This window comes from Dryobates pubescens, chromosome 17, assembly GCF_014839835.1.
Source record: "Dryobates pubescens isolate bDryPub1 chromosome 17, bDryPub1.pri, whole genome shotgun sequence".
In the NCBI taxonomy this organism is placed as follows: domain Eukaryota; kingdom Metazoa; phylum Chordata; class Aves; order Piciformes; family Picidae; genus Dryobates; species Dryobates pubescens.
This window is the reverse complement of record NC_071628.1, coordinates 11,665,768-11,737,856: the sequence shown is the minus strand read 5'-3', so window position 1 is coordinate 11,737,856 and position 72,089 is coordinate 11,665,768. Positions and strand designations below refer to the sequence as shown.

The 72,089-nt window shown below is 42.3% G+C and overlaps 1 protein-coding gene across 1 annotated transcript; it reads right to left on the bottom strand.

The window, feature by feature from the left end:
* Positions 1-12,336: 12,336 nt before the first annotated feature.
* On the bottom strand, positions 12,337-71,190 carry HOMER2 (homer scaffold protein 2). The gene is made up of 9 exons (XM_054169152.1): positions 71,034-71,190; positions 47,352-47,508; positions 29,017-29,148; positions 21,951-22,043; positions 20,358-20,497; positions 18,736-18,892; positions 16,399-16,509; positions 14,113-14,193; positions 12,337-12,696 (listed from the first exon to the last, which is right to left on the bottom strand). Exons 1-9 carry the CDS (start codon positions 71,123-71,125, stop codon positions 12,508-12,510), a joined length of 1,152 nt encoding a protein of 383 aa, XP_054025127.1. The 5' UTR covers positions 71,126-71,190; the 3' UTR covers positions 12,337-12,507.
* Positions 71,191-72,089: the final 899 nt, after the last annotated feature.

Below are 72,089 nucleotides of genomic sequence, written 5' to 3'. Positions count from 1 at the left end.
TAGCAACACCCAGCACTGCCCTTCTAGTAGCCAAAGGGTGAGCAGACTAGGGAAATGCTGGCCAGGCTGCAGCATGGGGGAAGAAACTTGATTTCCTACTGGAAGACTTGGGTTTACTCCCACCTGAAAGTCAGTTAATCACTCTTAGTGTCATAAAGACATTTACAGCTCATTTCAGTCTCAAGGCAATAGCCTAAACATCATCCCATGGGTGTCTTTGCAGAAGCAAAAGGTATTTCTCTGAGATGCAGCAGCAGCCTCTGCCCACCCCTGGTTTCCATCCTCTTCTCAGTGAGAAAGGGTTGATAGGCAGCCAGCTCTGATACCAGCAGTGTGGCATCCATGCATCTCGACACTATGGCAGTGGGCAGTGCAGACACTGGGGGTGGTGAAATGGATCTGTCCCACTCCTGGGGAAATGCTCAAATAACTATTCATCAGCAAGTGAGTCACTGCCCTTCCCACTGTCTCTTCCTGTGAAGCAGAAGTGACAGTGAAGTAGGATCAAGCGCCCACGCTTCCCTGGGCCCCCATGGCAAGCTCTGCTCTGGTTCCTTCTTCCTTTGCTGGCAGGCCTGCTATTTTGGAATACAAATGCTGAAAAGTGTGCATGAGCATCAGGCACACAGTGGTGAAGCAGAAGTGCATCATCTGCCGTGCCCAGAGGAGCACTTTGCACATATAAGAGCTCCAGGAAGCAGCTGCTGCATGAAAAAGGGCTGCAGACTGTGAACCACAGCCTAGGTGTGTGACATGCCTGTTCCCTGGTGAGAGTCAATGCCTCTGCCTGCACATGAGCAGCTGACTGCTCCCCTAAGGGTAGGGTCTCCCCATGCTGTACCCAGTGGCAGAAATGAGATCGTCTCTGTGGGCCAGGCTCCATCTCTGTGGGCCAGGCTCCATCTCTGTGGGATGGCTGCCAGCAACAGCAGCAATATTCCCTCGGGTGATGTGAATGGCAGTCTGTTAGGGCTGCAGTCATCTATGTGTCTGTAATGAGCGTTAAGTAGGCAAGGAGACATGTGGACCAGAGGTGAAGCAGGCATCTAGCAACAAGCAAAGTTTTCTCATGGCACAGGTCTGCTGAGCCTGCCAGACTTCACTGCAGTCACCTGGTATGACCCAAAGGAGGTTTTGAGATGAGGCATGCTGGTACTGCTCCACATTTTGCACAAAATAAGCCAGTCTGCAAGACAAGGGCAACCCAAATCAATTTGCCTCTCAGGCTCTGTTTGCACACTCCCATCAGTGTTAATGGTGGCTTTCAATGTATTTATCGCACACTGAAGCAGAGTTGTACATCAGTGACAGCCTATCCACATCTTTACATTTCTTTTCTGAAGAGGAGCTAGCTCTCATCAGCAATGCTGGTTTATCTAGGAAGTATAAACCCCATCAGATTCATTACAACAACCATAGCTGAAGAAAACTGTCCAGAGTCTGTTCAAAACCCTCTGCAGGTCAGAGGTTTCACTTTCTATTTCCAGTACCCAGTTATGAGATACAAAAGTAGGGCAGCTGAGGCTGTGGATTGCCAAGGGTTGCTGCATCTTCCCTTACAGAGAAGCCAGAATACAGACCCTGGCTGTCTTTCCCCTGGACCAAAGAGGCATACAAAATGTGAAACCCCCAACATTTGTAAGAGTGAGGCTGCAGTGCAAGGCTAACATGCTGTTTTTCTTTCTTGGGTTTTGATTTTCTTTATTCTCAAACAGCATCTGTGTCTCTCTCTCTCATCCCTGTCCTAAAGCCATTCCCTCCCACTAAAATGACTGTGCTGATGACCAGGGAACCTCTGCAGCATCAGGAGAAAGTGAATCACTGCAGTTCCTCAGGTTTCAGAGACAGGGGTTATCTTTATAAATGCCCCCGATGCTGCTATGAGTAAGTGGGATTTGAAAGACACAAATACTTTATTTCTTTTCTGGGTTCTTTACTCTTGAAGGAACTCCAGGTACTCCTTTTGCATCAGGCCAACGAGCAGTTCAAACCTGCAGCCACTGAAAAAATGAAAGTCTGGCTAATGACAGCAACAAAACAAATGACCACAGTCTAAAAGAAAATAGCTTTGAAAACTGATACACTTCAGTGTGACACGACAATGCAAAGTGGCTGCCTGTGCTGGTATTATTTATAATTCCCTGAACGTCTGAATTCCCTCCAGCCGGCACACATTAAGCACAATCCAGGGCATATGCAACAAATCATATTCAATGATGGAAATGTGGGAGAAAAGCAAGAGCTCAATCTCTCTTGATTACAGCAGCCACAGATTTCTTTTTCATAGACTGCCACCACTAATGAATGAAGAGGACATGAAAGGAAAACAAAACTACTCAACTCAACGTGCTTCATGTATCAATAGATGTAGCTGCTCGTAGATTTGACTAATTAAATGCAAACCATTGTGAAGAAATATTGGTCAGGGTATTTTAGCCCTCACTCAAACTGCAGCATCCAGCTGTGTGTGGAAGCACGGCCCCAGAAAGATTCATGGGGTTTAGCTCTGAGATATGGATACAAACCATTGCTGCACACGAACATGGGGACAAGTGTTCATGAAGCAATATATTTTTATGGTGGAGAACAAAACCAAAGCAGGACTGATTCAGTAAAATGTTTCTAAGACCACTGTGGCTGCATGCTTGGGGCCTCAGCCTTAAAACCAAAAGCTGGGCCCCATTTTGGCCCACATCTTTGTGTGTTTTGTTTTCAGCCCAAATAAATGCCCACATTTTTCAGCTAGAGGTCATTTCAGACAGCGCTTCTGAGGAGATCTAACAGCTCTGAAAAGTTACTGAAATATATCTCATTTTAAAGAGAAGTGTTAAGACCCAAAAGAAATTTCATAGCACAGAAACCCATCTTTGAAAAATTTGCAGGCAGAGGTCAGAGTTTAGTATCACTCTGCTGCCATGATCTGTCAAACGCTCCCAGCAATGCATTATTGCAGTAAGAGCAGAGATGTTTGCCTTGCAAAGGTTACCCAAGCTTTTAAAATTCACCAGGTCTCAGATCTTCAGAGCCTGGGGCAGCTAGCTGGCGGCACTGATGTGATGTGTGTTAAATGATGAAATGGAAAGTTGTTGCAGGTTACTGGCATGACCTTTGCAGAGCTGCTTTATGAGTCTTTGGAGGGCCGTTTATAGTGTCACTTGCTGAAATCAAACCTGGCAGTGCACCTGGAAGGGTTTGTTGGGTATTATTTTTGTTCTTTCAAAGGATGGTTGGACTTTGCTCCAGTGGCTGAAACAAAGTGCAGGTCAGTCTGAGTTACATTCATTGCCTGGCCTTACCTTTTCAGCTGCTGCTGTCATATTTCACACCTAGCATACACAATTCAGCTCTCCACAGGAGCAGGTTAGCCCATTATGAATGAGGAACACTCTTGTTGCTGTTCTGCTCTGCTTGGCAATGCTGATTATGTATTTAATGTTGTAAATAATTAAAATTATCTACAAGCTTTTGGATACTTTTTAGGAGATGATGCAAAGAAATAAAAGAAAATGTATGCACATTTCAGTATGTTTAATAAATGCTCAAATCTTCTAGGAAGTGGGGACACAGTGAAAAGCATAATGTATAATTAGCACATCCTTTTTTCTTCCCTTGTTGGTGCAGACATGCCTTTAGATAAAATGTGAGGAACTGTAAAAGCATTTGAAGCACGTGGGACAAAACAATGTTCAATTTTATGCAGGTTTAGCCCTGTCACTAGTTACAGGTGCTACACAGAGAACGAGCCTGTTCCTGCTCAGGGAAGCTCATGCACTATATTGCTTTTGTTCTAGCCTTCCCTGGGGTGCCATGGTGGGTTTTTTCATCCAGAAGGACAAAATTAGAGCCTGGCTTCTGTGCTGTGAAAGGAATACAGGCTAACCCAAAGGACTACATATAGGGGCATTCATCTGCTCAAGTGTCAGCCATGAAACTTAAACTTCATTTCACTTCAGCTCATATTTTCCTCAGACATCCCACAGTGATGCACCACAGCCCAGCATCCCACAGCTTGGTAAAATACTGGTTAATGGGTACAGACCCCCTTGAGGGCACTGCTCAAGCCTCCTGATATGAATCCACTCAAATGTGAAACTTAAGGGATCAGAGAGCCAGCAGCAGATTTCCCTGCTGGCAGCACTACCCATTGCAGCTCTCAGACCAGGTTCTCTGCACCTGCACTACCAGCAGCCTGTGAAGAGCAGTCTCACACACACCCCACTGACTATCTCGGTGCTAAGAATATATCCCGGACTTAATGAGGCCATCAGCTTAGAGTATCAGATGTGCCTGTACTGAACAGGCACCTCCAGATGGACACTGGCATGGGACACCTCCCCAAGCACAGCTGCAGAGGGTTGCTAATGCTGGCAAATGGAAACACATACAGGTACTTCTCTTATACTAAGTTTTATAACTATGGAAATCCAGATAAGTAAATTGCTTTTTTTATTAAGAATTAGAGACGGTTAGTTGTACTGTACTAGAGTACATAGAAGCTGCTTTTATAGCTGCTGGTTATTCAGGGACTGTCAGAAATTGCTGAGCTGCTTGTCAAAGCTATTGATGGCTCCTGGTAGAATGTGTTTCTCGCTCACCTCAAAACTGACTTTTGGAGCCTTTGTAGCCCAGAGTAGCAAACACATGATGAGCCTTGGCCTTTTAACAGTCTTCAAACCCTCTTACTTCCTTTGGAAAAGCCTGGCTTGGTGCAGAGACAGCAAACCCTGGTTCTGTACAATGAACACGACAGTGCTGAGGGCACCACTACATGCTGTCTACAGATGGGCTTCAGAGTTATTACCTACCAGGGATGAGCTGTTGCATTGCTGGACATCAGCAGGGACCTTGGGAAACAGTCTCATCTGAAAGGGCTATTACTAATCACTATATGCTGATGCAGGAGATTATCTGAGAGTTATCTGACTCCTAGGTAGTTCCTCCAGAGAAAATATCAGCTCCAGCTGCCACCAGAGGCTGCTACATCAGCTACAGAAATCACAAGTGGGGTTTTGGTCCTGAGCAGTCCCCAAAGCAGAGATGACAAAAAGCCTTCTCCCAGTGACACACCTTTCTCAGCATGTACTAAGCCCAAAATTTCAAGTTGTTCTTATCAAAGGCCAGCATTACCTTGAATGCAGATTTACAGTCACATGGATGTTAATTTTCCAGAGTCAATGAAAACAGCAAGACGAGAGATTTTACTTAAACTATATATTTTTACATAAAACAACTTTATGTTACAATAAAATCAGATAAAAATCACAAAGTTATATAATAAGTTCATAAAGAAAAAAATCAAGTTTTCCTTTTATATATATATAAAACCCAGCATTTACTGCTACTAGGAGTCTAAAGGTTAACATTGACTGTCTATGGCCAATTGGGGGGGGAAAAAAAAGGGGGGAAAAGGAAAGAAAAAAAAGAAGAGGAAAGTACTTTTTCACAGCAGACAAAATGATGAGGTAAGATGTTTTTACAATGATCCAACTGTAGTAAACACTTCAGTTTTCATTAAACCATATACTAAATATAATAAAACCAAATAAAAATATACATTTAGAGCACTGCAGTGTTTTCCCACAGTTGTATATCAACAAATTGTCAGTCATTCACTAAACTTTACATGAAACAGTAAAAACAGGGTGTATGTTCATCTTCTGTACTAAAATCTCATAATAATCTAAACATTTTGGTATAGCAGACCACACTAAAACACTCTCAGAACTTTCAGCTACAAGGGATATATTCATGTTAGAAACAATGTGCTTTGTTCATCATTCATGATGAGTTTTATAGAATATTATGGTTATGGTCACTATTAGGCAATTAAAACAAAAACATCTAAATGCTGCAAAATACTCTTGTTTGTTGAGCATAGCTCCCTCTTCACATACCCCAGCTGATCAACCTACTGCAAACTTTGAAGCTTAGTTCACAAATCTTACATTATCAGTCATTTTAGCTAATATATGGCTAAAATAATTATTGCTGACCAGTGTTAAAAAAAGACCCAAACCCAACCCAAACAAAAATACAACAGCAGACAGATTTTTCTCCAGTGCCTTTCTTGTATGTACCATTATTGTTAGGTAACTAAATGACCAGAAAGGAAAAAGAAACCTATTTCAAAATGTGCATATAAAATTTTTGGAGGTATAGGCACCTTCATGCGAAGACTGTGTGTTTAGGTCATTTAAAAGGGAAAAAAAAAAAAAGAAGAAGAAAAAGAGAAAGAAGAGCTAAGACAAAACACAGCAGAAATTCAAACAGGTGAGACATCCAACATCCCCCAGGGATGAAGGCAAAGCCCTCCCAGCCAGGACCAGCTCTGCCCACAGCCTGCAGGAGAGCCTTCATTTGGGAAGCACCTTTGTCACATTTATCATTCATCTCTCAATTCTGTATTTCACTTCAGGTACCTTATCATTTACCACAGAGAATGGTATTGAAGACATGCAGGCTTCATGTAACTGTCAAGTTTATATTCTAATAATGAGTCTAAAGCACTGCTGAGCTCCCAGGGGCAGGGGATTCCCCTCATGGCATCCCTGGCCAGGCTATGTCAGCCACCCAGGACTCTCCATCTGGAAGTGTGTCTGGGTTAAATGGTTTGTGGCTACATATTGCTTTGCTTCATGCACAGATGCTTGTTTAACATGACCTGTGGAATAAAAAATTGTCTTGGGGTAGCTCTGTGTCTTACTGCTGCTAAGTAGTGCCCACAAATAGACCCCACCAGCCCAGCCTGGGAGTCCTTGCTGCCTTGCAGCACCCTAAAAGCTGAACTTGCCTTTCTGCAAGGTCTCTGGGACTGCTGTGCCCATGCAGAATGACAATAGTTTTTTCCCTTTTCATGTGAAAGTGTCTGACAATAAACCAGTGCTGTTGCTGCAATGCTCTCATGCTGCTCACCTGAGTGTGTATGGACATTCACCTTCCATCCCACACATTGCCACCTTTGTGATATGATGAAGACTTTTTGATATTTACAGGCTTGACAAGCCCAGAACTGCCAGGACAAAGGCAAGTGAGCTGATGGATCAGTGCAGCCATCCTAGACCTTTGGCACATCCACTGCTTATGGGCAGAGCACATAATTCACCAAAGCTTCTGCTGAAATGATCATCAGAATTAGCTGCTGCTGCAGACTCCCCCTTACATCCCTTTCTTGAGGATTCAGCACCAGTCACCCACTAAGCCGAGCAGGGCTTTTTATCTTTGTTAATCCATAGGCTCAGGAAGACAGCACTGCACTCCTCACAAGCCATTGATGCCCTGAAAGGCTTTGCAGAGACAACTATTCAGAAGAGCCTAATGAGGAGCACAGGCTTGTATTTGAGGAACTCCCACCACTACAAGGCAGTAGAATTTACCGTCAGTCATTTACAAAGCGGTCAAAGCTGGCAAGAAATTAATACAGGAAAAAACGAGCACTTGGGGAAAACAAATTGAACAACACAGGGAAGACTGCAGAAGCCTACGGACAACTTTGCCCTGCTGAGAGGACACATGGGCTCCCCACAGCCAGCGAGCCACTGAGCAAACACAGGATGAGTGCAGGGTGTCTCAAGACCACAAATGGTTTGCTGATGTGAAAGTGATGGCAGTGGCAGGGACAGCAGGAGGAGCAACAGAAACTCTTCCCACTCTATTAAATTCATTAAACAGCTTTAAAAATGCTCATCCCTATATCACACAAAAATAAAACCAGGTATTTGTCTAGAAAAAAAGCACTGTCTAAATAACCTCTGTTTTCTGTACCCAGTGTAAACCCATTGTCTCAAAAGCACATCTTTTGAACACTAGGATACAGCTAGTAAGAGGTGGCACTGAATTTCTTACAGAAAACACAGCTTTCTTCCATCAAGATCACTTAGTAAAGGAGACAATAACTAGATGTAGACAGAACACTGTAACAGACTCATTTTGCTGAAAATGCAATTTTAGGTCAAAAAAACCACTACTTGTGAAGTTGAGTAGAAATCAGCAACGGAAAATACAGCCAAATAGGGGGGGGGGGGAATGCAGAAGATTAACCTATTTTGTGATGTGAAACAACATTCCAGTTTTTAGTTTTGAAACAATTTATTCCAAAGATGAGGCTAAGGTCGTATTCCAGGATGTGAAATAACATATCTAATGGAACACTTCCCTTCTAAAACAATTATCTCCATGTAGTTTTAGGCCACTGAATGTTTTAAGGTTTTGTGCTAATACAAAGTGGACTTGACTATTTCTCTTTTTGGCCACCAAAAAACAACCACCCCCAGCCAACCGTTATTCAGCAGCTCTAACACCATTTCAAAGGAGCATTTCACTGGGAAGCCCAGAAGGCAGGAAGACACATGTTAAGCTAGTGTCACAAGAGGCCAGCACAGATTCTCCTTCTCAGAGCTACCAGCTTGTTGATGCCAGCAGGGCCAGATTGGCAGGATGGGCAGTGTAGTAGGATCCATGGCGGTGTGGCCAGCAGGTATGGGCATGGGAAGTGTCAAGCACAAGACCTTTACTAAAGAAAGACCATGTAACTGAGGTAGGATAGATCCTGCCATCTGCATCCAGGAAGGAAACCCACAATTGCCCAAGGTGAGAATAATCTATAAAGACACATCCACTCAGGTTCAGTGGAAAGGGGGTCATGACCTACTTCATTGCTGATAGCATGGGGAGGTCAGGATTTGTTATTGTAATAAGAAATAAAATCAAGCTCTATGGACCTCTCTTGGACAAGGATGAGCATTTCTTGGCCCTGGCAGTGTTTGGGGCCCTCCCCAAGGCCCACCAGCTGAGCACAGCTGCCAGCTGAGCACAGCTGGGGGTGCAGGTGGAGATGGGCTGAATCCCCAATGCCTACAAAGCAAAGAGCAAATGCACCTGTGGGACAGTGCAGGCATTTGGAAAGGGGAAGGCTGGCCATCCCAGAGCTCCCACCAGGAGGGAGAAGGCATTTTGATGCCAGGATGAGTCCCTGAGGAGCAGCACAGGGCTCACGTTTTGGCATGCAGCTGTTATTGCTGGGCCACCACACAGCATCAAGGAATAAGCTGGTGGTCCCTGCTCAGCAGGTAAAGGGGACTCCAGTTCTGGGGCCAGGATTGGGTCAGGCTGAAGAGGGAAACTGGTGTCCAAACACCACTGAGAGCATGCACCACAGCTTGTGGCTTTTGAAAAGTGGAGTTTGAAGGAGGTTTCTAAGTGATTACACATAGAAGCTCTCAATTTACTGCTGTTGGGAAGGAAAAAGAGAGAGAAAAAATAATTATAGCAAGATCTTGGATGCTTGAAGGATGGCATTTCCCACAGCATATAGCTGTGTACAGGCATGCCTAACAACTCAACATCAGAGCAAGAGCTGATAAGAAAAACATACATTTGAAGGCAAGACTGGAAGAGATAGGGTACAGATTTTGCCAAGGACATCCCCATTGCTCCTCTGATGGGTACAAGGCACCCAGAAATAATTATCTTTGTCAGAGCTACACACTGCTTTAATGCACCAGCATTAAACTCCATCTGTTAAATCAATGCAATCCCATAGAAATATTTTTCTCACAATTTAAGAGTGACTTTATTACATTCCTAAAGAACTGGATCTGAGATAAACCTGACTAAATTGGAAAAAATTATCACCATTAACCTAATAAAGTAATTTGTTCAAAGACTCTTTAGCATCCCTCTACCTTCAAGCATGTTAAAAATCTTCATTTATATTAAAACCAAGAAGGAAGTCCTAACATTGCTCAAAAGAAAAAAGGAAACAGAAGGTGGAGCAGGGTCCTCACAGCAAATAGAATAGAATAGACCAGGTTGGAAGAGACCTTCAAGATCATCGCGTCCAACCTATCAACTAATCCAACCCACCTAATCAACTAAACCAAGCACCAAGCACCCTATCAAGTCTCCTCCTGAACATTTCCAATGATGATGATTCCACCACCTTCCCAGGCAGCCCATTCCAATGGGCAATCACTCTCTCTGTGTAGAACTTTTTCCTAACATCCAGCCTAAACCTCCCCTGGCGCAGCCTGAGACTGTGTCCTCTTGTTCTGGTGCTGGCTGCCTGGGAGAAGAGACCAACATCCACCTGTCTACAACCTCCCTTCAGGTAGTTGTAGACAGCAATAAGGTCACCCCTGAGTCTCCTCTTCTCCAGGCTAAGCAACCCCAGCTCCCTCAGCTTCTCCTCGTAGGACTTGTGTTCCAAACCCCTCACCAACTTCGTTGCCCTTCTCTGGACACATTCCAGCAAGTCAACATCCTTCCTAAACTGAGGGGCCCAGAACTGGACACAGTACTCAAGGTGTGGCCTAACCAGTGCAGCGTACAGTGGGAGAATCACCTCCCTGCTCCTGCTGGCCACAAACAAATGCAACAAACCACTGTGATGAGGAGGACCCTGAATATCTCTCCTGCTGGCTGCTCTCAGTTGTGTTATCCTCTGGTTTGCAGCTGATGCAGAGATCAGCCCCAGTTCGGGAACTCCTGCCCACGGCAGGGAGGTTGGAACTAGATGATCCTTGTGGTCCCTCTTCCAACCCTGACTGATACTATGAACTCTAGAGGAACAACAGAATAAGCTGCCTGTTACATGCTGGTGTCTATCTGACTTGCTGTTGAATAAAAAGACTAAAAATGGAGATTATTTGTGCACAACCACAGGCCGTTTCTGACGTCATTTTCAATTTTGAGAAGCCCGATCTAACCCTGCATTATACAATTGTTGAATCTTCCACGCTGGCAATGTCTAATTTTCACACTCCTACTTGCTATGTACCTGATTTTGATTTTTATTTTTAAATATCAACAGCCTGCAGGATTTTTTTTTTTTTAAGAGATTTAAATGGTTGTAATGGTTATGGAAGGTCTCAGCTTCACATCCGCTGTGTAAAAGGAGTAAAAGCAAAATACAATCCCGATCTGAAAAACAGGCAGTGAAGATAACACCACAGTAACACGTTAAGTGAAAATTCAAGGGACAACTGCAAATAGAACTGGTCTGCAGCATGGAGATTAGATAGCCATGTACAAAAAGCAGTCAATGCATGTTTCATCTACAACCCACAGCTCTTTTAAAGGTCACTCTTATAATTAAGATGTAAACAGACTCCCAAACCAGGTCATGAAGAAAGAAGAGAAAGAAGCTGAAGGTAGTCCTAGGAGCAGGAGTGAAATTTGTGCTGAATGCTCTCTCTCACCCTTCTTCTGCCTGTGATGAAGTGAACTTCCTTCTAGCTGGAACCCAGCATGTGACCTTGCATTTCTCAAAACACATTTAGAGCTGCTGAATAATCAGTTCAAGAACATAACAGCATTTCTGCTTTTTCAGTAGGAGGGTTTTTTTGGACAGTCCTAACTTGATGGCTAATTCCCATCCTACTGTCGGAGATGCATGAGGTGAGAATGAAGAAATCATAGGAAAGGATTTTGATTTCATGGGATCATGACTCTGCCAGTCTCCTGGGGAGGAACTTACTTCTAAGCAACACTTTCAAGTAACCTTTATATTGCTTTTCAGGTCAATGTCTCCTTCAATACTGCAGAAGTTAATTGAGAACGATCAAGTCGCACAGAAGTGCATGTGTCCTGGTCACAAATCAGCAACATACCACCTTTTAAAAGAAGCATCTGGTCCCAAGACTCAGGTGGGTGCTTTTCAGAGGTTCACATAATGATGGAACTATATGGGCTCAAAATTGAAGGCCAAGGAGAGATGATCTTGCTAAGCAAGATCGCCTCTGTTCTCATCTGCTGGGTAAGATGCATGACTTGAAGAGATAAAATTAATTCCTACATTGTTGACTTTGTGCTGTAGAGGTCCAGGCAACAATCTGCAACCTATATTGGAACTTATCTGAAACCCACTCAATTTAAAATTTTTTTTTATTATTATTTTTGTGGTGACCCAGGCCTGATTGACATGGTCCCTAAAGATACCGGCGTCAGTGTGAAGTGATTCACTTGACTGCAGCTCATCACAGGCACATTTTGCAAACTGCAGGAGCTCCAGCTAATCTTCTCTCTGCTCCACCAAGGACTAAAAGTGGTTTACTAGGAGTGCTGGCAGTCTGGACAAGAAAAAGTCTTTATTTTTCTGTTTCTATGGTTGCAACAGCCCTTAAGAGAGATATAAATTTCCCTGCAACAACTAACTGCATATTCATTTTAAGGTAGATCTAGTTCCAGATTCCTGAGACAGAACCCTCTACCTGTTCCCAACCTCACGAAGCCAGAGCAGCAATATATAAAGTTTCTAATCTCAACAGAATTCAGTGAGCAGCACAATTGGTTTGGAAAATAAACAAAGAAAACAAATCCCCCAACCCCTCCACCCCCCAGCAAATTTTCAGCCTCTATGTACAAAAACAATGCAAACAAGTGGAACGTTTTAGTTATATTTTGTAAAATACAGTTGGGATCAACAAAACATCAAACATCCAGACCCTAGATTACAAAAAAACAAAAACAAAACCAAATAATAATAATAAAAAAAAAATAAGCTATTGCCATCTAATTGTCAACCCCAAGTTTAGACAGTCCTTGTCGGAAGTCATGTAATTCATCTATCTTCCCATCTAGTACATCTAAAAAATTCTTTAATTCAGTTTTAAGGTTGGTCTGCCTATGTTTGCTCTCTTCAACTTCTGTCCTTAGCATTATGACTTTCTCTTCGAGGTCTTTGTTCTTTTTCTCTGCAGCCTTAAAGACAAAAGAGACAATAAGATGAATCATAGAGAAGAAGGATGAACAGCGTTTAATAGGGTAAAAGCAACAAATGACAGCTCAGCTGTAAAAGTTTCCTTCCACTTCTGCAAACCGATTAACACAGGCACCTCTGAAAGCAAGTGACGTGTGCTAGTCAGATTAAAAGGAAAGAAAGCCCACACAGGAAAGGACACAGATTAACTGGAAAAGATGCTTTGCATCAGATGTTGTCGTTTTGGTTGATATCTTGAAATTCAGCTGGATTTAACTCACACACTGTGCATATATTTCTGTCATTGCTGCAGTTGCAGAATTAGACACCGTGCCACCGATAACACACAGAATTATCCATGGTGCTTTAAACTTGAAAAACAAGCTTACAAAGTACTGCCTGAGGAGTAATATTGCTTTATTCAGAACTTTTCAATTTATTGGTATTTTTCTTAAAGTTCCACTTTGTGTGAGCACTCAGGCAAGAAACAGAGCAGCCACATAACACTTCCCTTGCTGCAGTTTGTTCCATTACCTTTCCCTCTCATTAGCTCTTCTGCCTACTGCTCTTGATTTCATATGAGTAAGCAGGTGCTTATTCTCACAAGCCACAGATGACAAACTTTACCATGCTGAATCAAACAAAATCCATATTTTAACCATTGTCAGCATCTGCACTCCTCAGCAGCCTTCAAAATCATTTTAGATTGTTTAGATTATCAGAGTGGTGGCTTATTTGATCGATTGGATTTTGTTTCATTGAAGAGACTGCTTATATTTGTTATCCTTTCAGGTGTTAATTTATTGCATTTACACAAGCCCTGACTTTAATGAGCCCAGCTGCTGGCTGGAGCAGGGCTCTCAGAGCCCAGCAAGATCCACTTTGAGGCAGCACCTTCTAGCAGAGGAGCCCCATGTGCAGAGCTGAGCCACAGCGAGCCATGCATTGCTGGAAAGGAATGACACAGTGTGTAAACACATCTTCAGGTGACCTTTTTTCCCCAGGGCTGTGCAGCTGCGCTCATCTGTTTGTTTTCAAAGAGCCCTCCCTGGTGCCACTGCAGCAATTAGCCACAAGTCTTGGAGTGCTGCTCAACACACATGGCTGGAGGCTTCACAAGCCCAGAGCAGCAGAAATATGCAATACAAGACAGTCTGGAACCTGCAGGAGATAGCTGCAACATGATCCCAGGCAAAGCAATTTCTGCAAGCAGCAAGGCAAAGAAATGGAGCTATTAAATTACGCCTGTGCTGAGAAGGGCACGGTGTATTTTGCATGCAATTAGCATTTGTTGATTATACAAACTAGAACTCTTCTGCCTTCAAACACTGAAGTCTGAACAGAGACCACCGTATATTTACAAGGAAGCAAGTAAATACATCAACTGTTTTAAAATCAATTCTACTGCGAAATGGTACCTGTAATTGTTCAGATACAGATTCACATTCTGACATTAGCTGTGGTATAACTTCACCCTGCTTTCGGAGCTCTTCCAGTTCCTTTGAAAACACAAAGCGGGGGAAAAAAATTAAATGAGTGCAAACTTCAATTTAAAACATAATGAAAATTTGAAAGTATTAAATGGCTTTGTATATTTTATTGTATTCTCCAAAATATTTGGATATGAAGTAGTCAAAATAGCATGTCTGCATTCCCAAACACATGCTAATTTTCTACTAGAATACATTTTTTTCACTACATTTTTTGCTTTCTATTTCTAAAGCAGTTTAATCCAATCTCTAGCAAAAGTGTCATTAATTCTATTAAGGAAATATTAACCTGAAACACATACATATGCAACAGACACATTGAATAAGAGAGAAATTCGGGAGAGTTGTAATGCTACAAGCAATTTATAGCAAATTAGACATGACTCTTCAATGATATATGGCAGCACAACAAAATGCCAATTGCATTATGAGCTGCATATATAGAGGCATCATTACAGAGCACAGCTATAATGAGCTCTCCTTCACTGTACACCTCTGGGAACCTCACAGCTCTGAAATTTGTGTTTGATTTTGGCATCACTATCCAAACTGAGAGGACGAGCTGAAAGTTCATGAATAGAGTAACATGACTTGATGGGAATCCACGTCTCTAATGGAAACTGAATCAACTCAAGTACACACACCGACATCACCAATGTAAGCAGTAGAGAAAGACTCAAAGAAAGTCTGCACATTTTGCAGAAGGCTTGTCAGAGCATCTGAAAAGCCCATTTGAAGGTCCAAGGGAAACTCTGTGACTTGAAGAGAGAGCAAGATCCTCCTCCAGAAACTGCCCATGTAGGCAATGGTCTCAAGATTAAGCAGGGGTATATCCTCTCTGAGCTGTACTGAGACAAGACAGCAAAACCAGTTCTGTCTGAAAGGCAGATTTCTTGGCTACCAAAAGATGATTTCTTCCCTAACAGGAGAACGTGCAGCATCATATGAGTGTAACAGAAACCATAAGTCAAGATCTTCCACAGAACCAGACAGTAAAGTTTTCAAGTCCCACCAATTCTCTTGTTCTAAATACATCAATACTCTGCAGTTCCATTCTCACCCAAAGTTCACAGGAATCCAGTGTATCCTGAAGAGGATGCTGCTTACTTCTGAGGTTTGCAAAAGCAGCATTACAACAATAATTACTTTTTTTTTTTAATCTAGAAATTCCAGGACAACTTCAACTACTTTTATTGTTTCCACCCATTTTTTCAGCATTAGTTCACAACAATCATAGAACTGTTTTGGTTAAAAGAGATGTTTAAGATCATCAAGTCCAACCATTAACCCAACACTGCTAGGACACTACTAAACCATGTCCCTAAGCAGCACATCTACATGGCTTTTAAATATCTTCCCGGATGGTGACTCCACCACTTCCCTGGGCAGCCTGTTCCAGGGTTTTACAACACTTTCAGTGAATGAATTTTTCCTAATGTCTAACCTAAAACTCCCCTGGTGCAACTTGAGGCTGTTTCTTTTTGTATTATCATCTGTTACTTGAAAGAACAGACTGGCTGCCATCTCACTACAACCTCCTTTCAGGCAGTTGTAGAGTGTGTTAAAGTCTCCTCTCAGCCTCTTTTTCTATTCTTCCATAAGAAGACAAATCATGCAAGACCACAGATTTTATGTGAGCTGGATGGGAAAACTTAACTAATGGAGAATAACTATATACAGGCAATGTCCCAGATGCTAATATGGGGGAGAGAAAGGGTAACTTGCCCTTTGTTTTGAAATCTCCTGTGAAACAGACTACAGATATCTGTCTACAAATATCTGAAGGATGGCTGTCAGAAGGATGGAGCCAGTCTCTTTTTGGTGTTACCCAGCGACAGGCCAAGGGGCAATGGACATAAACACAGGAAATTCCATTTCAACGTGAGAAAAAACTTCTTTACTGTGAGAGTGGTGGAGCACTGGAACAGGCTCCAACCAGAGAGGTTGTGGAGTCTCCTTCAACAGGGATCTTCAAAACCTGCCCAGATGCATTTCTGTATGACCTGCCCTAAGTGGTCTTGCTTTGGGTAGGGGGGATTGGACTTGATCTCTGGAGGTCCCTTCTAACCCAAACCCACAGCATTCTATGATTCTGTGATTCTACGAACACCCTGACACATTGGGCTGCCAGTCCATAAATCTACACCCTAAGTGAGGACCAGCCAGACCCACTAAAACTCCCAAGTGTGCCATTTCTGTGTTCTGGGCACTTACCAGTTCTTTGTCCTGAAGTTCTGTTTCCAGTTCCTGGAGACGTCTACTCAGTTGCGCATTTCTTTCCTTCTCTTTATCTATTTCATTGCACTGTTCCTCCAGCTCTTCAATCTTTAAGAAATGTCAGACATTAGGTGCAATTTTTCAAATTTCTGAAAATCTGGGGCAGGACACAGCTGCAGTAAATGGGCATTGCTCCAGTGAGTAGAGAACAGGACGGGCAATTTTAATTTCTCATGAATCCCTTTCCTAAATCACAGCACTTGATTCACTGCAACCAAATTATCGCTTCTTTCCTTAAAAAGAGCCAATTTACACATCCACTAGGAAGCCCTGGGACTGTGTTTATTCTCTCTCGCACGGTATCTCATGTAAGCACTCAAGGATGCACAAAACACTGAGCTGATAAATTAAGCGGAGCTGTGGATAAAATCTGTACTTCACTTCTAAGAAGCCAACACAAAACTATAAGGGTTTTCTTCAGGCAGCAAGAAGAAGAAATCTCTCCAGTGTTCTCAGCTTTGCCTCCTCAGGGGCTGCTTATTGTTCTAGTTAGAGTATGAAGGACACAACATCAAAACTTCAGGGGGAGAACCAGTTCAGAGCAACATATGACACTTTGTTCTCTTGCCCAGGGACGGGCTTTGCTTTCTCCATACCTTCTCCTGCCAGCTCTGAATTTAGTTCTCAGGAGATGCACTTCCCACAGGCCAATGGGCCAGCTCATTAAAGTAGATACTTTAATTCTCAACTTCGTGTTGCTCTGGGATTATAACTTCCCTCAGTGGAAGGTAGAGCAGTATGCAAAAAATTCTGACCTAATTAATGAAGGAGAAGGAACTTCCCAGGGCATTGCAGTGGTGCAGCGTGAGCACTGAGCAAGGAACTTATCTGGGTGAAAAGCTCAAAAAACCTCTCTGTAAAGAAAAAGTGCATTATACAGACAGTGTTGCTGCACAGACTGGCTATACACCAGTATGACAACCTTGCAGCAAGGCAGTGTTTTGGTAATTTCATATCCATGCTACGGCTACCGAGGGTGTGGCACGTTCATCAGCTGCTCCTAATGAAAAACAAGTTTTCTATGCAATAATATAGAGGAAAAATGAAAAAAACTATGCTGGAAATTATGGTATTTGCTTATAACCTATTGTTCCAGTGTCTCACTTCTTCCCTAGCCAGAAGAGACTGTATACATGTAACAACCAATCTTATTTTTTTTTAATGTAACATCAGTGAATACAGATCTGGTTTGACCTCTGAATTACCACTGTGAACACCTAAAATACATGTGGCTAGATAGAGAGCATCTGCCTTGGGAAATGCTTGCTCCCTGTGGATCTTCAATTGTTGACAGACAATCCAGGCCACCTTCAATGCTGAAATATTATTTGCAGCCTACTGACACACAAAGAGATACAGAATTCCTTCCTTCTTTGAAAGCAAACATTAACCCCCCCACCCAAAAAAAATCCTCAACAGACTAACGCAATTTAAATGATCTCTATTCCAAACATCTCAGTGATCCACCTAAGTGAGCAGAAAATTGATCCAGCTTTTACAAAGACATTTAAGATGAATACGGTGAAACTGTCCCTGCAAGCAGTGTTCATGGAAACCAAGCTTCCCCCATGCCCGGGTTGCCGTCAGTCCCATGTGGGGCTGTTACAGACAGCACAGTACCACTGCTCAAAACAGAGGCTCTAAAGCTTTTAAATTCTGAATGGTTTTCTGCTGCTCACTCTCATTCTTACCTTACTAGAAAGGTTCTGTCAGTAACGGAGGGGAAAAGGCTTTGGTGATGCCTCTTGGCAGGCTTCTGGGTGAGATGTGTCTGACAGTAGCCCTGGAGAACTTGGCTTGCAGTCTGCAGTGCTGAGGACATAACTCATGTCCTCATTTTCCTGCCTACCATTGGGATTTGTTTCTAATACTGAATGGTTCCCAGCTTGCTTTCCTGCGGGTGACCAGGCCATAACCATGCCTTCTGCTCATTCATCATCTGGCAGCATTTAAATGAGCTTTGAAAGGGATATGCAAGAGAAACCCACTTTTAAAATCTTTCTGTTTTTTGACCCTGGTCAGCAACCCCTGCTGACACCAAACGTCCCAAATCAAGATTCAGGGAGCTTCATCTGATGAGACAGCACCAATCCTCCTGTGGATCCCCAGCTCTTTGAACTTCCCTGCCTGCTGTGTGCAGAGGAAAGCAGCTGCATTTCAAAGACAAAATCTGTCTCCTACAACACACACAAAGACAAAGCAGCAGAAATCCAAGAGAAAGAGCCAAGGCAGGAGCAACTAACTAGAAGTTCTCCTGTGGATATGCTGTGTTACCTTGCTCCTGAGCTGGTCATTTTCATCCTTGCAGGCTGAGAACTGCTTCTTCCAGTGCTCAATGCTGGCAGCAGACTCCTGCAGTGCGGTGGTCAGCCGGGCATTGCTTTCCCGCAGCGTCTGCAGCTCTACCTCCCACTTCTTCACATTGGATGAACTGAGGAAAAATAGATGCATTAGGGACCTTCACTCTATAATCCTGCCTATCACTATTCTTTACCTGACCACAAATTCATCCACTTTTGCTGTGTGTTTACCAGTAATTTGTTATAAGATCAAGAATACTCAAGGGGTATGTCATCGCCTTTAGCCATTGACTGCTTAAGGAGAATGTAATTCCTAATTTTTCTGTCTCTGCCAAAACCAAAGGACCTGAGAACTCCAGAAAGTGTCCTGTGTGTCTGGAACATCTGCATCATGTACAAACAGGAGTTTATCTGGGTGCTGCTCACAATCTGTGTTCACCTGCAGAGCTGCATGGCTGCGCTGTGCCAAGCACCTGTTGCATGGTACATGTGCAACAAAGGAACTCGGCACGTTTGCAGATGGTACAATAATTCAGCACACAAGATGCCACAGTATCTATATTTGATTATTTTTTTTAAAGCTCAGCCTTAAATCTAAGTGTAACATAATGCTGAAGAATTAAACTACCCATTCCCCAAAGCTTCAACCTGCAGCACAGACACAAGATTAGAGTGAATGGAAGGAAGGCTTTGAAACTCCCTACATGCTAGTTGATACATGCCTGTGGAGATGTCCCCGGCAAGAGAAATAAGCAAACGTTATAATTTGAAATAGGTTATACCATTGAAATGTAAATAGAGATGAGGTATATGATGATTATAATATGTGCAACCTTAGCATTGCTTACTGAGTAACACTGCTTATGGTGCTGCTGCTTCAATTTTTAAATGTCTTTTTAAGAGTAGCTTGGATCCTGTTAGATTTTCTTCACATTCACAGATATATTCATATGCAAGAGGCAGAAAAGGCAAGATCCCAGTAGAGAATTAGTCTATTTTAAGGTTGTAACTTTGCATATTTCAATGCCTGTATTTTCACTACAGCTGCAAATTACTCTTCTCAGCATTTTCAAATAGTTTATCAAAGCAAATAGCAAAAAAATGTGACTTCAAGGGACATTGTCCACAGCTCAGTGAAATTATATTTCTCACTTCAGCTTTTTTTATGGTTGAGTTCATTCCTTTTTATAATTTTAAGCATTCATATCTATTGTCATCAAAGTAAATGTAGCAAACTCAAAGAGGAGGAGAGTTTGCTTTCACATGTTATCAGTAGCAATTGTTCCCCCGTGTCTTTAATGCTATTTCTGTAGCTCTAAAACTTCACAAACACAGGTGGTTATAGGAGGTGGCATCAGTGGAATAAAAGAGATCTCACTTCATCACCAACTAGGTCAGTCAGGAAAAAAAACTAACTGGTAATTATCTGTCAACTGGGTACTGGGAGGTACTTGCTAAAATCTGCTCATTCATCAGTTCTGCTGCATCATTTAAAATCAGTGTAATTACATTTGAATAACTTCTGTTAATATGATTAGCCATCAGATAATTACAGCATGCTATTCCAATGCAATTTAGGTATTCAAGGAACTTCACCTTTGGGCTAGAGCAATTTTTAATTTATCATTCTCAGACTTGAGATGTGCCTCAGCAGGACCACCATGTGATGCCTTCTCATCATCTGTGCCATTCACACTAGAAGCTCGAGTGGAAGATGGTGTTTCCCGTCCAGATTCCTGCAGCACAACACACAAATGAACATTGCATCTCCTACAACACCACAAAACCAGTTTCATTATAATCTTGATCCCACACCATCCTGCTGAGACCCAGCCTGCATATGCTTTCCTGGTAACAAACTCATACCCTGCACATCCTGGTTGCAAAGCTGATCTGTTTAAGAAGAACGAAAACATGATAAACAAAATGTCCACTAAATGTGTTCACAAAAGATGTTTTAAGAGTTTTAACTGACAAGGCTTGTGTTTTCCAAAGATTGTTTGGCTTTTTCAATACAAGGAGCCAATACACCTGTGTGTGTGCACCTGGAAGCATGAAAGTCCAAATCAAAAATGAAAAAAGAGATACTGTTCCTCTAAACATTACCATTCATGCACTGCTTGGTGCTGATCACCAACAGAGAACAAAATGAACTATAAAGACCATGACCAAAATCTTTAAAATATGAGTATCTAAAGTCAGCTTCTTAGATAAGTAGTTGTGGACTCCACAAAGAGGGTTAGTTGCAAGAGTAAGAATGTTCAGCAGCTTTTCTTCTGATCATGCATCTGAATTCTTTTCTAATCAAAATTCATCTCACCTTCTCCCAAACATCATCCCAGGCCAAGAACGCTACTGAAATGAATGCCTATGAAATTATAATCATAAAGAGAATGGGACAACACTAAATCTCTTCAGTTTGTAAGGCACCCAGATCTCCCTGGGCACAGAAGCACTTGGTGTGCTGCCTAGAAAAGGGTATGGTACAGATATGAGGAAAAAACTTTTTCACTGTGAGGATGACAGAACACTGGAACAGACTGCCCAGAGAGATTGTGGAGTCTGTGGAGATATCCGACACCCACCTGGATGCATTCCTGTGGGATCTACTCTAGGTGATCCTGCTCTGGCAGGGGGTTTGGACTAGATGATCTTTCGAGGACCCTTCCAACCCCTAACATTCTGTGATATACTCTTCCAACCACTCCCTAAAGCATTGCCTCTGTGCCCTCACAATAGGTTTTTATTAGTCACACCTAGGCAATGAAACTCTATGGCCACTAAGTCAATCACTCCTGCAACACTAGATTAGTCAGATGACAACAGGAAGTATCTCAATGAACCTCATTCACTGTCTGCTGAAGCACTATGCTGACTTAGATTCCCCAAGTATACATAACAGTACGAATCAAAGGATGTATATTTTTCCCTGTTATTATGAACAATTCAAGAACTTGTTGGGAAAAAAACAAGCAAAACACACAACATTTCATGAAAGCCAAGACCATGGAAGGGTGAAAAATATTCCTCTAACAATGTTGATGTCCAGCAGCTGACAATTACCTTTGCCAGTCTTCATTTTATATACCTTAAGCTTGCTGCCTGAAGCTGGTACAAGCCATTAGAAAATTTAACTTTATCAAAATATTTACCCTGCATACATACATACATAAAAACTAAATTACAGACCTGGGAATGATTGCTTGAGGTCTCAATTTTCTCTTGAGATCTGTCTCTTGCTAGTTTGGCAGCTTCTTTTACTTCTTGGAATTTCTCTGCAAACTGGAAAAAGCATGAAAGATATTTATAAAAAAGATCTATCCTTCCTATGTTAGGAAGAAGTTCTTCATAGAAAGAGTGATTGGCCATTGGAATAGGCTGCCCATGGAGGTGGTGGAGTCACCATCCCTGGAGGTGTTTAGGAAGAGACTGGATGGGATGCTTGGTGCCATGGTTTAGTTGATTAGATAGTGCTGGACGATAGGTTGGTCTCGATGATCTCAAAGGTCTTTTCCAACCTGGTTAATTCTATTCTGTTCTATCTATTAAGCTATTCCGATTACTATCTTTATATGGTGCATAGATATCCAAAAGTGAACAACTGCCTGGCAATTTACATTTTTTTGGCAAGAAAAGAACATTTGAATTCTTTGGCAGGGAAGTCCTTTCAAAAGGAACAGGAGTGTTTCTAAAAGGAGGACATCTCTGCGCCTGTGTAAATCACAGCAACAACCCATGGAGAAAAAGGAGCTATTAGTGTCTCCTGGTTTGATCTGGTTTTGTTTCATTTATTTCCTCTCCCTCCTCTGTTGCACTTGGTGCTGACAGTCAATGAGAGTTGAAAGTACAAAAGACATGTTTGGATTAAAAAAAATTATCAATGTGTTCTATTCCTAAGAGCAAGTCAATTAAATTAAAGAATGCAAATGAGCTCATCTGCAGGGTGCAAGCAAGGCATTATCGAGACACAGAACCAAATAAGAAGAAAGTAGATCCAAAGGTATGATGGGGTCATAAGAAAACGCAGGGTTTCTAGTCTAGTTTTGTTTTTACTGGCAAAAATAAAGACAGAAGACTTCAAGGAAAGGGCCTGAATGCTTCCTGTAAGAGGGTTATATCAAACTGGGGGAGGCAGGGGAAAGAAAAGATAACAATGAAAAGAAATTGTTCCAATCTCTACAAGTTGCTGTAGGACATCTGCTCCGAAGTCAGCCTGGCACTTTTGAAAGACAGGTATTATTGCAGCCAGTCAGACTTGCAGAGATTTTAAACACTTTCAACAGTGTTTCAGGGTTTAGATGTTGAATTGCAGAGATGATAGGAAAGGCATACTACATAATATTTATTTTTTGTTTAAATTAAGATGTATTCACTAATGCATGGGTAGCTCTGTCTTCCTGCCAAAGCAGCTGGGTCTTGCCTGCCTGTGTTTTGAGTAACTTGAAATGCTAGAAAGGAAAGACACATTAAAAATAAAAATAGATGTATTTTGTTGCACAGTAAGTGAAAGTATTGCCATTATATCTCCAGATAATTCATAACACAACAAAACTGTAAATAAAAGCATAAACCCAACATCTTATTTTACAGCCAAGGAAAGGGAGAATCTTTATCCACTTACTACTCATCTTCTAACTTTCATATTTACAGCAGGTGTTTAACATGCTCCCTCTCAGTAAAATACTGGGACTATAAAGATTAGTAGAACAAATCTTCTCCAAATGATCTAAGAGAAATGTGGACTTTTATTTGGAGGCACCTGTGTTTTGTATAACACACCCAGATGACAGTTTTCACATACATCATTCTTAAAGCCCATGGATGAAGCACATTGTCAAAGCCAAGTGAATTTTTGGGCGTAGGCTACGCTCTGTGATGATGCTTATGAATGAAGATCAAGTTCTTAAATCCAGCTGTTTTCTATACAACAGCTGAATTTGCATATGCAAAGTATGTGCTCTCAGATGGCAGTAGTTGCTATCTGATGGCATGTACAGTCACTACACACACAAACGACTTGATTACCTTTGTAGCACTATAAAGATCATTAGAAACAACTACATTACATTTTTGCCTTAAGTGATTTAATTCCAGCTTTACACAAAATGTATCTCCTGCTGTGACAAAACAGAGATAACAAACTGATTACTTCTAAAATATTGTATCAACAGCAGTATCTACACTTGGGTTTCCTGCAAATAGTAAAGGGCTGTTCTGAGTCTCTCTTTTACAATAAATCTTTATGGCAAGTATGAAAAATTTATGGTGGGTGCTTCATGGACTATATGAAATATGAAAAGACAGAAAGAATTGGAAGCAATCTATCAAATCTTATTTTTGCAGCTATCTTCATAAAGCAGACAGGAGATGCTGTGCAAATCTATGTCAGCAGAGATAAAAAGGACATTTTTACACATATTCATAATAATAAGAAAAGTGTATGTGACTGAGCAAAACTAATCTTCAATACGAAGTCAATAACGATCTCATTGCTCAATAGATTTCAGTTATGACTTTAGTTTACCAGCCCATGTATTTAACACATGGGCTTTTAGAAACAGGAGAAAATAATTTTTTCACCATCTCAGTGACAAATCTTCAGCTTTAAGAGTCAAAATATTATCCATTCTTCTTGTTGTTACAAATGTAAAGATGACTGTTACAGAAACAGCAGTGAAAGACTGCCTCTATTTTTTCCTTACCCCATACACTTGGAAACAGTCAGTCCATAAAGAGTTCTGCTGCTGCTGCTTCTTCATTCTTAGCTAATTAATGCCTGCTACATTTTACTAACAGTCTGTTTTTGAAAGCTACTGAGGATTACTTGGCTTATTATGAAATTAAAGTCTTTCACTTGATTACTCTTCTGAGTGCAGCAACATGGTGGTGACAGCCCAAGCTTGTGTAGCATTACCAACACTAATTACTACAACAGCAGACCAGGCATTTCTGAAGCTACCCAGATCTTGAGGCTGTCTCTGAGAGTGATGGCATGGCCACACTGTCTAATCACTGGCAGAAATTAGAGATGCCTTATTTCTGTAACTGATTTCTTCTCTCTCAAACATAATTCTCAAATAATTGATACCACAAAATCCTGTGCCATCTCCAAGATCCAAGTGGACTTTGAGCTATCAAACTATTGCAACAATAGGGAGTACTTTTAAAATGTGCCATTCATAGTTAGAAAATGAAATTATCTGTTTAGTAAATGAAAACTTGACAAATGTCATCTCAAGGAGTAATAAATATTCCAAATCAAATAAAAAAATCCATTTCCTTCCATTTTTGCTCCCTTCATCTTCCCTTTCCTCCATCCTTGTCTGTGGGCAGATAATATTCCCCGAAATACAAGGAGAGGTACAAGGGAGCCGGGATTGTTTAGCCTGGAGAAGAGGAGGCTCAGGGGAGACCTTACTGCTGTCTACAACTTCCTGAAGGGTGCTTGTAGCCAGGAGGGGCTTGGACTCTTCTCCCAGGCAACCATCACCAGTACAAGAGGACACAGTCTCAAGCTGTGCCAGGGGAAGTTTAGGCTTGAGGTGAGGAGAAAGTTCTTCACAGAGTTGTTAGCCATTGGAATGTGCTGCTCAGGGAGGTGGAGGAGTCACTGTCCCTGGAGGTGTTCAAGAGGGGATTGGACGTGGCATTTAGCATTGTGGTCTACTAGTCATGAGGACTTGGGTGACAGGTTGGACTTAATGATCTTTGAGGTATTTTCCAACCTTGTTGATTCTATGATTCTATTCTATGGAAATTGGTAAAAAAGCCACTGGAGTAAGAGAAAGCCCTACTAACCACCACTCCAATAGTTGATCATGGATTACATAACGTGTCTTCCCATGCTCCATGAAGTTGCAAGACTAAGCTGCAATACAGAAAAGATTTGTTGCTACAACATGTGGGGAGCCTTTTAGTCTTACACTGCTGCAGCCCATGAGCACTGTTTGATTTTGAGTCTTGGCCAGTGAAATTTAATGGGAACTCGAGGATGCCACTGTGTATTGCGCAGATTATTTAAAGGCTGTTCAAACCTGCAGCCAGCTTGACACCTGGAGAAATAAATACATATTTAAATAGACCTCCTTTGCATTTTATACATTAAAGAACATTATTTTGCATGTGTAACTTTTAAGCTCCTGATCTGGCATTATATTTTACGTCTCCTCCTGCCAAGTTGTGGCAATGTCAGATGAAACAGCTGCTCCCACCCAAAGCAGTCTCATAAATATTTCAACGCCCTCTGGGTTTGCAGAAGGCTGGGTGATGCAAAGTTCTCGTTGGGGAGCACCACTGTGCTGTGACCCACAATGCACACATGGCTTTGCCTGTGTTTTTTTCTGGATGAGCCCTCGGTATCAGGCAGTTTGGCAGCAAACAAGAAAGGGGTCAGTAATTTGCTCTAGAACAGCCAGTGCACTGCCAGCGCCCATGCCAGGTGGACCAGTGGCCTGGGCTGCATGCTGGGGCCAGGAGCAGGCACTGCTTCAAGCTTTCTGCCCTGCAACACAGCACCTGTGAAATACCACACACACAACATGCATGCATAGAAATCAAGTCCAGTGCTTCCCAGTGCAGTTGCTTTATGATGTGGAAAGTCTGGGTTTACTGGGTTTCTTACCCATATAAAACTTTGCCACTAATGCCCTAGGACTATATAGAGCTCCTCAGACAGCATGTTTGTGTTGAAGCATCCTGAATTCTGGCAGAAATCTTACTTGACCAACTTATGTGCAAAATACATCACCACCCTGCCTCTTCATCACACCCAAGCACACCATTAATTCTGTTTCGATTCCTGTTTCAGCTTCACTGCAGCAATGTCTGAATGATGTCTTGAGAACTTTTTGAGGCACAGGGTGAGAGGAATGAAAAGAAGGGTCAGCAACTCCTGCAAGAGGGGAAAAGGACCCTGGGAACATCATCTTTAAGTTGTGGGATTCTCCTAATCAATGTGAATGGTAATTAGGTTACTAGGTCACTGAATGCAGTTTTCATTAATGGCTCATTTTTAATTTAAATTGCTTTTCCCTCTAGGTATGGATTAATGCTTAAATATCTCAAGAGAAGCAAAGTATTAGAAACAGGCAATGTCTTTTATTAGTCCAATCAATATACTTAAAAATGCAGACATTTTTAGGTGTGCTAACCTCTTCTCCTGCCTCATTATTATTCATTGTTTTCAGCAGACATTTTTCAGATTTATTTATTTATTTAAAGCCAGGGCTATTGATCTCTGGTTTAGTGGTGTTCTAGTGAGTCTTTCCAATTCCTGGCTAAAAGCTTCAATTAGTTCCTGTAAAACTGTCAAGCTTTGATTTATATCTTTTATAAGAGCATGATATCGACAGAAACTGAAACTTGGTTTTACTACTCCCGGTACACTTACACATCTATAATCTGCCCATCATCTCTGATCTTTCTTGCTAATGGTTTGAAAATTAAAGTGAAAAGCATGGTTGCTACGGGGTATCCTTGTCCCATAGTTTTGCCTGGTGGCAATAAACCAGGTTATCTTACATTTTCCAGCTAGGTAACTGTTATCACAAGCCATTTTCAGCAGTGCTGCCTTTAAGGTCCCCTTTGGTATTCTGACCACAGAGTCTTTCTGCTGATTTGAAAAGCTCTTCCTGCAAGTAGAAAGCTGTATTATCAGCAGTGGCCTCTTCAGAAGCTCATGCAGTGCAAACAGATGCACAAACCAATCTGGAGAGAAACATCGCTGGTGCTGAGGCCCCTGTGCCCACATGACACACTTGTCAGATTGGCTCTAGCCTGGCTGCATGGCATTAAGGAGCTGTTTCCTGATAGCAGCATTACATTTATCCAAGTACGTGTTTGGACATTTTGGGAGAATGTTTTTAAATCTCTCAGATTATGGTGAAAGGAACTTGAAATGTATCTCATGGTTTCTTACACCTCTCACCTCCTGAGCCAGTCTCTGCACCATCTGCTCCCCACAGTGCATGTTTAACCCTCGCCAGCACCAAGATACTGTGTAAGCACCTGTCATGTTACAGAGGTGTGAGCTCAGTAATCTAGGATTAAAAATTACCATCCATTGGTGCTAATTCTTTTACTTGGTGTCCCAAGGTTGCATTGTCTCATGCTTATCTGTTACTTAAAACAAACTGTTCTTGAAGATCATAGAATCATGGAATCATTTCTGCTGGAAAAGACCTTCAAGATCACTGAGCCCAACATGAGAGAATTTGTGCCATGCCCAAGGACACAAATTTGAGCCAACTGAAAAAACTCAGTGCCAAGCAGCCATGCCTCAGGTGTCAACTATGTATTGGGTAAGTAGGGAGGTTTTTACTACATGAACAAACAAACACTTGGCAAAATCTAATGGCAGAGGACACACTTAAAATTGCTGGTGGCTCACGACAATATGCAGAGCTAGACTTTACAAGTCTGGAGTTGTAGCTAGTGCCTGGTCCAGGGAAGTGTTGTATTAATACCAAACTCATGGCCAGGTTTGACCTCTGAGACAACTCTGCCATCAACCTGGTATCAGACCTCCTGGGCTACTCATCCCCATAACACTGCCATGACTCACTGCCACCTCCTCAGGTCTACAATAAAGCAGCTTTGGGTCAGGTCTGCAAATCACACCACTAAGCTGAAACACCAAAATTGCAGTAGTCTTTTAATGCACATCAGTTTACTGAGCCTCCTGAAAGCACATCTCCACTAACAGTGGTATCTGCAAAACAAGGGCACCAGCAAGCCCCAGGGGTTGGCAGCTCCTTCACCTTGGTTAGCTACCAACAGCAGCAAGCCATCAAAATGCAATTTCTGAGGCTGTGACAGCAATTCTCTTCTTTCAGACACATTAGGCATCCCTAATGCCAACAGTACTGCCATATCAGTGGTACCTTCACTTCTGATGCCACTTTCAGCTGAAATGAGCACATAGACCAGGGAGATGCCAAAAAATACTACCAAGTTCATGTTGTTTTAATATGGTGAACACAACAAACATGAATGCTTCCAGGAATGCTGGGCCAGATACTGTTGAGATCACCTCACTGGTACCATTGTCAGTGGTATGATTTCATTTATTGTTTTGACTACAAATTTTGCAATACTTCCTGCTTCTGTATATACAGATATTGGGGAGTTATAGGAGATGGGAACCTGGATGGATGAAGAGGAGTTGTGAAAGCACGCAGTTCAGAAGAGGTCAGCTGGGTATATGCAATTCTTCATTAACAAGAAACCCGCTCAGAAATTCAGTGAGCTCCATTACCTTGGTCAGCTGCTGCTCAGAGGGAAAGCCCAAACCAAACACAGTATTTGCTCTGCTGTCTGCCCACTGGCCAAACTTCTGTGATGTTTTAGTGAAGGTCATGTTAGGTGTGATTGTGCTGTTTATGATCACCTGTTTAAAAACAGATCAGAGAAAGAATTAAAAAGCAGAAGCTGCATCGGAAATGCACATCTGAGCAACAATATCATCAAAAGCAATTAGCATTCTAAACTGGAAATGGCTGTACTCAGAAAATTTCTTCCCCCCCCATCCAGTTTCTCTCTTACTTCAAGGAGGAATTTTGATGTTTTGTCTTCTTTTTCCTTGGTCCTGCAGTTAAACACAGCTGCAGGAACGTCACTGAACTCAAAGCAACAGCAGGGACAGGAGCTATAAAGTCACCCTGGCAGAAATGCAAATCCCAAATCCTTTCTTTTCAGCATTACAGGCAGGCACCCAGGATGGCCATGGGCCTCCAAGTAGAGTGTTCACCAACAAGGCTGTCCTCTGAGTAGCAGAGCAAAGAGAAATTTCTGTATTTCTCCAGTTGACCTTGAGCTTCCACAAGTAGGATAGCAGAGACGTGTCAGAAATTAAAACAAAAGAAAACCAAACAAACCCCAAACCAACAAACAAGAACCGAAAAACAAGACAAGGAGAAAACGATCTCTTAATCATGAGTTTAACTTGGGAGGGTGGGGAGGTGCATCACCAGCAGTGTGCATGCAGTATCAAACATGGGCCTCACAACAAATATTCTGCCACTTTACACAAGTTAACTAATACATACTTCAGCACCAGCAACCCTGAAAGCACCAGTGGCTCTTGTAAGTAAAGAAATAGCCAGCAATAGGAAAGCTGCTGGAATGTGGTCTCTGAGGAACTTGGTGTAACAAGCATAAAATGTAACCTTGCAAAAATGAGTGAGATATATGCCAGTTCATTATCAAAAATCTTAACTTTGTTTTCAAGATACATCATTATATGAGTCTAGAGACTACTTCCCCTGGAAATTAATTCATGTACAATGTTCTTTCTGCTAAAAAAAAAAAAAAAGCAGCTTTCTTTAGTAATGTGTACCATCAGTTCCAATATGCAAATTATGCAGTAATTAAGCCAAGTCTGGGGGACAGTTTAATTAACATGATCAGGAAGTATCCTGGCAACATCATTTACTATGTATTCCAAGCAGCTTTTTTTTCCCCCTAAACTATCAATTACATTTAGCATAAAAGTGTGAATTAAATTTAGCAGAGAAAGATCTTCACTTGCCTCTGTCCCCTCCCTAACTTCTGACCTCTGTGCTGATGCTTTTATTTGCTTGCTTAGAAATTGCTCAGCTTCAGTGAGTCCCTCTTTTTGCGTCATCGCCTTCAAATAAACACACCATTTTCTGCCATTTCCTACCACTCAGTTTCACCAGAAAGATCATATCAGAGGTGGGCCAGATGGCTGGGACCTTTGAAGTTGTTTTTGCATGGGAATAAACAGGGAAAGAAAGAGGGAGAAATGACTCTGCAGCCAATGCTGGGCAACACACACCATGCAGACATCACCTCTCAGGGTCAAAACACCTTTTTGAATGGCTGGCTGACAGGTAGAGGTATAAGCAAAGCTGCCCTCCTCCATCTAAGTCACACAACAGAGATGCAGCAAATATAAGTGCAATTGCAGAGATTTAAATTCAAAGAAAATCAAGCATTTTATGTAGGGTTCTGACAATGCAAAAAAAGGATGATGATACAAGGACTTCATGTCATGGATGGTCAGAGGAATAGGAGGAAAAGCTACCACCAACCTAGAAAAACCAGGATGCTTTCCCAAAACTTCAAGGAAAGTGCTATATACAGACTACTTCTGTAAAATTCTTATATCAGACAGCTGAAATACTTACAAATGTTTACCTTCTCAAGTTACAGAATTTATTTTAGAAGCTACGAAATGTTCAGAAATTTTTAGGGATAAAAAGTATAGTTTCAGTCCTCCTGTGCCTATCAAATTAGACATCTGAAAGGAAAAACTAATAAAATGACCCATGTCACTGAAAGACAGAAGCTTTACTCACTGGAAGCAGACTCAGAAGAATGAAATATTTCCATACCTCCTACAATAATCTTTGAGTAAATACAACTATATTACAAAACCACACCAAAGATATCTTTTATACCACAGTCCAATACTTTCAAAGACATGATAAAAAGAGTAATGAAGCCTGCAAATTGCAAACCAAGGAACACTTTATTGAGTGATGTAATGCACTACATTAGCTTAGCATCTTACAGGTTAATTCTTTCCATAGCCAGTGCAAATTCCAAGAAAAGGTTGTGGTGATCACACACCTTCAAAAACCTGACAGTTCATCTGTTAAATTTGTAATAGGCTGCAATTAGTGAAACTGCCTGGAAGCTGGCTCTACCTCTTTTTGCTTAAATCCCTCTGTCAGTCAGGCATTTCAGAAACACTGCTTTCCTGCAGAGATGAGAAAACCTAAGTAGAAGCTTAGGAGATTAAATCAGTGCTCATGGAAACAGTTCAGAGGAGCTGGATGCTGCAGGTACATCATACTTATCCACTCAGTCTTCCTCATCATGCTCACAGGGAGATGTCATAACATTAAACTTTGCAGGCATCAGCCTGTACATTCACTTCTCATATAAATCCAGTCACCATTTCAGAGCAGAGACACTACACTGGCCTGTGAGCAATCATGTTGGGCATGTCTAGGAAACTAAAGAGTGTATGATTTCAAGGAACAATGAAAAATGAGGCTTGCAAAGGCTCCTGTCAGGTAACCCAGTCTATGCCCCCCAAAACTGGCTTACTTTTGGCTATGTGAGACCAGAAAGAAAATACTCCTCACCACCCTCCATCTCCCCAGAAGGTGATCTCCAGTCAAGGCAGAAGGCAGGGGAAGCCATCAGAGTAGGGAAGGTCAACCAAACCAGAAAATTTTCTTTTTTTCATGAAAAGATGAACCAGAATGTTCAGTTTCAAAGGAAGGAGGAGTGGAGAGAAAGAGTAAAGAAGAGAAATGCTACTATTTGAAAGCTGCTCTGGGCAGGACGAGCCTGCAGGCTCTTTTCCACTCCTACCTGCATTCCTGTATTATACTTTCATAAGAAAAGGCCACTCATCATTTGAAATGGGTTCTTGAAAAAAACCCTCAGCATTTGGTTCTCATTCATACAATGCACACACAGCGCAATTCCAGATGCATCAGAAAATGGAATAAACTTGTGGACTTTCATACAGGGTAATGGATTCAAAAGACCAACTACTCTCTAATCAAATGCAATCAATCCCTGAAGTGGTTAAAGAGTTCTCCCTAAAGAAAAAGGCAAAGAGAAGCATAATGTAATAAGCACCTTACAGAATAATAAACTCATTCATCATACTGACCGAGCTGCCTACACGAGGTTAAAAAATACCTGCCTTTGCTCTCATCTACACACAAGTGTATCAGATGGCAAACATTCCTGAGGCAGCCACATGAGCCAGGAAAAAAAAAATAATCTCATACAAAATCTCTTCCTTTGGGAGAAAAACAATCTTGACAGATCTAAACTTTTATTTCAAGATGTCACAGAAAAACGTTCACAGGACAAGGCAGTGCTACATCAACCAGACATTTAAAAACACACCAGGTATATTCATCGGAGGGAATGCAAATAAGCTGGCATAGGCTGAACATTCATAGGCTGTAACACACCCATCCTGCTGCCTTCCCATGGAGAGAAACTACCAAATAAATCAAGCAGGGAGAGGTCACAAGATGACATGAGTGTGTAGAAGGGAAAAAAAATTCTTGGCAGCTCATGGTGCTTGTAATATATGAGCAGTGCTCTTCTATACAGCTGCCATTTCTTTTAGGGGAAGCTTCAAGTATTTAAAGTGCTTTCCTCCCATGTTCCCCATATCACAACAGCACACTGGAGGGGAAAGGCCGGTGTGCTCCTGCCAATATTTTTTCCCACATCACCATTTCATTAAGGTAGGGTGAACATGCATGTCAGCTGGCTGGGGTACAGAGGGAGTGGAGCAGGAGCAGCACATGGGAGTTTGCCAGCTTCACTCAGCGCATGCTCTAGATGCATTGGCCCTGGCTTGCCAGATTCACACGAGGGAGAAGCAGAGGTGAGAGCAAGCTCACTTCCAAGGGGAGGAGGACATTGATCATGGTGGGCATTTGGCAGAGCCACTGGCACAGCCCCAAGGAGGAAGGACAAGGCACTGGCAGGAAATGGCCAGGATAATTCCTCACATGAGACACCCACCAAAGGGGATGATGAGCCAATTCAGCCAGCCCTGTCACAAACTTTTCTACCCGAGAAACAATGGAAATAACAGCTATGAAAGAGCTAATGAATGTATGAGAAAATACATGCTGGAACTGCATAAAATTAAACCAGGAAAGGGTCCCTTCTTCTGAGACAAGAACGCCAGGTTAGCATTTATTCTTGAACTTCCCCTTTAAATTCACATCCCTTGTTACTCTGAAGTAACCTTACCTCCATAAAAGCCCCAAGGCTCGAGGCCATAGGATCTACTCATTAAGTAGTCACTACATTAAAACCTTCCCATTTTATTTTCACACTTCTGAATGTGGGCTTTCCAGATTGCAGCCTTTGTGAAATTTAATTTCCCCAACCCACCAGGCTGCTAATATTCAGTAAAGATATAACTCAGTCTAAAAGCAGAATTGAAGAGTGAAAGAAGCTGCTAATCCTCTGGCCACAGCTGTCACAGGCTCAGCAGGTTCTTCCAGCTCATCAAGCTGACATGAATCAGAAGGGTTTGTGGCACTGGATATGAAGATGAGGAGACAGGGATAGATATGTAGAAAAATCCTCCCTCTGTTTCAAACATTCAGCAACTCCCTTGTGGAATTAACTCACCTGTGTTCCCATAATTTGCACTATTCATTGTTATCTACCATCATTCCTGCCTCTACTGAGAGCTTCTAGACTTAGATGTAACATCATTTCACCAGTATGTGACTGGTGATAAACTGATTATCTCATTTCTAGTCCTACAAAGCCATCACAGACACAATGTTAATCAAGACACTGCTAGTAAAGAGAAAAAGAGAGTCTCTCACTGAGGTGGCCTAACAAGGTAAAGCAGGAGCAGCACAAAGACATGCCCACATCAGTACAAGAACTTGGGGATGAAAGAACAGCCTTTGGCCAAAACACTGAACCTGCAATGCAGGAGGATTAATTATCATTGGTTTACAAATCAGCCCCAGCAGATGTAATCAAATCTTTCTTTCCACCCTTCCTGCTAAGTCTCTGTAAAAGATCCTTTAAAAAGAAAAGAATACAGAAAGGAGCAATGACACTTTTTCTAGCTTTGCTTTATCTGGTGCACCTGAAAGGTATATGGTGCTTTACCAGGAACAGGATGAGGGTATGGATTAATTCAATTTGGAGCACTATAACCATATGATAAGGAGCATATTTCCTTTCTCCATTTTGCAGTTCCTCCTGCTCTGCTCCATCATTTGTGCAGGGGGGCAGGGCAGAGCACATGGCAGGCAACAGTTGGCAGACTTTTGCTCTGGTTAGCCATCATTTTATCTTTACAGTGCTGGTAAGACTGGTCAGCCACTCCTTTTCAAGAGTTTCTGTCCTATACAGTTAACCAGTACAGTAGCTACGTCACCCATCAATGGACTCTAAAAGCTTCCACAGCTACATGACATATTTCTGTGGGAGGCAAGAGTAGAATCACAGCAAATCAGGTGCACTCTTCAAAGAGGAAGATGCCAGGACATAAGACATAGGACATCTCACAAGTCCCAGAGGACCTGCTGCAGTCCAAAAGATTTACTTGCCAAAATGAGCTCCCTCTGCAGAGAAGAGAATCACCTTTTATAGGTAGTGTTTCACATGCTGCAGCTGCTTTTATGGGGGAAAAGGGCATTTACACAGTTGCATAAAGGTGGGGGTTTCTGTTTGGTTGGGGTTTTGGGGGGGAAGGGGCTGGTTTGGGGGCTCTTTTGTTTGTGGGGGGTTTTTTATCCCCAGGATAATTCACTGGACGATGAGGTTAATTTTTAACCCCAAAAGGCAACAAATCAAACAAAACCAGTACAGTTCCTGTCGCCCTTCATGAAAAGAAATGTAAAAGTTGTCCCACCTCTCCAATAAAAAGACTAATAACTGTTTTTCCTCTGCTAAAATATTTCTGTTGTAAAGCCCTCACTGAGAACCTGTCTAAATGCAACAAAAGTGGGTTCATGATTATGTGAATTCTATTAAGTAAATCTCCTGCTACACCTACTGCATCGCGCTCTTTTTCTTCCCAAGGTAATTAACATCTCCGCAGAGTTGGCTTCCCACCTCCTCCACCCAGACTCAATCTCTAAAAATCTCCTATTTTTGCTTTGACATCTGACTAGAATTTTTTTTTTCTTTCCTTTTAGGCACAGCACACACATCCACCCACCCACATGATTCAAAGCACCAGCAGCTGTTTCACCAAGAAAATCTACAGCAAGGATTTTCAAACCCCCTATGCTGGAACAAATTGTTAACCAGGAATTTCATGCAACATTTTACAAAATAAATAACCCAAGATGCTTGTGTGTTATTTTTACATGAGAAATGAGATTTCCAACTTAACAGAGACAGGGAGAAGAACCCAGTGGAAAGTCTTCATATTTTCTTCCTCGTGACTAAAACTGAAGTGAGGGAGAAGGTCGTGTTATCTACAGATAAATACAATTTTTTTAAACCCCCTAGGTATATCACACTCTGCTTTTGGAGGATTTAATAAAACAAAAAAAGTCTTTGTGCAGCATACAACAACATGCCTGTGTGAATCATATAAGTGCTGATCATTTTCTGCATCATTCAAGCTGCATGACAACAGCATCACTTAAGCCTGAAGGTCCTTTCACAGAGGTCCGAAATGGTAAGGCCACACGGCATCATTAAAGACTCCTCTACTCTTCAACAACCTACAAATCCCAGGGAGCACTCAGCAGTTGGATGGCTTACCAATTCCTCCCTAAAATCTGGAAAAACTGTCCCTTGGCATGAGGAATGGTCAAGAAAGGGAGGTACCTTTTTAGGAGATGACAGGATCTACTTGGCATCTTCCAAAGCACCTCTAAGTAGTCACTGTTAGATGACAATCAAGGGTAACTAGATCTACCATCACTTTGGAGAAATACACTAACATAACTGAAGATACAAGGCATCCATGAGGTAATAATAAAATATCAGTCCTCCTGTGTCCTCAAAAATGTCTCATCCCTTATTTTGATGTTAGAAAATAAAGCCAGGTGGCAGTTATCTGAGGTTCCATTGATCATCTTATTCACTCCTGAGGGAGAATTAGCTTTGGACTTCAGCTTGCATTTAATGTTTGACACTCATTTATGCTATTCCTCATTTTCCATCTAACAACCACTGTGCCATTAGATGCAACTTCACAATCCATAGTCAAGAAAGAAGCAATGTTTGGTTTGGGGCTTTTTTGGTAAAACTAGGAAAATACTGACTTGAATTATGTTTGATGCTGAAATTTTAAGAATACACAATGCAGTGTAGTTTATTTATAAACTCCATCTGGCATGTCTTGATTATCATGTTGGATACATTAACTCTCTGAATAGGGATTTCTAGGTATTAGATCTCTCTGGCAGTACAGCAGGGAAGGAAAAGGGAGCAATTTATATTGCTGTTTCAGTGGACAAGCAATCCTTAGAGTTTCATAAAGCTTGGAGGAATTATTCTTTATTACTTTCAGCACTGGAATTAAAAAAAAAGAGAGGAGTAAAAATCCCAACAGGAAACCAACAGCTAACCAGTGTTGCACTTATAGTAATTCTTGATGGAAGTCCCTAACACCCTGGGAGGAAGCTGTGAGATGCTTGAGGGCTGGAGCATGTGCTCAGTTCACCTCAGCCCCCTTCTAAAAAGGCAGCATGATGCAAAGCCTGCCAGCAAGCCAAGCACCACTGGGTCCCCCAGACTATGTTGAACAGGTATGGAAATTTTTGCCATCTATAGCTTTGCCTATTAAAGTCTCATCTCATGGGTTTTGTTTAGATCAGCTAATGAAATCAAAATGATGATGGAAAGCATCTGTAGACTCTGTTGTGCCTGTGTTGATGATGATACCAAACCCATGGTTTTTCCTCAGTTTTCACCTAATGACAGATATGGATTATTTTAACCCCAAATTTGCTCAAGATTCTTAAAAAGTTCTGCTGAGTTCAAGGACCTTGACCTAAACCAGGCATCCTTTGCTCTCTACAACTACCTGAAAGGTAGCTGTAGCCAGGAAGGGGTCAGTCTCTTCTCTCTAGCAACCAGCACCAGAACAAGAGGACACAGTCTCAAGCTGCACCAGGGGAAGTTTAGGCTCGAGGTGAGGAGAAAGTTCTTCACTGAGAGAGTCGTTCGTCATTGGAATGGGCTGCCCAGGGAGGTGGTGGAGTCACCGTCCCTGGAGGTGTTCAAGAGGGGATTGGAGGTGGCACTTGGTGCCATGGGCTAGTCATGGGGTCTGTGGTGACAGGTTGGACTCGATCTTTGAGCTCTCTTTCAAGCTTGGTGATACTGTGATCCTTTGCTTGATTCCAGGTTTCCTTACAATAACATCACAAGGTTTAACTAACCCCTCTGACACGTTCAGGTGCCGCATTCCTACTCAATCTGGTGATCAGACATAACTCGGTGTGAGACAGTTATGTACTGAAACACTTTCTTTTATACAGCTTTTCTGAGAAATTTTATGGAGAGGTTTTAGAAAGGAAAAATCTACCCAGACCAAAGTTTCCTATCTTGCTGGTGTGTGGTGAAGCAAGAAATTCTCTGGCATAGATTTTTGTCTTCTTTTTCTACCCCCATCTTTTAGAAGAGTAACAATTAAATTTCTGAAATGGTCCCTGCAACCTCCCTTCAGTTGTGTGTGGTCTTCCCAGAGCCAGTGACACAAGGGTGCACTCTACGTACAAGCAGAAAAATGAGCCAGATAAGATCAAACAGTGACAGATGTGCTTCTGTGCTTCTGTCAAGGATACAGCTGTTGCCAGCACTTCGTTATCGTTCTTCCAAAGCTTACTAACCAGCTTCTGAAGGATTTACTTCCAGAAATAATCCAGACAATGAACAGAGGATTTTTCACATTTCCAAGTTAATAACTTGGAAAGAGATTAAAATAGAAACATGTAAGTGATACAAGTTCCACAGCTCCAGAGTTTAAAGAAAACAAACCCTAAACAACAAAAAACATCCTCCACACAGGATCGTGATTTCTGGTTGAGGCAGTCTCAAAAGACCCACCAAATTTCCCAGTACTTACTTTGCTCTATTTCTGTTCTCTTTTACTGGGAGCCCCAGGTCTTGTTTGTGCAAACATTTTCAGTAGTTCTTTCTATTTGCAACCTATCTCCACTAGTGTTAGCAATTCTGAAATTACCAGTGCACTTAAGTCCTAACCATACTATTTTTTTAATCCTCTGAACACTCAAGAACCTGTCCACACAAGTGCATCCAATGTTACTAGGTCCACCTATCTAAATGAGTCTTGGCAGGTGTGGAAAATTCCCCAGACACAACTCCAGGCAATGTACCATCCTCCCAATTACTAACTCCTGCACCTCCCCTCAGCCTGAATTTCTGAATACTTGGTATCACCTCAAGCAAATGAAGGATGATGCAAGCAGGTAGTCTCATCCTTGGCTGACAGCTCTGTTTCTCCTTTGGACTGTATTTGTTCATCACCAAATTGCAAAGAAAATATTCTCAAATTACTTTAATGTCCAGAGAGGAAAACTCCATTAACTTTAGTCAAGCAGAGTACACCACAAACATAGACAATACAAATATCTTAAGATCACTGAGTACCATTATTTCCTTTGATTTCACTCACTCTTATTTCAAAGATGTCTTTAAGAATATGAAGTCATGGCCTATGTAGCAGAAAGATCCAGAGCACACCTCTGTGTGATCACCTACATAGACACTTATCTTCATTTTGAAGTGTGTATTTTATTTTCCACTTGCACCATTTCTGCTTTAACTTCCATTAACTCCAACATTCACATTTCTCTTTGGTACTCCACAGACTGAATAATTTATGTCTCCATAGGACCCTTTCGGAGCGTAACACTTTGGGCACAACCCATACCTTTGGGGTGCCCAACCCACCACTGCATGCAGACACTCTCTTGCTTCTACACCTGCACCCCAGTTGCAATGCTGCTGCTGACCCAGCACCTACACCCCAGCCTTCATCTGAGTAGCAAGCTCTGCCTAGGAAGCACCAGCATCACCTGCTGAAGACAAGTTTCCTTTAAACTGAGAGTTCCTTCTGAATCATTCAAAGTGATGCTAGGAAATCTGAAAGGTGCAATAGGACAATTCAGCCATCTTTAAATAAAAATCAGGAAATCACTAATAAAAATACTGTTTACTGCAAGCTCTTTCACTGTCAGAGAGACCTGTTCCAGCTTAGGTTAGGCTGGTGTGCTGTGACTCAGGGCAGGACAGATGTTCTCCTGCCTTAATCTGCTCATACAAAATGAAGAACTTCTCTCTGAAAGGCACCACCCCTTCTCAGAGAGCAGCACAATCCAGCTTCATTATTTACAGCAACAAGCAGCCCAACAAGGAGTGCAAAAAGCAACTCAAGACTCTTCAGGCATCCTTTACATAGTTCTTCATTTAAGAACATGTGTCTGGCAAACAAGCTGTGTTCTCCTGCACAGGCTGGGAAATATGAACCAGAAAGAGTCCACACTGCGCCTTCCTTACAAAGCAAACTCATCTGATGGGAGTGACTAAATTGCACCACATTATTTTAAAAGCTCAAGTATGGATTCACAGTATAGACATGCTGATATTATTATAGTTAGTCTGTTCCAGCAGTAAAGTCCTTATGATGTAATTGTATGATCTTTTTATATACAAGTAATGCTTTTAGTTAATAGTCATCTCACCAGGATAAATGAGATGTTTACTGTAATGTACATACAAACTATGCACACCAAAATGCATTAAAATTATATTTGATACCATGTTTTTGTATTTCAAAAGATGTTCTTCCTTTTATGTGGAGGGTTGATTGGCTCCATTTGTGGGAATTACTCTTTTATGGCTCTAGTACCATCTCCAGTGCTAGTAGTCATGTTGAAATTAGCTCAAATAGCTGATGAAATATTTAACATACTATGATAAAGAGAAGATGAAGGCCATCAAATATGCTCAAATTTCTCTATTACAGTAATCAGACAGATCAGTACTGGAAATATTTTCTTATGACAAATGCAGGTTTCTTTTGTGGGCAGAAACACTGGATCAGTCAACTTAAACCTCCAGAGGTCAAAACCTGGTCACCTCTCCACTAGCTCACCCTAATGTGGCACCACCCTTCAGCTGGGCTATCTCTTTTGGGCTTTTCAAACAGTTCCAAGTGTCACACGCTGCTTTTTTGATGAAAGGTCCTTTTCTTGTTGATTCAGAAGTAAAGTAATATTGAGCTCATGCTTCTCCCACATTCCTGTTTTATGGTTGGCACTCTTTCTTTCAGGACACAACCAGAAATGCAGAGATTTCTCGCCTGGCCTGGGAGAAACATGAAGGGCAAAATGAACATGGCAGGAAAAAAAAGAAAAAAGAGAGAAATTTCTCTATCAGTTACACAGTGGTGATAGAAAAAAAAGAAAAGCTTTGAGAAGCTGGAATAAAAATATTTTCTGCTAATTTAATCACTTTTTACCAGGAGAGGTTCTCTGAAAAATCAGAGTCCTGTCAGTGAAGCAGTCAGCAAAATATCCTTCAGGGCACAGAGTGGGGCATCTGGGCATTTCAGCAGGTACAGGACAGCGGGCTCGGACCCCAGCAGCACCTCACTCCTCCAGGATCACAGTAGCACAGTATAACTAAGGTTGGAAGAGACCCCAAGGATCATCGAGTCCAACCTGTCTCCATGGATCTCACAACTAGACCATAGCACCAAGTGCTATGTCCAATCTCCCCTTGAACACCTCCAGGGACAGTGACTCCACCACCTTCCTGGGCAGCACATTCCAATGACGAATGACTCGCTCAGTGAAGAACTTTCTCCTCACAAGTCTAAACTTCCCCTGGCACAGCTTGAGACTGTGTCCCCTTGTTCTGGTGCTGGTTGCCTGGGAGAAGAGACCAACCCCTTCCTGGCTACAACCACCAATGGGGTGGTTGTGACCCAATGAGGTCACCCCTGATCCTTCTCTTCTTCAGGCTAAACAATCCCAGCTCCCTCAGCCTCACAGCACTCCTGACAAGCAATGGCCATAAATAAAACCAGGGCAGGCAAGACTGGAAATAAAAGAATCTCAGACTCTTTGACAAAATACACATATATGCTCATCCACACCCTTGAGAATCATAGCCTTTAATTCAAGATTTCCTACACAGATTAAAAGAAGATTCAACAAACCGTTTTGTAAGGTCACTTTTCATGTACTTGGACATCCCTTTATCTTTGGCTATGCAAGGCTGCAAAAAAATCCTCTGATCATTTCACTACAAAAAAAAATATATTAAAACCTTAAAGTTAGGTAGTTAAAAATCATAAGTATTTCTTAAAACTTAGGTATTAAAAAAACACATCTATTTATATATATTTATATATATTATATATATTTATATGTAAAACACAGCACATCATTCTACCTAATTTACTGAGCCCAGAATCAGACCAACACACACTGATACTTGGAATTCCAAGAGGGAAGGCAATGCTGTCATCATTTCTGCTACACGTTATTGCCAGTTAGATCTGTTAGGTCTTAGAGACCCACTTAAAAGCCATCGTACCAGTGCAGGCCCCTGGCGAGGTAAGCACTGACAGAACCTTTCTTAATTCAGTGCCCAATTTTTTGTAATATCTAAACTACTTGATAGTTTTTTCCTGAGAAACAGTTGCTGTTGGTTCAACGGTTGGATTTACATCACTGAAATGGAACAAAAGAAGAACATAAAGAGCTGTTCAGATGAAGGAATTTCATCCATGCTACCATACCCTGCAATTTCCCCCCTTGCAAGGAAAGTTTCTTGAATCTCAGTGTCACCTTTTGGCAAAATAATCTAAGATATTTTTAACAACCATGTCTTAAAATAATTCCATTTCCCTGAGCAAAGAAAATGATTTGTTTTGATTCTCTGAACACAGCACTGGAAGAACTTCGAATTTCCTCTCTGCGTGCCGAGGCTGCCTGCCTCCAGTCATGAGAACAAAAAAAGCGTGGTCATAAAGAGGTGGGCAGCTATTAAATTAGGTAGCAATTAGAACTGGTACAGGAACTCAGAAAGCCAGAAATACATCAAATATTACAGGATTTACATATTGCCTTTTCTTCCTTTCCTAAATACCTGCTACCACATGTTGCTGGGGCTGTGTCCCTGCCAGATTCATTCTGCTCTAGAAACCACAGTCTGTTCTTGCAGTGACACTCACTGATAGAACCCATTATAAGGGCATATATATGCCACTTAAAGAGCTTCATCATACTATAGAATGTGCTGCATTCACTCTGTAGAACGTTATGTGAATACTGATGAGCAAAATTTGGCCCATATTCATATTCTTACTAATTGCAATTTACTTCAGAAATAGATACCCTGATTCCCCAGCACAGCAATTTTTCTGGTTCTCTCTTCAATACTCATGCACACTTTCACCCAATACTCTCACACACTTTTACCCAACTTAGTATTTGTTAGGTAATAAACTCTTCTACATTATCTAGCAACTGGGAGTGTGTGTTGACCGTTTTCTCCCTTCTGAAACACAAAAACTTTGTTTCTGTTACCAAAATTACTCCTGCAATCTATCTTTTTAACCTTGATGTTAATTTTTTTTCCTAGTCCTCTATTTAAGAATCTCACAGAGACATCTTAGGACTGGCAGCTGAGATGACACTTGCTGTGTCACTTTGCTTCTGCCATCTCAGAATGTCTCATTATAAATGCCAGCTATTAATTTTTTAAGATAGCTTTATGTCCCTTTTTTCTCAAGGGATAAAAATTAGGCTGATGTTGTCACAAGTTCTGCAGAAATATAACAGCTGGCCATCTGAAAATGAGGACAATTCTCAAACTGTACACAGAAACAAGTTTCTCATCCTTTCCCCCTTGTCTATATTGTTTGGATAATGCCTATTTCCAATCTATAGAGACTAAGCAAATATCATGCACTACCATGCATTATTCCAGAGGATATCAGTCTGAATTATTTTTATGTTTTCAGACTTGCTTTTCACCTCTAAAAGGCAGAATAATGTAGGTCACTTCTAATGAGGAGCCCTGTGTGTGGCTTTCCCCACACACCACACAGCCATCAGCAGGCATCTGTGAGTTGATGACCTAACTGCATCATCACTGTATTTTGTCATTTTTCACGGGGTTGACTTTGGCTCACAACGCTGCATGCTTTCCTGTGGTGAAGTCTCTTGCTTACCTCATTAACTCTGAATCAGTGTGTGCCCTTGCATTTTACTGTATCATTTCCTCCAGCATTCATTATGGTGCAGTTTCAACAGCTTTTGGCTAGAGATAGAAATGTCTTACAACATCATGATGCAATTGATCTCTTGTCAACACACAAGTCACTTATAACTGAAAGATATTCTAAACTGTTCTATTGTTTGGTAATGGAATCTTGGTTAAGATCATCCAGTGCATACTTGCATGGAATCTGTGAGACCTTTTGCTATAAATTGTAAGCTCCTGCCTACAGCACCTGTTTTCCTGTGAAAGACACAGGAATTTTAATACCTGCTCTCTTCTAGCTTTGCAAGCACAAGGAATTAAAGTTGTATGAGCTGTTTTGAATCTAGTGTGTCCACTTCTCAGTGCTTGACTCACAGGATTATTCAGTGGATTTTTCTGTTGTTGACTGAGAGGATATGGAAACCTGGCACATGCTCTTGCCTTGCTTCCCTCCAGGACTGCTGGTTATCAGCACAAGCCTCATGCATATCCCTCTGCAAGGGAAGTTAAGCTCCCTTGATTTCACTCTGCTTCCTACCTATCGCCTACTCCTTTTCTGTCCCATTTTCCAGTTTGCTGCAATGTCTGTCTTCATTCTCCCCACATGTGCCAGCCAAGACATTCTGTCCTTCTGCACCATTTGGCAAACGGGTAAGGACCAGAGGGCAGCATTGTACTTTGCCAGGCAACTCCCCTGCCCTTTGACAAAAGACTAAAAGATGACTAGGGGGCTAGAACATCTCTCTTATGAAGAAAGGCTGAGGAACTTGGGGCTTTTTAGTCTGGAGAAAAGAAGACTGAGGAGGGCATCTTATCAATGCTTATATATACTTAAAGGGTGGGTGTCAGAAGGATAGCTGCAAACTTTTTTTCAGTGGTGTCAGTGACAGGACAAGAGGTAATGGGCACAAACTTGAACATAGGAAGTTCCATCTAAACACAATGAGGAACTACTTCACTTTGAGTGTGGTGGAACACTGGAATTAGCTGCCCAGAGAGGTGGTGGAGTCTCTGTCTCTGGATTCATTCAAAGCCCACCTGGATGCTATCCTGTGCAACCCGCTATTGGGGAACCTGCTCTGGTTGGGAAAGATGGACTAGATGATCTCCAGAAATCCCTTCAAGCCCCTGTCATTCTGAGATTCTGCCAGCTGTGCTCACAAAATGAGTTTCCAATATTTTTGCCTTTAAATCTTGGGCTCAGCAAGTCTCTTAAGCCCTACCTTCAGCCTAGTCCTAAATCTTTCAGCTCTGTTCTACCCTGCAGAACCCCTCCTCACCCTCTTGAGCCCTGGGGGTTTGGGAATGAGGAACAGAGACATGCCAGGAAGGGAAAGGGGACAGGCTAAGCCTGTTAGGAGAAGAGAGGATGGAGCTGAAGGGTCTCAGTGCAGGGTCTCAGTGTTTAGGGACAGCAGCAAACTGCAGAAGCCACTCCTGCAAGAATCAGTCTGTTGGGTTGGTGGTGTATCAGGAGAAAACCACACGAGGCTGACATTACACAGCCTGCCCCATGTCCTACATGACAGCAGTACCAAGGGGTTTCAACAGCCCTATGCTGCTCCACATACCTGCAATTCAACGTCCTGCCCAGAGCAACATGTTGTAAAATACAGCTTACACAACCAGGAAATGAACAATGTTCAAGTGAAGTGCCCTCCTGTATTCTTGATCACTTCAACACATTTTTGTCGTTACTATGTAGTATCAACATCAGGGTAAAAAAGTCCCAATTAATCAAACAGCTGCATACAAATTGGATTTAAGTGAGATGTCTCTGCAATCCAACAGGCACCTTATTATTTGTACAACATAAACTGTTAGAACAGCTCCTTTGTAGTTCAGACAAGGATGGAGAATTGTAAGAGATGCATGTCCTTCATCACCACCTTCCTCCTAAGGCCAAGTCCCTTACCTCACTTGAGCTTCAGCTTTTTTGTCTTTAAAGCAGAGATATCTTCTGCCCATAGTGATCCATGATGCTAATCCATCTGGTATTTGCCAACACATGGAAGACTTTATTCTAATAAGTGAGATGTACATAAAGCAGGAGACCAATGCTTTCTATATTCTTCCTCACAATTTCATTTTTAGCAAGAAAAGTGGGTCAAAACATAAACAATACTTGTTTGAGGGAGAAAAGCAACTTGTAATTTCTTTGGGTAAAAACACCCTTCTTTTTCCAAATCAGCACTCAAAGCAGACAGGTAGGGTATGTGGGCACTCTCCAGAGACAAGCATGAAGGTAGCATCTCTTCTTGACCTGTTCCTTAATCAGCAAAGGTTCAATACAAAAGGAATAATTCATGTGGCCAGCAATTGATTCTAGCTTGGGAAGCCCCAGGGGAGAATTTTAATCATGGAAAGCTCACCTTCTTCTGAGACGTTCTACAACAGGGGGTGGTTCCTTCTGAATGTCTTTTGGGTGGATTACAAAATAAAGCTTGGATGCCCATCTTGTTTTTAGCACACACTTTACACTTCTGGGATGGACCTCTGGCTGTGGGCATATGCTGCCCCTGAAGCTTCCCGCTGCCACATACAGTAATTATTTTCTTTTCATTAATTGGTCTTCATGCATGCATGCACATCCACAAATCAAGTGACCCACTGCTGCAAGTACAGCAGTTTTGGTTTGGGAAACATGCTTGCCTGTGTTTGTAAAACCAACAGCCCACTACCACCAGCATAAATCTTCATGACAGTAGAAGCATGAGCATTTGTGGGGTGTAAGTAAATTAGGGGCTGGGGGCTCAGCTTCTCCCAGCAAGCTGCAGGGGTTGTGTGTGATGACTGCAAAGCACAGCAGCTGGGTTAGCTGGCATTTCTGGAAATGAACTCACTGGCACAAACAGCATAAAGATGGTGACACATTAATGCTGTACCAGTGTCAGTGAAACATTGCCATCAATTTCAGCAGGCATTATGGCTGATTTATAAGCCAATATATAACCAAATATAGCACAGGAGATGTTTGGAAAAACAAGTATGTGAAATAGGCATGACAAATAGAAAAGCTTTATTAAGGGATGATTTCTGCACCCTCTCTCTCCCAGGACAGTGATATTTTAGCATTCTCATCTAAACAGGAGCATGGATAAAGAGGCAGTAAACTTGTCTTGTTACCCTGTGGTTTGCATTTTGGCAGAAATAACTGATGATTTTTGTACAGGAGTGAAAATTTTAAACTTACACCTCTGGCTGGGCTCTGCTAGGGGAAAAGCAGTCACCTTACAAGTAACTTTGGAGGGACTAATCAGAGGATAAATCTAGTATGCAATAAAAATAGTTGTCTGAGCAACCCATTAAATTCAGCTGATGAGGATTCTTACAGGAAATACTTAGCACACTATCTGGAAATGCGAAACAAAATAAGAAAAAAAGAGTGAGGAAAGTTTTGGTGCCAAATTTGTTACCTAAGGCTGACAAACTCCAGTGCAAATGTTGAAGAAAATTAAGTGCTAACCTGTAAACAGCTCAACCAGGCAAAAGCGAATATGCAGTTGGCATTTACATTAGAAGCTCTACTCTGTCTCCTCACTCCCTTTAAAAAGATGACTTTTTTTCCCCACCGAAAAGGCCTCAGCTTTATCTGCCTAATATAGGTGGTGGGGTTAGAGTCTGTGCTATAGACTCAGTTCAGTTTAAAGCTCTTGGCTCGTTAAGATTATAGAGTCAAAGCAGTCAGAAATAAAACCAGTTAAGTCTGGCAAAATCACTTTGCAGGTGTTCTGTGGTGTGGGTACTTATGAACTTCAGGGCTTAATGCAAGCCCATCTATGTCTGTCTTCAGCCAGGGCTGACAGTCACAGTAAACATGCTGGGGTACCTTCAGCCTCCTACCTTGGCTCCATCCACACTGATAATCCGATAGCTGTTTCTCGTGCTGTCATAGAAGTAGGAAACAGTTACAGCCTGCTTGCTTGCGGGAACCCAGTTCTTCTTCGTGCTGGGGTCAATTTGGAAGACATGGGCTCTGGTGGTGAAGATGGGCTGTTCTCTGGAATAGGGAGGGACAGGAGAAATGGATGCATGAGTCTGCGGAAGATGAAATGTCGCAGAAGCCCAGCCTAGACCAGGCACATTGAAAGCACAAGACAGAGAGTGCTTGGCAATACCCCAAATGAAAAAGCTGCTCCAGCTTTGGGTAGCTCTCCTCGGCATTGCTACGTGACATTCAGCACCCTAAATTTACTGCCATAGGCCAGGAAGCAAATGGCTTTTTTCTCCCCATGTTATACTAACACAGTATCCACATTTTCCTTGAGATGTTTAATTCCAGGAAAGGATTCCACGCAGGCTTTCCTTCCTTATCCACATATTTTGCAAAAAAGCAAGAACAAGCAAAGCACAGCTGGATTTCCTCCTGCTGTACATTCCTGTGAGTTGCTACCTACAACCAGGGTTCCTCTGTGGATGCACCAAGGACTCCAACAACCTACAAGCACAGTATAATTACTGAAATATTAATCTCTATCATTAGAATCCCACTGCTCTGCGGATGTGCATGAAAATTTCATCAGGTGCAAAACCAGTCAATCATCCTGGAGAGAAGGGGAAAATAAACACCACCAAAACCCTTTGTTGATACATATTGCCTTTCAGTTCAACTCCCAGGGGATCACATACAGCCCTTGACACCTCCTTCCTAAACACTGGCCTTGGATGGCTTTTCTCACCAAGAAGATTGTGTATGCACTGGAAGGGTTTTATTTTACCTTCCACAGGCGACAATGCAAATCACACATAAAAGCAGAGAAGATGCAGGACCAAAAGGGAAAAAAAAAAAAAGAAAGAAAAATGATACACAAAATCATGGAGGAAAAAGATCAGAATCAAGACTTACTTAAATGCCATAAAACTGAATTCACTTCCAACTATACTGTTAATCCAAGTTTAGCAGTAGAAGTGAACTGCAAATCAAGCTTTACTGGGCTTTTATATAGTTTTTTCTGCTTTTAGGTCTTAAAAGCTACAGTATATAACAGTCTATATTAAGTGTATCACTCAATATATTCTAATCACATATAAAACATTCTGTCATGAATAGTCAGACTTGACAGAATTATGACAGGATTCAAATCCAATTGTACTACAATAGAGTTACTGCCCAAAATTGTTTACCACATGGAAACTGAAAAGGCTGCCAGGCTGAATTTTGTACAAAGCAAATGAGAAGAGAAAGGTGAATGGACAGAGAGATCTCTTGCTTTCATATGCTATTCTTTCCTACTCATATACATAATTCCCTTCTATTATTCTCAGTCTCGTAGTTTTGAAGCTATGATTTTATTAAGATTTCCATAATCACCATCTCCTTGTATATCCACCTGGGCATTTTCAGAACACAACAGCTTTAGATATTGTATGTAGGAACCATATCAAATATCACACAATCTTCATCCTCAGTTAAAATTGGAGGGAGTAAATGTAAGAATATCAAACAAAATATGTGATTTAAATATGGAATTAGCTCAGGAAAAATGGAGTGAGCTTGCAAAGCTGAGCAAAGCCTGAGAAGGAAGAAAATGGAGAGTAGCTTTCTACTTGCAAGACATATGCAAAATGTTACATTTTTCCAGGGGCTGACATGCAGATTTCTGGATGGACAGCTATGCTGAATCCTGTAAGATACTTACATGAAATAAATTGAAATTACAATGAGACTGTCACCTTACAGCTATGAAAGAGTAGAATTTGCTTCAGTTCTCTCTTATCAGTAACTCACTGAACTCGGTTCTTACTTCATAAGCTAAAATCAGTGTTGTCCTCAGCTGGGAGGAAAGGAGCAAGTCTCCATAACATTTACAAGATACTTTCACCATCCATTACACAGCATCAGCAATCTAATGCCCACAGAGGTCATGGAGTTTGTTTGCAAAAAGGAACGCAGGGAAAGGAAGTTTCCTTCAAGCTATTTACTCCTTTAGTCTACTCTTACTTTTCCTGAATACAGTGCTGACTCTGTTTCACCTTTTACTCAGCACTAGATTTTTGAGTGGATTCTACTAAAAAATTGGTTTGTTAATGATAATACCACCTATATACTGCAGTCTAAACTTTCAGAATTTTCCTCCATGCAAAGCAATTCTACAAACAACTAACTCTGCTAACTCTTCTTAAAAATGTCAGAAAAACACCTGTTAAATCTGTGCCTGGCTTCAATGCAGCAGGAGCAGTAAGCATATAAAGTAAACCTGGAGATAATAAAAGTAGGGAGATAGGGAAAAACTATCTATGTCCATTTTTTCAGGAGTCTTGCAATAGTCACTGCTGTCAACAGGAGCTGCATACATGCATCCAAGTGGATAACATAATGGATACTGAAGCTCAGGGTTTGAGATAGCCATCTATCCATTCACATGGGGCTTTTATTCAAAAGTAAAGGCAAAAATCTACATTTCTATATTTCTAATCCTCATAATTAGGCAGCCCTGACTCTCACAGGGAGAGTGTGCTAGATGACAAATGATTTTAAAAAGTAGGAAATGTAATGTGTAAAGTTAAGCACTTACTCATTCAAGATAAGTGAGCTATTGACCCCTTTAGTGAGACCAGTTATTACCCCAGGGAAACCAAATCCATCAGCAGGCCCCATGAGCTGGCACCACTGGCACTGGGAGCTGCTTCCACCCCATCTTCCCAATGGCAAATCCAACATAACTGGCAGACTCAAATGGTGGAAATATTCCCCTTCTTTGCACCCCAGACTCCTTTTACCAGTGAAGCATACACAAGCAACTGTAGAACTGTGTTTTCAAATAAAACACTGCATTTGACACTTGAAAACACTTACCACAGCCTTAGAGAGATACAGATCGAGAAGGAATATTCTGTGCTACCCACTTGCAACTTCTGACATTCAAGAAAGCACTTTACTGATAGAGGAATTACTGTTTCCCAGAGTTTCTTTCTTTTTCATTTTATCAGAGGTTTATCAAGTTATACTTAAAACCACAGCAATGCTGACTTGAAATTCCTGCAGCACATCCTGTGCCCTTTGAGCCCCTGGAAGCTGGCCCCTAATGTCAGCCTGCCAGTTTGCCTGGGGAGGCAGGGAGCAGTGGCGCTGCCAGCCAGGCTGCAGACTTGCAGATCTGAAGACAAAGAGAATTTATGAGTGCTTAAAAGCTCATGAATTCCAACCGAAGTTAAAAAGAGGGTTTAATCAATTGTTAACAAAAGAAAATCTGTTTAAAAAAAAATAAATCAATTTGACAGTAATATCCACTGTTTAGAATAAAGCTGCTTGAAAAGTAGCAAATGGAGATCTAAATTATAGCTAATAGTTCTTAGTTCTCTGTTCAATAATGTAGATTAAGACAGAAAATGCACTTTAATAGGCTTTTAAAATGATTAAATATGGCCAGGATGTTTTATAAATATGATTTCAATTTTCAAGTCACAGGTATATTCATTTCAGTTGACTTTTCATTTCCATCTTTGTGTCATACGAGACAAGCCTTAAGTAAAAATTAATCCTTCTCCATTAACATAAAAATATGTCATAAACGTTTTCTGAAGAATTTAAAAAGCAACCCCTTCAAGACCAAAGTTAACTAACTGCATCCACACCTGTGTGAGATCCAGTATCACCTCCTGGTTAATACACGACTATGCCCAATTTCACAAGTGTGTGACTAGCTGTAAGCCATGTGGTTTATATTACTCTTCCTAATCAACGAGAATGAGCTCTCTCTTAGGAGAAAGTTCAAATTATTTAATTCAAAGTTCCTTGTCTAGCATTTGAATCATGAGCACAAACAGTGATTTAAATCACTTCAGCTGTAAAGAGCCTTTGCTAACTGACAGCCAGCAGTGTAAGTGCTGTGGGGTGTTGGTGGCTGATGGAGCCACGGCACAGCAAGCCCAAGCTGAGCAGCCAGCTGGCACCTGGGAGAACTTGCATCCCCAGACCCTAGCCACAGGTGGAGACAGCTTCAGGTCTAAACAAGGCACCGATGTGAACATTGGAGCAATCTTTTTTGGTAGTAAATATAAGACAGTGACTGATTTGGGTGCCTGTTGGATCAGCACCCACATTCCCTTCAATGTGCAAACTGTCCACCGTGCGTCGGGTGGATGTGCTGACTGAGCAGTAAATAGAACAAAGCAGCTCCTTGTCAGAGAATCTGGAACATCAAGTGTATTTGTGACAGGAGCTCTAGTACTCCACTAGAGGCAAAACTACTATTTGCACGTTTTGCTAAAACTTTCATTGAGGGATCACAAAAAATGGCTGTGCTAAGCATTCCTTGCTTACCAGACAGGATTAGTTGTGCTTTCCTCACACAGATACTAGGCAGCTTTGCATTAATTAACTGATTTACCAATTGGATTTTTTTTTTTTTTTTAATTTATATTTTAAGAACCTGTTCTCATATAGTTGCTATTTGGTGAAGGATGCACATGACTGCAGAGAGTATGTCAGTGTAGGGGTTTTGGAACATAGTGCTTCCTGCTAGAGGCCAGCATCATGCACATGTTGAGGTTTATACTACCTGACAGATCTGCAGTGATTTGCTACAACAAGCATTAGATAATGAGGACCTTTCAAGAAACACAAGGAGGTACAAATGCAAAACCCTACATTGTGGCACACCTCCCATCAATAGTCATGAAACAACAAAAAAAATCTTTGCTAAGGCAGCATGATAAACTTGGTGTCAATAGTTATTTGTGTAGAACTCTGCCTGGCAGTGCAACAAAAGGAACCAATCCTTTATCCAGATCTTCCCATATAATGTAGTTTGGAGTGCCATTTGCATTTATGGTAATTCAAAAATAAGCAGCCTTGCTATAAAGATAAATACTGTTCCCACACCACCCCTCCCCAAGCTCAGCTATCTGCACACCCACAGCTCTCCCACCGGGCACCTGACAGCCGCCCTCAACTCCTGTGCAGGTTGGGATGGTACCAATACCAGCTCCCGAAGCCACCCAGCATTACCTTCTCAAAAATGCATGTACAGCTCCAAAGGCTAAGAGCACATTAGAAAGGCAACATTATGCCTTTGGTCCCAAACAAAACTAAATAATCTGCCCCTTGAAAGCAGCAAGCTCTCCAGATTCTCCTCCAAGACCCCAGAAGTCAACAGGCAGCACTGATGGAACCAGGAGTCCCTGTGCCAGGCTGCTGCTCCCTCACCCTTCTAGATTTTGCTGTTACCCGATGGCCTCTGAGTTCATGGATGGAGAATTTACTCCTATTGGAAATACCCATCTCAATGAAACCCTGGGCAAATAGTGATGCCAGTGAAACTAACCAGTGAAAACACTGTTTTGTCTACCTGTAACAGTTCTCATACATGCACATCTCAAAGTTTAAAAAATAACCAATCTCTCTCCCTGAAACACCAAAATCCCACCAAAGACAGAGTTCTGGTGGAGGATACATCTGTCATGGGGAGAAGTTACAGTTCATGGTGTCACACAACGTTATCAGCATACCTGTTGCAGTTTACACACAAAATTAGTCTTTGCTCAAAGCAAAAGGGAGTCCACTGTCTTCCAGCCTTCTTTCAGGAAGCTGAAAACCACACAAATTAGTTTCTTCATGATGACTGAGGAGAAAACTCAGAAGATCCCTCCTCATCACATGCACTCCAGTCAAGACAAGTGCATCTCCCTTTATTTGCCACAAACAAAGCCAAATCAGCTGTCTCAGCCCAGTTCTTTGAGATACTGTAACCTCAATGTCCATTACTGCCCAGTTCATGGCTGGGTTTGGGGACCAGAACAGGAGGCGAGCCCAGTCAGCCCAGGCAAGTTACAGAGCTGGACAGGGGCAAACACTAAACCTGCATATTTTACAGATGCAGTTGCAGCAAACTGGTCTTTTGGAAGTTCCCTTACCAAACTGGCATATGCTAATTCATCCAGATCATTCAGATCTCATCAGGTGTGACAGGTAGGTTCTGGTGCTGGCTCCCAGCATATACAACCAGTAGAAATGAAGAGCCTGTTTCAACTTATAAGGGTGCAAAACTCATCGCATGAAGGAAGCTGGTGGGTAATGGTTCCATTTTACACCCGAGGAAACTGCCATCATGAAGCAGAGGGCATCCTGGGATAGCAGAGCCAGCAGCAAGATTGAAGAGAAAATGAAATCATTTCATTTCTTCTCTGGAGCTTTGCTATCACTATCATTGTAGGGCACTTTTGTAGCAGATCTCCTTCCCAAGGAATTTTTTCACCATGTGAACTTAAAAGGCTAAATCAACAGCGGAATATTCAACAAAAGGACTATTGCAAAAATGAAGCCTTTACAGACCACAGAGAAGCTATTGCTGGCTTTAATAGCTGATCTTAAACAACATGGAGGAAGATGGAACAAGATGCCAGGATGCAAACCATCTGCCTGCAGCCAAACACTGGTAGCCAGAGGCAGGTCTGTCCAAAGCTGCTCAGCTCCAAAGACATGAGCAGCTCCCATCTGTCCTGCAATGAAAACTTGTCCTACTCATGCAGGTATTTCCAGAGAAAAAATTACTTGATATGATGGAGAAGCAGCCCTGAGCAATACAGCACAAGCAGGGGAATACAGAGAGAAAGAGGCCTTAGCATCTCTTGTACATGAGGGACGGGAGAACTGGCCTAGAGCAATAGACTGAGCTAGCAAGGTACAAGAGCACTTAATTTTTATTCTTTTTACTCTCTGTATAAAGATACTGATGCAGGTACCCCTTAAACTGCACTTGTCTGCACTCTGCTTCCAGGTGGTGCTCCCTGCTGCATGATGGAACAATAGGTAGATAGAAAGGTACAGGGAACAACTTCCGAAAAACCCAGATTAGTAGGACTGAAACTACCCCATTCCTAAATGAAGAGGAAACAAGAATGAGAAAATTATATTTTTTAAATAGCTGCTTTTCCAAGACCACCTTTTTCAGACTTTTAGCTGCTGAAATTCCTGTTTTGTGAGCAGACTGATCTCCTCACTAAGAGGTAGCAAAGAAGTGCCGAATTTGGCAGTAGCACTAATTGAGGGCAAGGTTGCACAACTTGTTTAAATAATCACTGTCACAATTCTCTGGTGACCACTTTCTACTACATTTGACATCAACTCACTAGCAGTAATGTATGAAATTCAAGCCAAAATATCCAACTTTTTATCTGCTTTCTTTTACAGGCATTATTATTTTTACAGACAGAATGTAAACAGCAAAATTGCTTCTTGCATTTGTTAGAAACATAATAGTTAGTTACTTACATGGAAAAAAAAAATAAGAAAATACCCTAGCTAGCTAAAGAGGAATTTTCTGTTAAAACCACAGATGTTAATTGAACTCATTTTTTATTTGCAGCAGAGTAAGTCCAACACAATAAATCCTGAGGACAAAAGCTCTCTGTATGAAAATCATTGTAACATCTGTGAAGTCATTTATGAAGTCAATACACAAATTAAAAGGCTTAACTTGAACAGTGAAAAAGCTCACACTTTAGCCTCTCAAGACAGTGTGAATAAACACTCACACAAAAGTGACAGGAACAGAGAACCCTGCATGAATCCTCAACAGGTAAAGCCATTTATTTCACTGCCCACTGAACACAGAGGTGAGCTCAGCTGATTTGAACTGGTCCCTTTCCAGAAGGCAACCCAGCATTTTCCTCAAGAAACTGGTGGCCAGTGGCATAGACAGGTGGACCCTCTGGACCATGTCCAGAGAAGTGTAATGAGGCTGGTGAGGGTTTTGGAGAGCATGTCGTGTAAGTAGTGGCTGAAGGGGCTAGGGTTGTTTAGTCTAGAGAAGAGAAGGCTAAGGGGAGATCTTATTGCTCTGTACAACTACCTGAAAGGAGGTCAGACTGAGGCTGGTGCGATAGGATGAGAGGAAATGGGTTTAAGTTGTGCCAGGGGAGGTTTAGAATGGACATTAGGTAAAACTTCTTTACTGAGAGTGGTGAAGCATTGGAACAGACTGCCTAGGGAGGTGGTGGAGTTGCCATCCCTGGAGGAGTTCAAGAAGTGTGTAGATGTGGTGCTTCAGGATATAGTTTAGTCATCATGGTAATTGAGTTACCGTTGGACTTGATCTTAAAGTTCTTTTCCAACCTTAATGATTCTATGATTCAACGATAAACAGACCCCAAAAGCCTTTCTATTTCTCTGGATCAGTTAAAGATTACATCGTCTGGGTTCACCACAGCTCCAGAAGAGTTAATGCTTTTAGCACAGCCTCCTCTGTGGTATAATGTATCTATTGTAATATTTCAGAAAGAGATTGCCATTGTAAATTGAAAGTGTAAATCTTGAGCTGAAAGTGCAAGCCTGTAGAAGAGGGAGAGCAGCTTTCCTCTGCATCTATGCCAGCAGTCCCCACCCAGACACAAGCCCAGAGAACACCAGGTTTGTGCCAACTACTCAGGCTCTGGCTCACAGAGCTGCATGCACACACCAAAACTTACCCCGTGCAGCTGTTGTGATGAAGGAAGAAGCACTGACACACACTAGCCTTGCATTTGATGTGTTGAGGGCTGCCCTGGAAACTTCTCAGTGAGACCTTCAGCCACATCATATGGAGGCTGAAGGAGCTCATTATCACATTAGGGGAGCATGTGGCAGGACCAAGCTGGCTCAGGGTAATCCACGCATGAGAAACACTCAGCTCATCTCCACCAGGAGTACACTGGCTTTGCTGCTATCAGATCAGCCCAACTGAACCCAAATGGAACCACAACTCTGCAGCTCTGCATTACCATGAATTTTCTCATGAGCGGGTAAAACACCATGAGGGTTGGTTGTTTACAAAGAAGAAATACAGAGCCAGTGTGCTAGTCTGAACTGCATCAAGCTCCTCAAGCACTACTCCAAAAACAAGAAGCAGCATTCCTCAGAGCCCTCACTCACTCCCCAGGTGCTGCCTAGGAGGCCCCAGCAGTGGTCTTATTGGGGAAGATGAGGTGGCAGCAACCCCAGCTGCTCCTGAACGGAGGTTATCATTGGTGAGAAATTATCAAATAAGAGAAAATAATGTGGACACAATTTTGAAGGAAGAGAGTAATTTATTTTACATTTGTAACCCAGCAGGAAAATCCTTTAACATGTGACTAGAGTCTTTATCATAATTATTAATCCTTTGCAATATGTCTTCTGTGTGGCAGAGAGCTGGAGATACTTTGAGGTTGTGTACACTACTTGGTGTTAATTTAAAAAGAGATTAAATGTCAGAGGACACTAAAAAAATACAATGTACCTACAAAGAGAATACCATGAAGTGAAAGGCCATGGTGTGCTTGTGCACGTAAAACACACTGACACCAACAGGGAAGCATCTTTATGTGTAGGACTTCTCCTCCCATGCTCTAGAACTTGTGTGGCAGCTGAGGTCATCTTTGTGCAAAGAAATCTGAAAAGTTGATTTTAATCAGGAGAATAATCAAAAAAGTATTGCAAAATAATATGATTAAACACTCCATTATTTCAAATGCCAAGAACTAAGTGGATCCTTGGAGGGAAGTACTTTTGTGCACTAATCCATGCATGCAATTATCAACATGCTTTCCCATGCCCTATTCAAACACTCTCCCTCTCCCCCAAGGCTCTTCTTCCACTTACACCAGGGGGAAAAAAAAGCCAATCAGTTCAGTTGTATAACTCTTTTTGATCTACTGCCTAAAGGAACAAATAAGGAATCCCAGCCACAACGTCAGAAGCAAATGATAGGGCACTGCTCGTCCCAGTGGCCACCACCACGTGCAGGCAGCGCAGGCAGGGCACGGCATGCACCCTGTGCCAGCACACACTGTGACTGGAGGTGCTGCCAGAGCACCTGGGCTAATAAACCACTCAGGTCTGAGTGCTTTCTCAGATTGCAAGAAAAAGGGTGCCAACAGATGGTTTAATACAAGGATACGTGCCTTTAATGAATATTAAGCATGTACAAATTAAAAGCAATTAAAGAATAAGCCATTTACTCTGTAAGAGACTAGAAAGATGCAAATCAATGCCCACACCGCGTTTCCAGCACGTGCGTCAACTCGCCCATGCTGAGAACAGCACCAGCCTGCAAAATCACTGCCATGCTTAAACACATGTATCCCTACCCGCCCTCCTTCTAGAGCAAACCATCTAGAAGACAACAACAACAAAAATACCAAATGTAGTGAAGCACACAAACAGCAGAGGTTCCAGTGCAAGCATATTCCCCTTGTTCACAGCCAGGAACCTCACAATGGGAAAGGGCAAGGTGCTGGGCACAAATGCACATGGCTAAAGCACATGTCATTTCCCACTCAATGCAGTTTAAATTAGACTATCTGAACCAAAACTAAAAGCACATTTCCATTATCTGACAATTTTAATAGAGTAATAGAATCAACAACCAGAGTATTTTGGTTGCTGCCAGCACACAGAAAGCACTTCTCTAAGGAACTGGGGGACACAGTTCTTGAAACTAATGTATTTGCTAGCAGCCAGTGGGATCACAGAATGGCATATTTCTTCTGCTTCAAGTTAAAAATACAAAGGAAATTTCAAACATTTAGAAGCTAACATTCACTTTAGTCTTTAAAAATATAAGACCATCTGTTGCCATCAGATTTACAGCTCTCAGATAAGTACATTTATTTGTTGGTGTACAAAGCTGTCAGCAACCCCAGAAAAAAAAAAAAGACCACCTCTAATAATCTTCTTAGCTTCATAGAGAAAACCTACTAGATCTGAACAACTGAACCAACAGGTTATTCGTGAGAAACACGGTAGCTACAAACCAGAAAACTACTAGTCCCCTTGCCACAAAAAAACCCATACCAGTAAACCCACAAAAACTAAGCCCCTACAACTTGCTAACACCACAAACTGCACATACTTGCAGGCAATATTGGGAGAAACCTATCCCAGAACTCCCTGCACCTCAAGAGCAACCCGTGACTGATCCCCACAGACCAGCTCCCTTGGCTCTTCCCATTTCTGCATGCCAGTGCCTCTAACTTGTGGGTTATACAAGTTGCAGGTTATACAAGGTGTGGTCTAGAGAAGGATTTAATTTCAAGTATCAGCATTTCTCATGCAATGCAGATTCTGTAACTATAGGCTAGAATGAAAAAAAAAAAAGCACAACATAATAAAAAAATTTACATTCTTGTGTCAATGGAGTCTTACAAAATTAGTGTGGGCTGGCTGAAAATCTGTAGAATAAACAAAACATAGCACACAAGCTATGTTACAAGCCCTATGAGGAGAGGCTGAGGGAGCTGGGATTTTTTAGCCTGGAGAAGAGGAGGCTCCGGGGAGACCTTATTGCTCTCTACAACTACCTGAAAGGAGGTTGTAGCCAGGTGGGGGTTGGTCTCTTCTCCCAGGCAACCAGCACCAGAACAAGAGAACACCATCTCAAGCTGTGCCAGGGGAAGTTTAGGCTCGAGGTGAGGAGAAAGTTCTTCACAGAAAGTAATTGGCCATTGGAATGTGCTGCCCAGGTCAGTAGTGGGGTCACCATCCCTGGAGGTGTTCAAAAAAGGATTGGATGTAGCACTTGAAACCATGGTTTAGTTAGTCAAGAGGTGTTAGGTTGGACTTGGTGATCTCTGAGGTCTTTTCCAACCTTACTGATTCTATGATTCTTATTGCACACTTACTGTGCAAGATGAGCTTGGGTAACACCAATTAAAAAGTTTGAGTAATTTTCTAGATATGCAGTAGCCATTACAAATCTAACCAAAGTTTCAAGAAGGTAACAGTCCTGAGTGGCCAGGCTAGGATACCCACCAGAGGCTAGAATTGCAGGAGCAGTCAGAAGTCAGACCCCTTGCAGTGTCATCACTGGTAATCTTAACATAAACCCCTATAACATAAAAACCACAACAGCAAAACTATTCACTCTGCTGAAAAGCCATCTTCTCACATCTCTGAAATCAAACAAGAAACTTTGGGGGAAAAGTCTTACTGATATAATTCTAATGATCACATTTCTCATGTTTCTAACATTTAGGGCTTTGTGCCTCATTAGTTAATACAAGAGAAGAGGATTTCATAGTAATTTCTTCCCCTGTGACATTCTCTGTCCTGATGGTATTTCTTGATTGAAAGACTGCAAGTAAATCTGGCTTTGCCTTATGAAATTAAGGTCTACTAGACATAAAAATCCAATTAGCACTACAAAAATTAAAGCACAACATTTCCTCAGTCTCATTTACACCAATACAGACTTTTTCTTTTTCTTTTCTTTTGCCTTTGTCAAGGGTGAAGGACACAGCTGAACGATGAGGGGAGTTTTTCTGTCTCATTTATATATTGACTGTAATAAGGCCAGCCAGGTAGGCCTGCACAAGTGCTGATTCTGTCAGCAGCCAAAGTTGCCAGGACTGTGAATATTGTCACTTATAGATTGATAAATGGACTACACGGACTAATTGTATTTCAGCATCTCTGGACAGATGGCAAATCTTACAGCCATATGGTGATTATTTCCACCGCACTGAAAGTATATTAACACTTACTAAAATGTTTAAAGCGATGAGATGATCTAAAATAAATTCTCCATGAACTGGGATAAAAATGATGGGCTCAGTGAGCCAGCACACTGGGGCTGGGCTCTTTCCCAGGATTCCCATTCGGTGCAGGCTCGAGGGCCTGCGGGTATTGCAGAGTTATTGATGAAACTGGCTGTGTACTGGGTCCTCAGCTGGAGCACAGCTCCATTGTGACAGCCTCCTTTTAGCTTTTCTGTGGCACCCTTATTTAGTTGCTACTGTTTGCTGCTTGATATGCCAGCTGCCCTCTGAGCTGGCAGCACTGATTAGTATATTTCTTTTCCTAGTATTTTTTCCTAAATCCTTCTCTGAACTCTGGTTGAAAATGCTTTGAAGTGATTGTCCTATTTTTGAAGGTAGCCACATATCCGTCTCTGGCCCATGCAAATGCAGTAGAGGACAGCCCAAATAAGGGACAGTAGGGTCTCTGGAGCAGGACTTAACACGTGCACTATACACATTTAGCTGTCCCCATACCTGCTCCCAAAAGAGGAATCAACTGGGAAAGAACAGAACTATGTCCCAGCAATCCTGTAAAACAAAAAGTGCCTGGATGTCGACCAGAGGCTCATCCTGCTCACTGCCAACTGGATAAGCCATTGCTAAGTTCTGCAGTGCTACTTCAGCATGAAGCTGGTAGCTCATCATATTTACCAAATGCAAACATAGCATTCAATGGATAATACGTCAGGCTGATAAGTATCCCAGATGACACAACCTGTTTATTGCTATGTCCTTTACTAATACTTTTGCTGTGGGGTTTTGAACCTTATATAAGATTTATGCAGCAGTGAACTCGCCCTTCAAAACAGAAGAAGACTACATGCTCTAAGTTACTCCTTCTTTATACCAAACAAATGTAAGCAAAACCAGCCTGTAAGTTCCAGAGCTATTTTTATGCTAAAATAATAGCCCATATAAATAAATAAATAAATAAATTATTCTTTGCTTCATTTTTTGAACAATATTCTTAACATTTATTTGCTTCAAAATAAAAGATGACATTCTGAGTGCACTCTCATGGTATAAGATTCTTTTCTAGTGGAAGCAGACACTTCCCTTGTGGTGGAGAAAAAAAGTTTATGCAATTTCCCCAATTTGCCATCAGTAAATTATAGCAAGACAACAGCTAGAAACTGCACTCTTCCTAGTCCCTGTGACCTGAAATTATTGCCTAGTGTTAGTATGCAGAATGGATCAAGTACTCACTCAGCCACTGAGGACAAGGTGCCAACTGGTGAGAAGTTCTTACTATGCTCTTCGCACATTCACACTTTAGCACGCTAAGAATTAAACTGATGTGACTTGTAAAGCTTCTATTACAGCTTTCTTTTAGGAAGCTTTACTACCCCTGAGAGGCAGAAAAAGTGCATTTCTGTTGCCCATTTCTCCCTAGATAGCCCAGGCTTGCATTGTGTTTTTCCACATGCCTCCCCAGCCAAGGCTTTGACCCAGCTGCTGCTGCCCCAGGCACAGGCTGGGCTGTCCTCCCTGCAGGGAGCTGGGGCAGCTCCAGCTTCACCACAGGGTTAGGAAGAGTGCCAAAAGGAGTCGGAAAAGAAAAGGAAGAAATGTAACTTAGCGCTTAGAGGTGCAATGTTTGAACCACACTGGAAATCAGCCCTTCTTTTAAAGGAGTAACAGGCAGCACTGAACCATCCCAAATCATTCCCAGCAGTTGTGTCTAGTTTCTCTTCTGGCCAGTAATTCAGAGGTCATCCTGTAAAGCAGTTGACAAGCATAAACTCTTTCCAATACAACTTCATGTCACTTATGCTAATTTAACAGTTACTGGAAAGTGTGTTGCAAATCAGTGCAGTGTTGCTTTGATAGCTCACGGGAGAAGCCTTAAAGGGTTGCACAATATTGCTCTACCTCCTAAGGACAGGATACCAAATCATAAGGCAGGGAGGAAAGACTCAGCAGGGAATGCAAAGTGGATCAGATATTTTGATTCTCTTCCAAACTCTAAGCTTAAAATATAAAAACTTTGGCAACTTCTCCCCCATAGAATTTGAAATGCTAATTTTTAACTCAATGGAGAAAAGTTCTTGCAAAGATCTGAACAATACATATGCAAGACTACTGCTCCAAGACTGAAATATTCAGAATAGACATTCTCTGTAGAAGGAAAGGCAGGTAACCACAGCCATGGGATAGGTGTTTACCCCAGGCTTCATGAGAAGCTCAGTCCAGCTGAAGAAAGAAGCCCTCGACAAAGCCCTAACAAGTCTGGGGAGGCAAAGCAGGGCAACAGTGATTACTGGGAGCATCAGGCTGAACATGACTAAGTCCTTCAAAGATGATGCATCTTCCATAATATACAGTTTTGAAGGTTTCAGAAAAACAGATGCTCAGAACTTTCTGTCCAGGGACAGTCTTTGAGGGTTGCTTGGAAACTTTAAAGATGTTATTTGCCCGTACCTCTCAAAAGGCTAAGTGGAATTTCACATTATACACAAACACCCATTTTCCTGCTTTACAGCAAGAGGGGAAATGCAAGTTTCCCAAGGAAGCACAGACTCTGCACACATTTGGATCTACCTGGGAAGAGCGAGCAGCCTCCATGTCTACCCCAAATAACTCCCAAACCAATAGCTGCATTTCTGGAGCACTGGATCTGACCCTTGCTCCACAGCTATTGTGTTTTGTTGTGACTGAGATTAGAGACTCAAGCTTTTAATTTATTTTCCTTGAATTTAGGTGGGTGTAGTGAAGTGACAAATCCCTGTTCTCTCAGTCAAGCCAGTTCCTGTTTGTCTTGAAAAGGACCATAAACCAAATTAGGCTCAATTTTATGTATTAGCATTTTCAGAAGCTACCTTAAATAAAGGTTTTTACTTCTATAAACAATAGGCAAGAGAAAATTAGCTAGCCCCTCTAATGGACTACATAAATGACAAGTAGCTGTCAAACAGAATAATCAATCATGAAAATGAGAGAGCTCTCATTCACCTGTGTGCTGTACAGTTTAAGGCAACTAAATCTCCATTGTTTCATAAAAGAAGAGAGGGCATTGTGATGTCAATCATCCTCTCCTTGTACACCCAAGGGTAATGGTTGTGCCCTTGAGCATACACTCTACCACCTCAGCACTCTCCTGCCTGAGCAGAAACCTATTGGCAGGTCAGGGAAGAATATTTCAGTTTGGGGGCTAGAGGGGTTTGTCCCATGTGAAGGTGTAAGAGGTGGGGGCTTTACCGGGAGGGGCAGTGCATAATACATCCTGGTTAGAGATGAGGCAGTGCTAAGGTAGAGACAGGGTAAGAACTATGCTGTTGCCACTTTTTGCACCAGCATGTGAACTACCTACAAGACCAGAGTTCCTGCCTACTCTTCAGACACTACCATCCTCAAAGTAAACAGTAATAAGGCGTCCATACTCTCACTATGTTTTCCATGCATCCTCCAAGCAGACCAGAGGCCCAGGACAGCCCTGAGTGCTGGCTGGGGACATTTGGCAAGTCCCGTCTCAGAAATTGTCCTGGTTTGCTCTTTTGGGTTTCTTTTTTTCAAACACTCTCACTGACAATTTTCACTATCACAAACCAGATCATGTGTTCCCACTTAAACAACTGCAGGGAGACATTTTAGATGCAACATATTTATGGTGGAAAGCCAGAATACAAAAGCCTGATAAACCCAGGGAATGAAACAAAGGCAACAAAGCAGCATTGCTGTTAGGTATTACAGAGCGACTCAACAAAAGCAAAGAACTTGAATCAGTCATTGCAATGCAATTAATATGAGGAGAAACAGTGTGTGCCTTGAAGTACTACAGTTCCAAAAGGAAAAGCCTTGCTGAATACCCCCAGCTATGGCTACACTGCCTGTCCTTCCTCTAGGGATGACATTAATGAATGCTGAAAATAAGATACCTGTATCTCCACATAATAAGATCAGCATAACCCTTCAGAACCATGCAAGATTTTTTTTCCCCCCTCAAAAAAACCCCAAACCAACACCCAGTGTTCCATATCTGAGGAGAATCTACTGTTAGGTGTTCAGTAGAGGCAAAGAACAAGTATTTATACAGTAAGTACTCATACACACCATTTCACAGCCCACAAGGAAGGATCCTCAGTAGAACTTGAAGCAGATTTAGGAAATATATTGTATGAGTTGGATACATATTTTCAAATATATTCCATAGAGGACTTTGCTGTCTTGCTGCATTGATGTGCTAAACCTCACCTGATAAGAATGCAGTTGCAGGATTTCTAATATTATAATGCAAATGCTAATAGGGAACTACACCTAGCAGGTCCAGAGGGCTTTCTGAGGCCCCTTGATGTATAGGCAGAAAAGTTCAAACAGAAAATGTATTCTTGAATTGCAGCAGGGTTTGAGTTTCTAACTCCTGTAGGCTGCAGTGAAACTTCCAGAAGGAAAGAAAACAGTTTGTCACTTCAGAAATTCTTGCAATCTTGCATTTTTATAAGCCATGTCAAATAAATAAAATCAGACTAGGATGTGGGTGAGGCCGGAAAGGAGGATGGATACATTACCACTGAAGTGAAAAACCCTTGCACAGTAACCAGCAGTCAATTCTGCTCACACCTCCATTGCCAGGCCCTCTTTCCCCTGTGTCAAATCTGTTCGCTCTTCTCCACGATAAAGCCACAGTTGTTCTGCAGCTAAAGCTTCTAGTCTTGCCAGCCTTCAACATGAAGCCCACAAATCCTAAAACACCTACACAGCAGAGCCTCCTGCTCCCCTATGAGTCATTAAGCAGGCTGTCCCACTTGGTGACATCATCCAGCAATATCCATTTTTGAAAATAAAAAAACAAGTCCTAAAACGCCTCGAGCATCAATTATTTAAAATATTATCTTCATTTTAATCCTGACCCCAGTGGCAAAATTATTATTGTAGAGCATTTCCAAATAATGCAAGAGGATCCAATAGCCTGTAATAGTTGCTACGTCAATGACGAGTAAGCAGCCAGCTACTTGTGTCACACATGAGCTAAGCACAGAGCATTCAAGCCAGCAGCAGCGGGCAGATTTCTCTCTTACAAACAGGCAGAGAGCAGCTAGGATGTGTCATCAAAAATATAATCAAAGATCAACTGCATCATCTAATCTCATCTTGTACATTTTGCATGAGTACCTATTACACAACCTCTAGTCACACCATCTCTAACCTGTGCTGGGTGATGTGTGGCTATGGTGCAGCAGTAACCTTCCTTGATACTAATGGTCTATTCCCTGACTAATCGCTCTTGCCATTAAAAGTGCTTCCTCAATGCTCAGCCTTAAATGCCTCCCATCTTCGTTTGAAGGCAGTGCCCTTGTCACATTTGGAGATTTAATAACAGCATTGTCAGCTGTTTACAGCACACAGCTGAATTATCAGAGAAACAGTTGAAATATGTTCCTCTAAGCACATTTACATCCTAGGGAGCCAATGCACAGTATAAACAACTCACACGCTGTATTTGCAGTGCACAAATGCAATGGACAGCGTTCAAGGTGAGAGAAGGCAGAGATTTGACTGTGTACCAACCTTCAGTACTGAGGACCTTCCCACTCTGCATACATCCTTATCACAAAGTCAACAGGAAAACCAACAGCTGATTCAAAATGCTTACATGTCCTTGGGTGCTTACATGTTCATGGGTGAGGCTATATATTGTAGGCACTGCATTAATAGAGTCCAATGAATGAATACACAGTGCAGTGGAAAATCTAGATGCAAAACTAGGCTGACGTCCTTGCTCTTGGGTTCTCAGCAAACTCATTGCTCCTTCAGTCATGCTGGGAATATGCTTGAACAGTTCAAGACACTTTGTCAGATCTCAAACTGCTTAAAACTACTCCCAGTTTAAAGGAACTGAACATCAAATAACTCTTTTTAACATTTCAAATGATGCCTTAGTTATCAGGAGACCTACTCACCAACCTCTTTTCAAATAGAAAGAAGGGCTTGAGGGACTTCCAACTTTGTGGAGGATATTTTATTTATAAGGTGGTTTTCTTTTTTCCTCAAGTGATAATCACATTAACAGTGGTAATTAGTTAGGTTGGTAGCTGAAAGCAACTTGCCTATGATCACTCTCTTAACACCTCATTTTCTTTCTGTTCACTCTCTACAGCATTATCTACGTGAGCGAATTTTGGTGGAAATTTGTATCAGGGCACTCAAACCAGTTGTGGTACTGGTTTTTCCTATTGTAATTTGATTAATTTATCTCTAACAGATCAAATGATTTATTGGTTTTTTCGTAATCCACTGTGTCTTTCATGCCAATCCATGTTTCATTATTTCTTTCTGTTACTCTTTTATTAGGGTGATTTCATAGTTTCTCACAATCCCATATCTTCCTTGGGCTTTACTCACACAGGAGATTTTTTTCCGCCCCCCCAAATTCAGTTACCTGCATCTATCTGCACTGCTACAAACTCCTGACATAATTGTGTGCCAGGTAACATGGTCTCTTATTTGATGGCAGACTTGGATGGAACACTTCAACATTAAAGGTTTGTTCACTCACTTGAGTGCAACTGCACCAAATTCCTAAGCATACATAAATCCTTATGACAGTCTAGCTATTTACATTTTTTTTCCCCATTCCACCAAGCTCCCTGCCTCTCTAAACTCATTTAAATTTTGTTACATACAAGAAAGGAACTACATATGACAGGCTTTATACCCACTGTTGAAATCAGAGTTTTCCCATCCATTTAAGTGAACCCAGCATACTGGTCCAGAACTCAAAGTTCTCTAGACCTTGACTTTTTCACTGGATTTTGCACAGACACCTGTATCTGTACACAGAAATATCAAATTCTCCAAGTCAGAACAGCAGCCATTTATAACCACTCTGCAAAATGGGAATAGCTACATAAGGAATGAAGTCTGTGGAGAGTCAAGCATCCCCAGCCAGCTGCTTCAAAAATCATGACATCAATAGCCTCTGCATCTAACAGATCTCAGTCCTCTTTCTTGAAGGCCACCATCGCCAGCTGGATGATGCCTGATATAATCACTCCCCTTGAGCTAAGATAGGAACTGAACTGAAGATGCTGACCTTAAAACCTAAAAAAAAAAAAAAAAAAAAAAAAAAAATTCCTTGAGCTCACAGTACCAACTTGGTTTCATTTGGGCATACACTTGTCCCAGTCCTGCTTTGAGGGACAGTGGCTTTGCAAAGAAAGATGGATGCCTGCCACTCCCAGGGTCCCAGGATGCCCCGTTTCCTCATGGACAGATGGCTCAGCCAGACTGTGCAGGGAACGGTGTTAGACTCTTGTGGATTTCAGTAGGAGCTGGACAACAGCCAAGGTGAATTTCCTCTGCAATGTGCTGTTCCCTGCTAGGAAGCTTCTTAGGCGAAGCTTATCACCATGGTATCTAAAGTACTGCTGGTACTGGGAAAGGCCAGCTTGAAACCATCCAAAATTAATGTCGTCTTGTAACACTAGCTTCATCACATCTTCTACTTCCTTCAGCACCTCCTTTCCTTGTTGTCCCATTTGTGTGCCTTCTACTCCACAAATAAAGCCATACATTGGCCAATGGACATTAGTACTGATAACAGCAGAAGGAAAACATTCAAGGCACACTTTCCTGGTGTTCTTAAATGTCACTGTATGACATATGACTGATTTCAGAAATACAGGTACTCAGCTGCACCTTCTCATGAATATATCACAGGAGGGACAGGGTTTTGTTCATGAGCCCAGTCTCCTTAGGATGAGGTTACTCCATTGTTTGATCCAGTCTTGGGAGCTCATCTTTTCCCATGTTCCTAGAGGAGGTACAGATGGATCCCAGCTGGACAAAACTGATTTACCACATTAGCCCCTGTGGAAGCAGCACAGAGAAGCCATCTCACATCAGTGAAAAGAAATGTGTGCTATGAGCTAGTTTATCATTAACCTGTAGAGCATCCACTGCCACGTTGTTTTACAGCTTTCTGCAATCCTTTCTAACCTGCAGAGGCCTGATTTTCATTTCTATATGATTTATAAAACAGATTTAAAATTCAACTTTATTGCTAGAGGGTATTTAAATTAGTCACATTTTAACCCAACAGATAATACAAACAACAGCTCCAGCAGCAACAAAGTTATTTATATGTCTCATCCAAACTGGATACTTGTTACATGCCTCAAAACAATAAATATTTTGTAGTAAACAGACAAGGAAATAGAAAGTAATTAACTAGGAAAAGAATGCAAGCACAGACGAAGCATCTCTCCAGCGCCTCCTTAAATCATCCAGTAACTAAACCTGAAGCATCCATATTACTGGAAAGTTAGTTTAGATTGCTTAAATTGAGGACAAATTTAATCAGACCACAGCTATTAGACGAGTAGGTACAGCCCACCGAAGGCAGAGCCACAGACAAGCGAGCTACTTTCTCAGTCGGGTCAGTCCTTGGCTTGCAACACCAAAAGACAATGCAGGTGGTATTTTCAAACAAAGACTTTTACAGCTGGAAATGTGTTACATTGTTGATTTCAAACAGCTGAAGTTTGAGCTCTGAGACCATTGAGGTAACAGCAGCTATCAGATATGCTCAGTAGAAGAAAGTGGTGATTTAGGAAAAGCTTTTTTCCCTTTAAAGCAAACATTCCTCCACTGAGATCCTTAACAGTGGCTTGACTCAAAGACAATAGTCTTCAGCCAGCAGGAACCATAGCGTTCACTTTAAAGGACACTGAAGCAGATATATTTATTTTGTATACTTAGCTTTTGGAGCTTTTGGTTTGTTGTTGTTGTTTTTAAACATTGTTTTCACATCTCCTAAATTACAGGCATTAATTTTTTAAAACATGTAAATTACTTCCATAAAACTTGACACTACCTTGCTGCTTAGTAGGTTGAACTAAAACAACAGTTTAAATAGCTTAGCTCACAGTTAATATGCCATTTAAATAACTTTGCTGAGCTCAAGTAGCTATATCAGGTTTCACAGCACCATCAGTCACTGCCAAATCCATAGACAGCATTTAAATGAATCATTAGCAAAGGCCACCCCTAGGAAATTGAAGGGGGGAAAAAAGGCAGGGGAGAATAAAAAATACTTTAAGAGTTAAGTTATTGTCTCAATTTCTGTGACAACATGCCCCATATGCCTTCATCAAAATGCACCCGGGAAGTGAATCCCACTGGAATGCCCGGCACAACATGCTTCACAAAGCCAGATGAGTAGACAGGTGCCCATATTTCACAGAAGGAAAAACTGGAACATGCTGGGGTGAAGAATTTCCCAGCAAAGGTGGTACAGGGAGGAACCTGGAGGGGTTAGTCACGTCATGTGTGCTAAGCCATGGCTGCAATAGCACTATCACAAGCCTATTTCCATGCTCTGTGTCAAGAAGGTGAATGAAATGAGATACTGTCAAAGCATATATCCAAAACCCACCTTGTCTGCACTCTGCACAGTGTATGAGTGTGTACAGCCCACACTGAAACTCTGGGAATGAATGACACTGGGAGCTTGATCTCACACGCGCCAGTGTAAGACTGAAATAGCTCACTGGAAGTGAAACATTAAATAAGGATATTGAGCTAGAGTGGTGAACGTGCCTCATCCAGTACGAGTCTACACAACCCAACACTGCGTACGCAGCAGTGCGGACATGAGCACAATAAGAGCACTCAAAAGCTATCAAAGCAGGAACAGAATGAGCCCAGAACTACAACTGATTTTACAGAAGGGAGTGGGGGACCACTGTGACCTTCCTCTTTTCTCCAAGCCACAGACAAACTTTTCACTAAACAAGCCTATCAGTATGGAAGTGGTTAAAAATGACAACAAAAAATACATTTGCCTTTAGAGATGCCCTGGTAAAAATGAAAGAGACAAGTTTCCCTTGTATGGATGCTCCAGCGCTGCTCCAGACAGGTTTTGATGCTTCTTTCTCCAACCCCAAGGACAGTTTGTGTTTTATTTTCCAGTGGAACTTTACATAATTAAGAAGCAGGTGAGCCCCTTGCAATTCTGAAGTGAAACGTGGGGAGATACTTAGATCTTATTTTCTGCCTCTGCCCCTGTACTTCTATTCAACGCTCCTGGGGATCAAATTCAGGCACAGGCAAAGCATTTTAATTCATTATTTATCCATATTGTCTCAAATTATATCTCTTTGATAACACCACACAAGTCTACAGTGGGAGTGTGCATAGTTGGAAGCAGCATGAGGAAGCCCAGAAACTGGAGAACAGTTCCTTGCCACAGGGGGGTGAGAAGAGGCAAGGAAGTGAAAAGGTGCAAGAGAACATAATAGGATAAAAATAAAGCAAATTAAATGTGTGGGTTTGGAATCCCCCAAGACATTCTGGTCGAGAGGATCTCAAACCTATATATAGTTCAAGCCAAAAGCACAAGGTTAACCTCTGTTTCCTGATATTTAGTTCACAAACTGCTCTAACGCCAGCATTTAGCTTTTGATCCCTCGTTAAAGTTAGAGGCTAGGAAAAACGCAGAACTGGCTTTTTGAAAGATCAAGATGAATTCTTAATTGGATGTGAGCAGAGACTTCTGGCACGTTTGAAAAACAAGGGAGGAACGGGTACAAATCAGACAAAATAGCGAACGACTGGCAGAGTTGAGGCAAGTTTATCGTGTGCCTACAGCCACCGAGAGCTCTCGCTGAGCATGAACCCTCGCACGGAACTCGCCGCTCAGCCCGAGCACGCATCCCTCCGCTCCGCGGCGAGGGACCGGACCCCGGCCCCGCGCCAGCCTCCCTCGTGGTCGCTACACCACCGGTTCCTCCTAGCTTTTTCCAGTGGGGATTTTGCCACCGGTAACGTGCCCGCTCCGCCGGTGGCTTGGACGGGAGCCTCACGCCGCCGCTCAAAGCGGTCGGTAAATGATTAATTACATTATAAAACGCTGGTTTCGGGGAGCGCTCACCGGGCAGCTAGGCTCTCGCCGCGCTCCACCTGCGGCGGGGCCGGGCTGGGAAGGGAGGCGGCGCCCACGCGTGGGCCGGGTGCGGGGCTAGGGCGGCGGCACCCACGCGGGGCCGGAGCGAGACGCGGCGCACACGCGGGGGTCGGCGCCCACATGGGGCCGGGGCCCGGCGGACTCACCCCATGTCTCGGCACCTTTCGGCGGCGGTGGCACCCCCGGGCGGCTCCCCGCGCTCGGCGGCCAGCGGCGGCCGCGTCCCCACTTCGCACATGCGGCCACCCCGGTACCGGCCCCGGCTGGCTGCGGCTGTACGGCGACAACGGCGGAGGCGATGAAGCGTCCTGCTCCTCCTCCTGCCGCCTCCCTCCCCCCTTACATAACCTCCCTCCCGGGCGGCGGCGGCACCGAGCAGCCTCCCGCGGCACCCGCCGCCCTGCCAGGCGGGGGCGGCGAGGGGCGGGGCAGCGCGGTAGCGCGGTGAGGCGAGGCGCGCCCCCGGGGCTCCTCAGTTATTCGCCCCAGGTGCGGGCAAGCGGCGGTGGCAGTCGATCTGCGGTGGTTTGTGCCTTCGGGTGGGGAGCGAAAATCCCTGGCGGGAGGTTGGGTCATCTCATCTCCCCTGGTGCCCACCCGAGTGGGTGCGACCTGCTGCAGGAGGACGGGGCGGCAAGAAAACTTCAGGTGAACTTGTGCGGATGCTACCGGAGCCGCCACGACGGCGGGACGGGGAGGGCAGTCCAGGCCGGCGGTCCCGTAACGTGCTCCTCCTGGGATCAGCTTTTCCAGGAGGACGGCTGCTTCCCGACCGGCTGTCCCTGGACTGGTTTCTTCCGCAGCGGGAGGCGCCCCGCCGACAGCCCCGGCTCCGCAGCGTGGACACGGCTGTGGGTTCTGGGGATGCCCTTCCGACCCAGGGGCGGTGCCACCGTTGAGGGATGTCTTGTGAAAGATAAGCAAGCGACTCTCTCCCGCTGTCAAGCTTCCCCACGTCTCTTAAAGCCTTGAATATGTTTTCTCAGGGATATGAAGGGAGGGCAGCCAGTTCCTGCCTGCCCGCCCTGCCATCCCAAGTATCTTCCGCGCCACCCGGCAATTTCGCCCACTTTTGGGTAACGGACCCTGGCAGACTCAGCCCCACAGTCCTGATCTGGGTCTTGCAACCAAGCTGCCACCCTCCTGCTCAACCCAGAAGTGCAAATTGCATCAGGTGGAATTATTCTCTTTTGGTCCTACTT

Excerpts from the sequence above, each read along its gene's own strand:
- HOMER2 (XM_054169152.1), bottom strand. The coding sequence starts at position 71,125 with ATGTGCGAAGTGGGGACGCGGCCGCCGCTGGCCGCCGAGCGCGGGGAG. Across the intron at positions 22,044-29,016 it reads CTGAGCAGCAGCTGACCAAG|TTTGCAGAGAAATTCCAAGA; the intron begins GTAATGGAGCTC and ends TGCTTTTTCCAG. Across the intron at positions 14,194-16,398 it reads AACTTCAGGACAAAGAACTG|GAACTGGAAGAGCTCCGAAA; the intron begins GTAAGTGCCCAG and ends GTGTTTTCAAAG.